General features: G+C 34.6%; 1 protein-coding gene and 1 long non-coding RNA gene across 4 annotated transcripts; both read right to left on the bottom strand.

Moving 5' to 3' along the window:
* Nucleotides 1-16825: 16825 nt before the first annotated feature.
* LOC150065711 (uncharacterized) lies at nucleotides 16826-30752 on the bottom strand. 3 transcript variants are annotated; one of them, XR_016534981.1, is made up of 5 exons: nucleotides 29742-29859; nucleotides 28938-28976; nucleotides 26238-26335; nucleotides 17484-17611; nucleotides 16826-17293 (listed from the first exon to the last, which is right to left on the bottom strand). It is a non-coding gene; the product is annotated as an uncharacterized LOC150065711 (long non-coding RNA). The 3 variants fall into 3 exon arrangements; XR_016534979.1 differs by lacking the exons at nucleotides 26238-26335; nucleotides 29742-29859 and adding an exon at nucleotides 30697-30752; XR_016534980.1 differs by lacking the exon at nucleotides 26238-26335.
* Nucleotides 30753-31427: 675 nt separating this feature from the next.
* On the bottom strand, nucleotides 31428-41595 carry Cylc2 (cylicin 2). The gene is made up of 4 exons (XM_090330355.1): nucleotides 41527-41595; nucleotides 36661-36701; nucleotides 33498-33619; nucleotides 31428-32393 (listed from the first exon to the last, which is right to left on the bottom strand). Exons 1-4 carry the CDS (start codon nucleotides 41541-41543, stop codon nucleotides 31563-31565), a joined length of 1011 nt encoding a protein of 336 aa, XP_090186481.1. The 5' UTR covers nucleotides 41544-41595; the 3' UTR covers nucleotides 31428-31562.
* Between the last annotated feature and the right edge of the window lie 29944 nt (nucleotides 41596-71539).

Genomic DNA, 71539 nt, shown 5'->3' with positions numbered 1-71539 from the left:
ATAGGTTGAGAATCTTTCAGAAGAAATCCTAGTAAATAGAGGTACTCTCTAGTCAAACTAAAAATGTCAAGTAGACCTAATGACTTGGAAGTTATCATTTTTATAAGGTGTTTCTTTACAGTGCCCAACAGATAATCTCATTTTTGCTTTCACTATTTGCCTTATAAAATAAAAAGATTAGCTGTAAAAACTTCAATACTTTCTACATTTTATGGGTTACTTTGCCTTTTACAAAGAGGTATTATGTCACAATTCTGACTCATACTTCTCACTGTTGGCATAGAGGAAGGCAGTTGATATTTTTTTTATTTAAAAAAAATTATTCTGCAGATTTAGAAATTTGTGATTTTTAATAACCGCAAATGAAAATTCAGTCACACCTAGTGATTAACAGAATGTAGTGGTGTATTATCTAAACAGAATTCATGCTGATGTGCCATAATAAATTGTCTATTAGTAAAAAAATATTTTAGGGCACAGCATTGTATCACAAATTACAGTAGCGATATTTTGCAAGAATTTAATCAAACTACAGAATTCTGAGTAACTGTCTCTTTTAAATGCAGCACTTAAAAATGTAACAACTCTGTGCATTCTTTTTCTTAAAAAATGACGTGTGTCATAGAAATGCTGCTTTATTGCTGCAGAGGTCAAAGTTCAAGGCTCAAGAGGTACAAGAGAAAATACAATGGTAGCCTTTAGAAAGTTGGTTTTGTTTATGTATAAAAAAGGTAAAGTTTATAAAAGTTAATTTACAAACCAAGAACAAAAGGGGAAGGCAGTTGATTTTTGAGGGTTAATTTTATACCCTGCTACCCTTCCAAAGTTTTGAATCAGTTCAATGAGCTTGGGAGTAGAGTCTGTAGGATTCTTTAAATACAGGATCATGTCATCTGCAAAGAGGGAAAGTTTTACTTGCCCTTTATACTTGCTTCTTGCCTTATTGCACTGGATAGGAATTCTAATACTATGTTAAAGAAGAGTGGAGAGAGTGGGCATCCTTGTCTCATTCCTGATTTTAGAGGGAATGGCTTTAGCTTTTCACCATTAAGTATAATACTAGCTGTGGGTTTGTCATACACAGCCTTTATTATATTGAGGAATGTTCCATGGATTCCTAGTTTCTCCAGAGCTTTTAACATAAAGGGGTGTTGGATCTTGTCAAATGCCTTTTCCGCATCTATTGAGACAATCATGTGATTTTTGTCCTTGCTCCTGTTGATGTGTTGAATTATGTTAATTGATTTGTGTATGTTGAACCAGCTTTGCCTCCCTGTGATGAATCCTGTTTGATCATAGTGTATAATTTTTTTGATGAGTTGTTGTAGACGGTTGGCCAGTATTTTGTTGAGAAGTTTTGCATCGATGTTCATCAAAGAAATAAGTTTATAGTTCCCTTTCTTTGATGAATCTCTGTCTGGTTTGGGGATGAGGGTTATACTGGCTTCATAGAATGAGTTTGGTAAAGAACCTTCATTTTCAATTTCGTTGAAGATCTTGAGGAGTATTGGTGTGAGCTCTGCTTTGAAGGCCTTATAGAATTCAGCTGTGAATCCATCTGGCTCTGGGCTTTTCTTAGGAGGAAAGTCTCTTACTGCTATTTCTATTTCAGTGCTTGAAATAGGCCTGTTTAGTTGAGTTAGTTCTTCTTGGTTCACTGTGGGTATGTTAATATTGGCTAGGAATTCGTCCATTTCTTCTAGATTCTCAAATTTGTTGGCGTAAAGGTTTGAGAAGTATTCCCTCATGATACTCTGGATCTTGGTAATTTCTGTCGTGATATTACCATTTTCGTCTGTGATTTTGTTTATTTCGGTATGCTTCTTCTTTTATTGGTAAGATTTGCTAAGAAGAATCAATATCGTGAAAATGACAATCTTGCCAAGGTCTATCTACAAATTCAACGCAATACCCATCAATATCCCAATGTCATTCTTTAAAGAAATAGAAGAGGCAATCCAAAATTTCATATGGAATAATAAAAGACCCCGTATAGCAAAAACACTTCTTAGCAGAAAGAACAGTGCAGGAGGAATTTCAATACCAAACTTTAGCCTCTATTACAGAGCTATAATTATCAAAACAGCTTAGTACTGGCACAAGAACAGTCCTGAAGACCAGTGGATTAGAACTGAAGACCCAGATATTAAATCACAGACCTATGGCCACCTAGTCTTTGACAAGGGAGCCAAAAAAATTATTTTATTTGGGAATGGTGATGTACATAAAATTACAAAAATAGTGAGTGTTCTCACACACCTTGCCTTGTTGCAGATTTTCTCTGACATTATTTCTAATTAGAACAGTAAAAGAATATTGGTATATTATTACCAGTTAAATTCCAGACTGTTCAAATTTGCTTCTATTTTCATTGATATTCTATTTATATTTAATAATACAATGTTGTCATATGTAGTCTTGTCATTCTTTTTTTCTTTGTGACCTTAAAAATTTTGTGGATTTTTCATTAATGTGAGTTGTTTTAATGTATTCTTCTAATGATTGGACTTGTGTAATGAGTTTTTTGAAACAATATTGCAGTGGGAAATTTCCTTTCTCAGTATGTCATTCCAGGCTTTGTATCCTTCCCACATAGCATCTTTAATATATATTGTCAAACTTATATGTTTGGATTAAGGTAATGTCTGACATTCTTCTCTAAAACAAAGCTACTTTCTGTCCATTTTGATGATTCATGATTTCATAGGAGGCACTATATTCTACAAGTTTCCAAGGAGTAAAGATTTAAACTATTACCCTTAAAATACAGTATTTATATATGGTATTTAAAATTATTTTCTTTGTGGAAGCTCGATCATATCTTCTAGTTAAGTAATTACTCATATCTATATGAACTCATGAATATACACTTCACATTTTGACTTGTAATCCAATGTTACATTATTTTTTGTTGTTGAGATTGTTCTAATAGGTAGTCTTTTCCCTGTAAAAATTTTTCTGTCGGTTCTTGGGCAGTTTTCCTTTTTTGCCTTTGTCTTTTACTTTTACTTTTTTTGTAGCATTTTCTATTGTATAAACCATTTCCGTGTCATTTTTTCCCCAAGCCCCAGGCTGAACTAGATCATTTTGCTAATCACTTTAGATTTTTATGTTGATAATTTTTAAATTATTATCTGAATGTTGAGCATTCATTGCTGCCAGGCCATCAAGGCCTGTAACACTCTCTTGGAGCACAGAGGTGAAAAAATTATGAACAGATATCAATGCATGTATATTTATACATCTATCCTCCATCTGCTCTCTGTCTCTGTGTCTACCTAATCTACACACATCTGTGTATCTACACTTTGCTAACCAAGGGCTTTTTACTGATATCACCAGGAAAATCAGTACCACAGAATTCAGAATTAATGGTGCTGCTATAACTTTTTCCTATAAGACTCAAACACCTGACTCATCATCACTCATTCAATGATTTTCTATACTCTTGTCTACACATGAGGAAGAAGTGTTCGTTATATAATAATGATACGTAAGTTTACAGATAAAAGACCATGGTGATTATACTAAGTTCCTTGTCTTCTTTTCTTTATGCATGATATATTCATGTGTACATCTTTAGGAGATGGGGGTGGAGAGCATAGACCTGGAAGGAAAAAGGATGAACAAGTACAGCAGCAGTGCTCACTGGACACTGATAAAAGTGAACTATATGAGAGGGGGGGAATGGGAGAGAATGAGGAAATGGAAGACATTGTGTAAAAGGAAATACACTCATTACCTGACTCATGTAATTGTAATCCCTCAATACATCACCTTTATAATAACAAAAAGTAAATAATAGAACAATAAAGAAAAACACAGCAGTAATGAGAAGAGGACAGAAGGATAGGGGACTGATTATGGTAGTCAAGATAAATTTTCAACTCCAGGTTTGAATAGGTCCCATTTGTAATCATTTCCCTGCCACCTCATGGATGTCTGGTATTCAACAACCATGTGCTACTGCTAGACCAGACAACTTTCTTGAGCAACAGTGATTTCCTTAGCAAGGAAATGATAATATTTTACTTAGCCAACAAGAATAATCAGAACAGCCAAAGAAGAGTGGAACAATTATCCCAAGAATGAGACTTAATAAACAGAAAGCAAAAAGAAAAAAGAATTCCTTGTCTTTAACCTAAAGGATTTCTGTCAAACATTATCACTCACACTTTTCAAAAACAGTTCTGTTATAGCTATGGGCTACAGTTAGAATCACTTTTTCCAGCTATATCCAAAGTAAGATTCCTTATTACTCTGCATGCCTGGTATGTGCAACATGAGAATGGTCCACAGGAATATTCAGAACTGACTCATCACCCCAGAAATCTTTTCTATCAATTTCCTTTGTAGTTGAGGTCTCTGCCATCCTTCATCTTGAAAACATCGACCTAATTTTTTCCATCTATGTAGTCTGAATTTTTCTTTAAAAGAAATCCAGCAGCTGAATAGCAGCACAAGCAACTTCTATTTCCAGAAAAAAATAGGTTACAATCATTTATATTTCAGCCTTACAATCATTTGTATTTCAGTCTTCCCCTCTCTGACCTCACAGGAAGAAATTTATAGATTTTGATATTGACCAGGAAATAACTCCCTTCTCTCCACCATTCTCTCTGCCATTTTAGGTCTCATTTGACAGACTAGGAGTTTTCTCAAGTTATTTTTTTTCTTGGCTTTTCTTCTACATTTATTCATATTTTAAGATCTGAGACTTAGATGCGAGGTTAGAAACAAAGTAAACATTTTATTCTTCCAGCTTTACTGACCTATATGCAACAATGAAAAGTACACATATATAAAGTATACAACATGTTCATTTCATATAAATATGCTTTGCAAACTTAATAACACAGCTAATACCTCACCTTGTTTTAACTTCTCTCCTCTATGGTATGAGCCCTTAAGATCTTTTCTTAGCATTTGGGAGTGAGTTGGGCTAGGGGTGCAGGTGAGATAGTTTCACTGATATTTGAAATCAGGGCCTCATCCTTGCTTGGATCACTATGCCTGCTTGCTGGTTTAGTGTTCATCTCTAGCCAAAATTTTGGTGAATATTTTAGAAATAGAGTCTCATGTATTCTGCCCGTAGTGGCGTCCTTAGTAAGTCAATTACAAGAGTGAGCCACAAGCTTCCCTTTTGCTCTAAACAAGTAATATACAGACTAACTAGAGTCCTGATTCTCTCCTTTAGATTTTTTGATGTATTCATCTTATGATTGGAATTTGGAATGCTGTACCTAACATTTCTCCATTCAGTTCTTCTTGTGGATCACCATTCTACCCCTCTGCCTCTAGGAAATTTAAGTTTTTTGTTTGTATGTATGCCCACACTAGGGATTGAAATCCAGTCCTCACACGCCCATTTGTCTTTATGCTCATAGATGGCACTGTCCCAGTAAAGACACATCTTAGTTCTGACTTTTCCATAATTAGAGAGAAGTTTCTTGAGGTTTTGTCTATTTAGACTGGCCTTGAAACTTGGTCCTCAGATCTGTCTCTTGAGTAATTAGGGTAGTGCCTAATACTCTAACTTCAAGTATTTTAGATACCACATAGAGCTGAGATCAAGCAGCTCTATTTGTCCTATTTCTTATTTGATTTTTATAATGTCACTTTTATTGACACATGCTGTTGAAGATGGCAGATTTACTTTCTATTTATTTATTTATTTTAAACTTCTAGAGTGTGTATTTGTGTAGGCCTAGTGGATATTTTCTATACCCATTCCTTTACTGATAGACTCAAATTGACTATATCAAGCTAGCAATCTAAAATGCCTTGTGTTATTTGTCTTTGTTGTAATTTATAAGTCCAAAATGAATGTGGTAATATAAATATATTAATGTCATTTCCTTTGAATCTGAACCCAGAAATCAAATCTTTAGCTCATAATCTCTGTTTTCAAATGCTGGAGGAAGTTCTGTTTTATAGGCTTTCAATAATAATTTTTATTCCTAACAACAAAGCTCAAATATTTATTTGTTGTTACATACCTAACAGTTTTTCTCTCTGGACTTTTCAAATCAGTCGTTGCATTAGATAAAAATATGACCTCTCCTTGTAGTTCAGATTCGCATTTCATTCAAAAATTTATGACATTTAGTCCCTTTTCACTCTTCTGTTAGCAATGTTTATACTTCCTGTAAAGTGCATATTTTAATGTAGTTATTTTCAGTGTTGCTATTACATTGAGTGAGTTTCTTATAAGTTGTAAGCAGTATTGTTATGTACAGCATATATGCTTCATTGTTTCCAATTCCATAAATTGCCTTTTTACTCTTGATTCAGCTGCTACATAGAAACATCAGCTTAGACAAACTTGCTTACTTTTGCATAAGCTTTGATGTCCTATATAGAGAGAAACATTCCCAAAAACAAATTAAAAGAATTTTCTCTGAAGCTTCAGAGAGTTAAGTGTTGCATTTAAGTCTTAAACCATTGTAATAGTTTTTATAAAAAAAAAAACTATCTGTTTCATTTTGGTGAAAGTACACTTTTAGAGATTCGACAGTATCTATTATAGAGGTTTATTTCCTGTATTATGTTCTTGGTAACTGTTGATATGTATGAATTGGTTAAACATTCTTAGATTTATTTCTGGGCTGTATATTCTGTTACAATGGTTGATGTTTCTTCTTTTATAATCCCACACTGTTTACTAAAGGTTTTCTTTGGAAGTGGAGTCGTGGGTCAAGGTGGCGGAGCACTATCCTTGAGCAAAAAAGCTCAGGGACAGTACCCGGGACCTATGTTCAAGTCCAATGTCCAAAAATAAAGATTTTTCACATAGTCTGAAACCTGAAGTGTGAGGCCTCCAAGTTTATTTATTTTAATTATTAATTTCAGTTTAAAGTATCACTAGACTTTTGGTATAGATCATATTGCATTCGTTTGGATTTCATACATTTTAGCAGCAGATTATTTTAATCTATGAACCTGGAAAGTTTCTCCACCAATTTTTGTTTTTGTCAATTTCTTTCCTCAAAATTTTACAGTGTATAGGGCCAGCATCTTAGACTTAAATGTATCTTTACATTCATTTGTATTTTGAATTTGTTTATTTATATTTTGTAACTTTGTAACTCAATTACAAGTTGAATTGTTTCTTAATTTTGAAAGAGTCTTTTGTAATGGCATCGAAAGCCAGCTGGTTTTTGTTAGTTGATTATATCTTATAATTTAATTGAATATATTTGTTCTATTAAGTATATTTTTTAATGAAGCTTTTAGAAGCTTTCAATTTGTTCTTCGTAATTTGGATCTTTAAAATTTTTTTCTTGCTTTATTACTCTGGTAAGAACTACTACTAATATATGGAATGCAAAAGGTAACAAAGGACACTGTGTCATTTATGATCTTAAGAGAAAAAGAAATTCAGCTTTGTCTCATTAAGAATAATGCTATCTGTGAGATTTTTATATGGCTTTTATTAGGTTGATGTAAAGCCTATATTTTGAGAGTATTTTTTAAAACATGAAATTATGTGAAGTCTTTTTTTTTCTGTGTGGGTAATGGGGCTTGAACTCTCCCGCTCAAGGCCCCTGCCCTATCCTTGAGCCACAATCCTATTTCTCATTTTCTAGAGGTTAACTAGAGATGAATCTGAGGTCCTTTTGGGCTCAGGCTGGCTTTGAACCTTGATCCTCAGATCTCAGCCTCCTGAGTACCTAGGATTATAGGAGTGAGCCACTGTGCTGCCAGTGAGAAATCTTGTCTAATGCTTTTTCTAAACTTGTAAAGATGATTACATGATTTTATCTGTTAATGAACATTATATTTATCTGTTATGAATGTTGTATTCAGTTATGGTTATTATCGCTATTGTTATCTTTAATTTTTATTGTGTATTTTGAACCATCCTCATCTTGGGGACAAATCTCATTTGAAAATGACATGATCATTACAATTTATTTTGGAATTATATTCGATAGTATTTGTAGAAAAATTTTGGACTTGGGGTTTAGGCCTATAATTTCTGCTCATGTATTATTTTATATCTATATTTAATACATGAATAATGCTTGCCTTTTGCAGTTGGAGATATTCCTCATTTTCAAATTTTTGAAAGCATTTGAGAAGGCATTTTGCTAATTTTTTTGGGTGGGAGGGGCTTGAACTTGGCCTGGGTTCTATCCCTGAACTCTTCAGCTCAAGGCTACTGCCCTACCCTTGAGCCATGCCCTACTTCCCCATTTTCTACAGATTAATTGTAGATAAGAATCTCAAGTTCTTTTGTTCCTTGGCTGGCTTTGAACCTTGATCCTCAGATCTCAGCCTCCAGAGTAGCTAGTATTACAGGCATGAGCCAGTTCATTTTGCTAATTTTTAAAAGCATTTCTTAGTCTTCATCTTTCCTTGGCTTTTTCTTTTGTTCAAACATTTTCTTTACTATTTTAGCTCTTTGTTCCTTCCTGATATGACTGTTTTTCTATTTCTTCATGACTCATTCATTCTATTACTTTTTTCTAATTATTGGCACACCATTATAATTACTTCTGACCAGATGTTTCCATATTTGTTGTATTTCATATGTTCATTATAACATAATCTGAGTCTTTTTTAGACTAAAGTATTTTTTTGTCAGTACTGGGGCTTGAGTTCAGGGGTTGGGCACTGTCCTTGGAATTTCCAAACAGTACTCTACCACTTGAGCTACAGCACCACTTCTGACTTTTTCTCTGCATGTAGCACCCAGGAATTGAACCCAGGGCTTCCTGTATGGTAGGCAAGTAATTTACCACAAGCCTGTGATCCCAGCCCCTGAAAGTATTTTTTATTACCTTTCAAAAATCAACTCTTAGGTTGTTCATACTATCTTTCCAATACCCATTTATTTTCTGATCACATTATTTCCTTGTGTTCCTATTGACTTTTTTTTTTTAAATAAACCTGGGCTGAAACCAGACTTACAAGTTACGTCACTGGATCATCATTCAGAGCAAGGTTAACAGACATCCCTCTCTGGGTAGTAAAGAGTGCATCTTCTACCAGTTCCTAGAAGTAGCTTGCTAAAAGGGAAAAGAATCAGGTGACTGATGCCTCAAGATTCTACAACCATGAACGTGGTCAACCTACTACAGGAGGAATGCCAACCAAGACTTTTCTCTCTGGTCCCTCAGAAAACTGCTTCCCTCTCTGGCACCAGGTGGTAGGGTCAAGGTCAGATTGACTATCTGAGGGCTATTACTTGGATTATGATTGATGAGTGTGGCACTTTGGCATGGACTGGTCATTTGTAAATTGCCCTTCCCATTGTTGAGATCTGTTTTATTTTTTAAACATCTTCTTGAATCACCAAAGGACCCATAAAGACACCTGTGTCCATGGAAGACTGCTTATTCTGACAACTGGCTAGTTTCAACTGAGAATATCTAAAGGAACTCAAACCATAGCCCGAGCTTGTTCACCAAAGCACATATTTGGACAGCAAGGCAAAGCTTTTTATGTTATTTGCTTGCTATGTAAATCACTTGTCCGTGGATGGCTAAGTAATACATGGTACCAGTTCTTCACGGGCTTCAAAAACAGTAAACATTTTTCATCTCTTGCAATTACTATGCAAGAATGAGGCATCAGCTAAGTTCGGCAGTTCTGGCCCTATCATCAACTGCCCTAGTGTTATCATACTGGAAACTAAATAAGTGGTTGCTATACTGAAAGGTTAGATTTAATATAATTCCGATTTAGATTTATAAAATATTCTTAATGGAGTTATTTATATAAAAAGTATTTTATTGTGATATTCATTTATATATGCATATATTTCTTGTTCAAATTCACCTCATCTATATTATTCTCTATTAACCATTCTCTAACCTGTTCCTTCCTTTGTAGCAGCATTAAGTAGGTTCCAATTTCCTGTTTTCATATATATGTATGTGTGTGTATGAATATGTATATTATATATTAAAGTTATCAACTTTGTCCCTACAAACTTTGTATTTCCCATTCATAATTCTACTGATTAAAACCAAGAAAATCTCCCTTTTACAGGCATGTAATTTTACTATTGAGATGTTGATTATATTTTCTATTTTTTTTTGTCAGTCATGGGGATTGAACTCTGGGCCTGGGTGCTGTCCTTGAGTTCTTCAGCTCAATGCTACCACCCTGCCTCTTGAGCCACAGTGCTACTTCTGGTTTTGTAGTGGTTAACAAGATGAGTCTCACAGAGTTTAGTGCCCTGTCTGGCTTTGAACCGCGATTCTCTTATCTCAACCTCCTGACTAGCTAAGATTACAGATGTGTGCCACTGCAGCTGTCAATTATATTTGCTTTTTAAATATATTTTTATTGTAATTAATAGAAGGGTTACATTATATTCACCAGATAGAAGGTACATTACTTCACAAATACCTTTTCTCATGTCATGGTCCCCATTTCCCTCCCGCCCTCCCCTGCTCATCTTGATTTCCCCCCTTCCCTATCCTATTTCAAATACCCAATTAAGCATATATTTTCTTATATGGGTCAATTTCCAGAAGAAACAAGGTAGCTCTGTATTCAATCAACAAGTCCAATCTTAAGTAGAACTCTATGGAATTTACACATTATGACAGCAACTATTCTTTCGGTCTAATACTGTCTCTCCTGGATAAAAATTTTTAAAGCTTTTAAGTTCTATATAATACAGTTGCAATGGCAATAATCATGTATCACAAAATATTAAAACCACACCAAACCCTGGTCCCTAGAGCTTCTCTTGGGAAAATTTACATTCCAGAATATGAGCTCAGTAGCACTGAGGATCATATCATAGATTAGGTGGTATGTGAGTGATAGATGATAAATAATTTAAGAACTTAATATTTGTCAACATTAGAATGGTAGCATAGGCTGGCATCTGTGACCTACAGACTAATAATAAATTGACTTAAATATTTTAGTTTTTCTAACTATTTGAAATAACCCAGTTGGGGATTAAAAAGTTGCAGGTACAAATTCTTTCTTGAAAAATAGATAACCAATGTTGTGTACTCAAATCTCATAATTTCCATTCCTCTTTTACTTTTGGCCAGGGCTGGGGCTTGAATTCAAGGCTTGGGCCTATTGTTGGGCTTCCTCAAGGCTAGCACTCTACCACATGAGCCACGGCACTGGCTTTTTCCGTGTTTGTGGTCCCAAGGAATCAAACCCACAGCTTCATGAGTGCTAGGCAAGCACTCTACCACCAGACCACACTTCCGGTCCTCCATTTCCCCTTTTAACCCATGGTTGTATGAGATGAGAGCCAATCCCAGGACTCTGCTGCATACTTAATTCTGAACACATGAATAAATAAAACTACCTGGCCTTGAAGGCCAGTAGATGAAGGTATGCCTAAGATGTTGTTTATCATCCTGACATCAATGTCTAATTTTCTTTTCTCTGTATATCCAATATACTCTTTCTGATTTGTCAAAGTTCATTGAACTTCCAGCTTCATTATCTCTGCTATCTTGTTTTGAGTTAAAAAGGCAGAATTCACTCTTCTTGTGTTTTGATATACTGGAAACTTGCCCTCCAGGGGCTGTTTTCCATGCTCCTGCTTCTAAAATTATTATTTTTTTCTCTTTGGATGTGCAATGATTTAAGGATATTTACACTAACTTGATTTAAGAAATGGTATCACATCTTTTCCACAAAAGAGTGACCATTTCTTTTTGCTTGTAACTGAAATCTACTCTGTTATGATCCAACTCATTTTTGAGTTGCAGATATAAATTGCACCTACAATTGACTTGCTATGTCATATGACCTGATTTTTGCATCTGAGGTCAGAGTCATACCCTGCATCTTTCTTGATTCCTATTCCCAAATTTAATTTGGAGTAATCTTTCTAGTGTGGCAAGTTGAGGACCATTAATAGGTTAAATCTAAAGGCTCATGCATATTTTCTATGTGCAACAGCTTTGCAATGAAAAAGGAAATACTTTATCCAACATATATGAAGATTTCATTCTTTTCAGCATCTCTACCAAGACTAGGTAAAGTTATATGGCTGATATATATATATATATATATATATATATATATATATATGCCAGTATCTGACATTGAAAAACTCCTAGAGTTTTTCTACAACTGCCAGAGTCATCTCTAGGCCATTTGCCTAGGATCTAACAACGCACACCTCAATTGGAACTCTTTATAAACACCTCCAAAAAAAGAAAAGAAATTGTACTTCTTTAACTTATAGCCTAAAGGAGAGAGCTTCATGAAATATTCTGTGAAGCATTTTGCCACTCAAGATGTACCAGCAAAGGGTTACTAATAATGGCAAATGCAAATTAAAAATATAAAGTCAAAGTAGTAAAATGATATTTGTTATATTCTAGGCCAAAACTTCCAAGGCTTTCACAATCAGGTCTGATTCCTTTCTCATATATTCCAAGTAAAGAGACCTGACAGAGTACAGGGCATGATTTTTTTTCATATATTTTTATTTTTATTGAATGGTTACATGATATTTGCCAGATAGAAGGTGCATTAATTCACATACATTGATACCCTTTCACATGTCTTGGTCCCCATTTCCCTCCCCTCACCCCCACCCCTCATCTTGTTTTCCCCCTTCCCTATCCAATTTCAAACAACCAAATACAAATATATCTGATATATCAGATAACAAAGTGAGATACTGTAACAATATGAGATAACCAAGGGACAGCAAAAGAGATGAGAGATAACATATTACATTAAGGACAACAATCACTCTTATATGCTTTTGTTTCTATATCCTAGAGGTCCTTTCATTTAGTATCATCCTATATGGCCTTATGTATCTAGGTTTTGTCTATTGTAAATCTCTGCTAGGAGAGTCCAAGGTTTCTATTGATTATGACAAATGAGGGAACCATTGAGCCTATGTTCCTTTGAGTCTGGCTTACTTTACTTAACATGATTTTTTATAAGTCTTTCCATTTCCTTACAAATGGGATGATATCGTTCTTTCTGACAGCAGCATAGAATTCCATTGTGTATAAATACCATATCTTGTTGATCCACTCCTCACCTGAGGGTTTGTTCCATATCTTTGCTATGGTAAATAGTGCTGCAATAAACGTCGTTGTGCTAGTGGATTTAGTATGTCCTTGTTTCTGGACGATTGGGTAAATGCCAAGTAGTGGAATTGCTGGGTCATAGGGGAACTCTATGTTTAGTCTTTTGAGGAACTGCCATACTGCTTTCCATAGTGGTTGAATGAGTTTGCACTTCAACCAACAGTGTAGTAGTGATCCCTCCTGGCCACATCCCCTCCAGCATCAGTTGTTATTAGATTTCTTGATAGTGGCCATTCTAACTGGAGTGAGGTGGAATCTCAGAGTTGTTTTGATTTGCATTTCTTTTATGGCCAGGAGTGTTGAGCATTTCTACATGCATTCATAGGCCATTTTTATTTCTTATTCAGAGAAGGCCCTCTTTAAGTTTTGGCCCATCTTTTAATGGGATGGTTTGTTTCTTTGGAGATTAGTTTCAGAGTGATTCAATTTTTTGAGCTATTGATATATCTTTGATATGAGTCCTTTGTCTGTTGTATGGCTAGTGAAGATCTTCTCCCATTCTGTAGGCTTTCTAGTTAGTTTGCTAGCTATGTCTTTTGCCATACAGAAGCTCTGTAGTTTAATGCAGTCATACTTTTCCAGACTTTCTCTGATTGTTGTGTTTCTGGGTCCTTATTAAGAAAGTTTTGGCCTATAGGGCAAGATGTTTTTATTTGACAGTCACGGGAAGTCAGTATTTTAGTTGGGACATAGGTATGAGTGATAAGCTTACATGAAAGTGGAATGGAGCAGGAGAGAAATGTGTAATTTTTAAACATCACTGGTCAGGGTGTGGCCTGGTTGATCAGTCCTCCATTTGTTACCTGGGGGAAGATTCTGGAGAAATGTTATCACTGTCGCACCAGTGGTCTGGATAAGTAAGTCATTTTTATCTGTGGATGGTGTGTCCTAAGGAAGCACTATTGTTTCTAAGTGATAGTTCTCATCCTTATAAGCATGTTACTGATCAGTGATCAGTCCTGTCTTTCTCAGATTCTAAAGTGATGGCAAACAGACTGTAAAAGGGATGGCACAGAGCAGAGATATTCCTAATGGAACCATAAATGCTAAGCTTTTCTACTGTTTTCATTTAAAAGCTGCAAAACAGCTTTCCAACATATCTTGTAGTAGGTAATTGTTTTAATGAGGTCAGGTCAGGTAAAATAGATTGCAACGTAATAGACTGTACTTTAAAGTTAGTTCAGGAAAATATGTGAATAAAAGTTAAGCAACGTCATGGAGTCCTGAGAAGGCTCAAAATTCTTGACAGGTAGTAGGCATTGATAAACTTTAGGTTTCTTTTTAGCATATGCTAATACAAAAATCTAAGTTTCTACTTAATTCAAAGATGCATAAAAGTTCATGTACTTTTCTGACCTTGTGGTTACTTGATGTAGGGAAGAAATAAGGGACTCATTAGTACCAATGTGAATACAATGAATTTCTGAACAAATTATTCAACAGTGATAATAGCTTTCTGTTATTTCAATTACCATTAAAACAAACTTGAACCCAACTGAAACATCAGCCAGATATTCTTTGCCATCTTTCTCAGCCGGTTTTCTCCCTTGTCTAATGCATGCATTATACTATGCAAAGCGATTGAAAGAAAAGGCAAAATGAGACAGAAGATGTGCCTCCTAATGTGTTATTTAAAAATGGATAGAAAGAACTTTGTTGTTTTCTTTTTCTACTTTTCTTTGTCTACTTCCTTTTCTGAGTGGTTTATTGGAGATATGAGTCTCACAGATTTTTCTGACCAGGCTGATTTCAAACCACCATCCTCAGATCTCACCTTCCTGAGTAGCTAAGTTAACAGGCATAAGCCATCAGCACCCAGCTAACCAGTTTTGATAAATGGTGATAACCCTGTTCTCGGATTACCTTAAGATTCCAGATTGGAGTACTGCAGATTTCCCTTGTTTCTCCCATTCTGTACGAAACTGCTCAATGTCTGTGACTGAGAAATGGGAGAATAACTGGAATATACTGTAAATCAAAGAGTTAACAAAGAGTTAACCTATGTTCTGAAGTCTTTATATCCCAACAACCCATGAAATCTCATCACATTGCTGTTATTTAGGATCTTTCCCTCTTATTCTTTCTAATGCTTCATCTCTTCAAATCTTCCCAAAAGTCCCACATCAACAAATTTTTAACATTAATTTTGTTATTTTTGTGTCACTGTTCTGATTTCCAGGCTAGGTCTTCTGGGATATTTTTCAGGAATCAGTTAGCAGCTAATGTATTTTTTTGAGTTAATAACGAAAGGTCACTGTTTTAGAGAGAGAAGGTAATTAAGATCTATTGAGCATTACAAAACATACTTATTTATTATCAAACAAGTTTTTAGACTGAAAAAGATAGAATCAATATTTTAACATGAAAGAAAAAAATGTTACAAAGACATCCATAAAATATCCGAGTCAGAATCTGGACACAAGTTTCCTGAACCACACTAGGTGAGAAGGTTCCTTGTTGTTGTACCTGGTATATTTTATATATGTTAATTTGTTTATATGAAATAGGGAAAGGAAGGGGAAAAACAAGATGATTGGTAGAGGCTGCGGGAGGGAAAGTTGGAGAAAAACATGAGAATCAATGTTTAGGAAGTAATGTACCCACTACCTGATGAATGTACCTGCAACCCCTCTAAACATCACCCTGACAATAATATACAGTAAAAAAATGGAAAGGACTTGAATATATATTTTGGAAGCATAAAGACAGGGACCTTAAATTGAGCCATTATCTTTCAATATATTCAAAAATCAACTTAAAATATTTTGTAGACCTTGAAAGAAGACCTGTGCCTATAAGATACTTTGGAGAAAGTACAAAGGAGAGGATTTCTTTTTTACAGCAGTCTAAAAATAAATTGGTGGATGTTCAACCAGAATCAAAAAGAGTTTGAATTGTATAAAATCACAGCTATATACAATTTTATTTCAGATATTTTCTGTATAATCAAATATATTACATTATATACTTAATTTTTTAAGATGTTAGAATTTTTTTTGGTAACGCTCATCAACAGGTTACACAAAATGAAAAAAAAAAGTGACAAACAAATCTTTTGGCAATGATAAACTTTGCTGAATCTGTTACTTTTATTATGTTTATTCCTGATATATTCACATGTCAAAGTCATGAAGCAGTATACATTTAATAATGAAGCTTTTAAAATAATATCTCAATATAGTTGCTTTTAAATAATGTTAAATTACTTGGGGATTCAAGAAAATAGATACCGTGCTAATTTGAAAGCTGAAGAATGTTACAAATACATGGCAGAGAGTTGAAATTCCTTGGAAGAATATTTGAAACTCAAAAGTAATCCATTAAAGCAGAATGGTTAATGGTTCATGTGTATTTATTTACATTGTCTGAGAATTTTATTTCATGATGATGTTCTGAATTTTTGTAAACTCAGAAAGGTTAAGCTGTCAAGTTTCGAACCACCAGAGACCACTGGGATTCAATGGGAGAAAATAGGAATGAAGGATATAATACAAACCATTTTTGTCATCGTCATAGCCTTCCTACATATAGAAATAAACCTGTAAATGGAGAAGCCTAGAATAAGGGAAAATATTTTTGTCCATATGAAAACCAATTGATAAAAATAGAGGGGGTTAAGAAAACACAACCAGTATGACTGTTGCTCTCCAGCAACACCGGTATGAGCTGGACACCCAGGGCCAGCCTGAAGTCCCACAGAGCCGAGCGAGATGGCAAGTATCGATAACCCAGCCCTCCCCCAATTACCAGGGAGAAAACAACACTGAGCCAGGAGCTGTGTCAGCCATGAGAGTGCAGCAGATCTCTCTTTATTGCATTGGGCACATAGTTATATACTGTGGCGGAAAGAGGAGGTAGGAAAGGAAAGAGGAACCAAAAGGAAAAAGGCCAAGGTGCTATCACTAAGGGTCAGGGCAAACTTTCAGGTACTGGGCGGAACCAGTGCAGGAAAGCGGGAGAGGGCTGAGGACCTGCGCTAGGGGGTTCAGTTGAGTCATGTACACAGAAATACCTCAAGAGAAGTATGCCAGGAATGCCTGGCCAAAGCCCTTTAATGGCCACTGAGCCCGAATGGTGAACAACCCCCAACAATGACCTGAGAACCGTGAAGGATGTCTATGTACAGTGTATAATGTACATCTGTCTGATCCAACTTCTTCATGACAGATCCCAGAACTTCTGATGGGAAATCTTGTGGTAAAGAAGAACTGGGCTCCTCAAACCCCAACAGTGAGGAATGACAACTGAAGACAAAGTGAGAGAGATAAGGGAAAATAAGTATTTTTTAACTAAGTTGATTTTTAATCATTTGTCAAAATAGATGCTATACTGAGTATGCATAAATAGTTATAATTCCATTTATAATACACACACACACACACACACACACACACGAATCTGTGGAGAGTAGATGTCTTTAATCAACATTATTACCAGGTGTTATAATGTGTTTGACTCCAAAGGAAAACTGTCAGACAAGTTCCATGAGATGAAGGTCACGAACATATATGACATGTTATACTTCGTCAGTATGGAATAAATGTCCAATCTACTTCATAGTCCTGGAAGATAATCATGTAAGACTCAAGATGTTAATACTTCTCATCCCAAGATGCAGTCTTTCCAGTGCATCTGATATATTTATTGTGAAACATTTCTACAATTGACAATTGATTAACATTTATTTATAAATGGTAGATCCAGATGTCTATCTATATTTTCTATATATAAACTTGGATTATTTCATCCAGTAGGCTCAGATGCATTATTCTCACTTTTCTTTTTAGAAAAGCGATAGCTCAAAATGAAACACAAATTGTTATATGGAATAATTTAAAGAACCATGACCATAAGTAGTGGCTAGTTGTTAGGAAGCCAGTTTTCTAAAATTAAAAAAAAACAACAAATAAAACAAAGCTGATCTAAAATAGAAATTAGCTAATTTATGAGGCACAGTGATCTATTTTACTTACATGGTTAAAAAGAGATTCTAAGGACTAGTCAAAGATATATTTTAGAAATGACCCAAGTTAAATCAGGATCAAGCATTCTATTATTTTAAATATCACCTTAGATTTTGAAATACATTAAGTCTTAACTTTCCTTGAAGAAAGATATATTCTTACCTTTTTTCCTAACAAAAATGTGTTTCCTATATTCTTGCAAATTTGCTCTCTTTTGTCTCATAGCTGAATTGTACCATTCCTTCTTGATACATAGCCTTTTATCTCTATACTGAAACTTGCTGCCACTATAAAACTGCAATGTGATTTCTGTAACAATTATTTATTATAACAAAGAAATGAGAAAATCTAAAAACATTGGAATGTATAACTTTCTGAGCTCTTAAAACAGATCCAGTGCATGAAAGTTTGCTATTTTATTCCTTCAAAATGCTAAAAACTTCATTATGATAAAAAACCCTGAATCAATGACCAGATATTCCTACATGACAATTTTTACAATATTTTTATTTATGACTTATTTTATTTCATTTACACATGCAACTTTATCTGAATTAGAGTCCAGAGTAGGCAAAAAGGATTTATAGTTGAAGGATTTGTAGATAGAAGCTGTGCCTCCTTAGAAATTACATGTAAGAATTCATGTATAATATATTAATGAGCTCCTGTCCAATGCTTAAAACAATTAAACCAGAAAATTGTGATATAACACACTAAAAGGACTGAGAGAGCAGGGCAACACATAAATATTTCACTCATCAGCAATTTTTGTGCATTACTGGTTTCCTCCTGTATTTAGACCAATTGATCCAGATTAGCAAGTACTGTAAAAGATGTTATCTATAGATTTAAACTTTAATATGTTAATAAAACTGGAGGTAATTTTTTTCCTTCGTTCTATCCAGGAAACTAAACTGGAGGTAATTTTTTTCCTTCGTTCTATCCAGGAAACTATAGCATTGCAGGGGTTAGCAGTTGGGTCAAAATTAGAGAAATACTTATAAATTTTAGACTTCTGGATAACTATCTCTACCACTTTTTTCCTCCAAATCAGTTAGCTATACTTGGACTCTAAATTTTGTAACTCGTAGTTTCATTGGGTTTTTAGTATCATTAGAGTACCTGTTATGTCCTTGAGAAAGTAGCTTAAATTCCTCTCATCTGAGGGTCAAAGTTTCAATAATAAACCACTTAACCATGAAACTTGGATGATGTCAGACACAAAATATTTCATCAAATAGAACCATTTTGTATACTACAGTACTTCCTAAACTTAAAATACCAAAGTTTTACACAAAGGTAAAATGAAAAAAAATACAAAACCAACCTTTCTTTCCCACATTTTCCCAATGCACAAAAGAATACAGACAATACTATTCTTGTCTTCACAGTACACAAATACCAGTAGTAAAATTAAGAATCCAATAAAGTAGCTCAATGATTGGATAGCTTTTGTGTTAATTGCTAATCTCCAAATGCATACATATCAATGTGATCTTATTTCTGATGGGTTACAGAACATTAATGTTCAGCAAAAATATGAGTATGTGCATCATTTTGCTCTGGCTGATCGTTTAGTTAACTTTCCAGTTTCAGTATCATTTTCTGATTTGCTAAAGGCATACCTACTATTGGTTCTTTTATAAAAACCATATTTCTAAGTTCCCAGTATCTAGTTAAAACTGCCCAGTATCTAATCAAAACTGCTATAATTTCTCAGAGATATTATGTTCTGCATTGAAATGACATAGCAAAATATCTGCCTTCTTGTTCAGGATTGCTCTTCATTTCCCTATATTTTTATTTTTTACTTGTTTCCTTGCTTTTGTATTTGGGGGGGGGGATGGGGGTTGAACTAGGCCTGGATAAGGTCCCTGAGGTCTTCAGCTAATGGCTACCACTTTACCTTTGAGCCAAGCCCCATTTCCTGTTTTCTAGAGATTAATTGGAGATAAGAACCTTAGGTACTTTTGAGCCTGGGCTGGCCTTGAATATTGATCCTCAGATCTCAGCCTCCTGATGTAGCTAGGATTACAGGCATGAGCCATTGCGCCGGGCTTGCTTTTGCATTTTTAAAGAAGGTATCACTGGGATAACATCCTATTTGAGATGTTCAAGGCTGGTGGTGATTGTACGGAACCATTGATCTTCCCTTGACAGTGTGGACTACCCTCTTCGTTCCTTCATAACTACATAGCTATCTTAGATATGTAGTAGAAGGCAAGAAAAATTTTCTTTACTCTTCCCTTCCTTGTTCTTGGGCTTGGTCTATAGATACTAAGGTGGGGTTAAAGGGTAAACAGTTTACTGAGGGGTAGAATTTGTAAAAGCTAAGGAGAAACCAAAAGTGGACAGGAAATCGTTAAACAATAATGCAGGCCTGGTCCATTTGAAAGGAAAAATGGAAGGAAAGATAGAAAATATAGGTTTTATCTGTTGTGGAAATGGTTTAGCCAAAGAAGGTGCTCTTACACAAAGATTTTGCTTAAAGAAGCCCCTCACTATGTACCACTGGTCACACTCTAGCATCCACAGCCATGCACATTCATTAGAAAACTTAGGTTAAAAATGTAAAACTACTAAATTTTTAAGTTGTATGAATAAAAAGCATAAAACACAGATCAGATACTGTACTTAAATAATACGCTTTTTAAAGAAAATTGGCCAGATGAGGTAGTTTGTGCCTGTAATCCTAGCTGCTCAGGAGGCTCAGATCTGAGGATCAAGGCTCAACACAAGCCAGGCCACAAAAGGACCCAAGAGACTCTTATCTACAATTAACCTGGAGCTTGGTTCAAGTGTAGGGTGGTAGACTTGAACTGAAGAGCTCAGGGACAGAACCTAGGCCCAGGGGTAGGCCTGAAGAGCTCAGGGACAGTGCCCTGGCCAAGTTCAAGCACCATGACCACTCCCCCTGTGTTATATATATGTACCTGGTAAAAATGGAAGTTTCCATATATGTTCAATATAGTATATTCATGCAAACACACTCATATAGGCCACTATGCAGTGTTCAGTACTTCCTTAGATGACACATTGGAAGCTATAGAGAATATGAGTAGATATTTATAGCAGATATTCCTCTGAGACAGATGAAGTAAACAACTATGAACTGAACCATTGCCTATCTATAGAAATTCTGGAGTAGAAGCCTATATCATAGAATGTTAAATGAAATTGAAATAACTGTACATATATGCAGGTAAATAAACAGAGGCTATAGCAAAACTAAGAACTAAGAACAATTGAAAAATTATGGAAGGGTTTAAAGCAATAGTAATCCTCCACACATTCAGAAAACCATAAATTCAGAAAATGAGCATCCGATTCTGATTTCACATTAACTGTGCAAGCTTCTTCTTGTCACTTATCCTTCAAAGTTTTAGTTCAATGGAGATGATTAGATATGCTGTATTAGAATTGTTGTAAGTACCTACTACTAGATGTCTTTAGCAAATAGTGGTAATGGATGGCAGTTGTTTTTTTTACTGCTGTTGCTTTTTCACCTTAAAAAAAAACCAAACATGATTATAACAGTAAAATAAATCTGAAAATTTGCCTTTGAATTTCTTCTCTGCTGGTTCTGATGCTTGAATTCAGGGCCCAGGCACTGTTTCTGAGTTTTTGTGCTCAAGACTAGCATTCTATTGCTCTATCTACACCTCAAATTACAGACTTTTTTGGTGGGTAACTGGAGACAAGCATCTCATGGACTTTGCTGCCCAGGCTGGCTTTGAACCATGATTCTCAGATTTAAGGCTCCTTGAGTAGCTTGTATTACAGGCATGAGCCCCTGGTGTCTCACAGCTTGCCTTTGTCTTTCGAACTCTGTTGTTGATCCCAAAATAATTTTATTAACAAATTCTCAATTGGTACACCAGTAATTTAGTGTTAAGACTTGTAACTTCTCTGTCCCTTATGTTGTGATGATTGCTGTTTATATTCTGTAATTCATGGTACTTAATTCCATATGAGAATACGATTGAATAAGTTGATACTGGTGGCATATATTTTAGTATGTCTACCATGAACATTTATCCTAATATTTGTGCTTGCCAATATGAAATGATTTTTCTGTGGCACCCAGTCACATTCTAAATCAACGAAATTACATTGTTATTTAAATACATCACAATCTTCACAACTATCAACACACGGTTACAAAAAGTAGATCAACCACATTTTTCTTATGAATAATATAGAAAACAGAAATGAGGGGAATTACAGAAATGGTGGGACAAAGGATTAACCAATACAACAATGAGACTCACTAGACACTGTGTTGGAAATGAACTTTATAACCTGGATGGGAGGGGCCTGGGATTGGGGGACAAGAGAAAATAAAGGAAGGGGTAACACTGTTTATAAAGAAATGGATTCATTAGCTTACTTATTTAATTCTAATCCCTCTGCATATCACTTTTACAATAAAATTTTTAAAAATAAAAAGTGACCTCAAACTTTAAAAAATTAAAAAAGAGAAATTAATAAAAATTAAAAGGAAGCATTGTTGAATGGTAATTAACCAAAATCAAAGAGATTTAGTTACTGATTGGCTTGTGCTGTCATATTTCTTTTTTGTCATATTTCTTAAATTATCTGATTATGCAATCTTTCTGTTGGAGCCTGATAATTTAGTGACAGCAAATGTTCTATGGAATATATAAAAAGTCTTTATAAATATATGAAAAAAACAAAAGAGACAGGAAATAAACTCAAATATTCTATCTTCTAATGAAGCCTCATTAATCGTTAGCAACATAAAATCCAGTGCATGCTATAGACTGTAAGTACCAAAGCTATGAATAAAATCTGGTCTTGTTTTTTTATGCATAACTTCCATCTTTGATTCCTATGTTTCTGGGCTCTGCTGTCTCTGTGCTGTTATTTATCTTCATTTTTGTAACATTCTCTAAATTATAAAGTACAACTAAATATATTGTATTAAACTTGATTTTCTTTTCTTTTTTTTTTTTTTTGCCAGTCCTGGGCTTGAGCTCAGGGCCTGAGCACTGTCCTTGGACTTTCGCAAGGCTAGAGCTCTACCACTTGAGCCTCAGCACCACTTCCGGCTTTTTTCTATGTATGTGGTACCAAGGAATCAAACCCGGGTCTTCATGCATGCTAGGCAAGCACTTTAACCACTAGGCCAAACTCCCAGCCCCAAACTTGATTTTCTTAAAGTAGTAACTTTAACTCCACTCTTCCTTAGCATATAACTCTACTTTGAAATAATTGCAATGCAATTACAATACTTACACAATAAAAATTACTTAATTAAAAAAGAAATAATTAGTTGTATGATTTGAAAGTCCAAGAATAAAATCAAATACATTATTCTTGCAAGTTTTCCTCATTATAATTCCTTAAATATTTAATTCAATAATTATATGTGAAAATCACTGGATATACAATATAGACAGAGAAACATACATATTCTTTAATTAAGAGCTATGCTAATGGATATCCATGAGTTTGTATTACCCTGACATTTCTGGATAAGGACACAACTGAAGGGACTATAAACTAGGTTTATTTTGATGAAATTATTTCCAAATATCTCCAACAACATGCTTATAAACTGATTTCAACAGTACATTACAAATCAAGTGCAATCATGAATTACTTTTATTCCAAAAATTCAAAGATGATTCAACATATAAAAATTATAAATATGCTAAAGGAAATAAAACAAAATAAGATTAGGAAACATACTCATTTCAATGAATAAGTGGAAGCAAAAAGGCTCATACCACAACTCAGTGTAGCTTAGATTAAATTTACCAGGGGAAAGTATGAAAACATTTCCTATAAAATGAAGATTAGACAAGTATATCAATATTTACATTCTTCACCAATATCATGTTTCAAATATCAGACAGAAAAATAAACAAGAGTACCAGAGGAAAGGAAGGAACAGTATATTCTTGATTTGAAGACACTGAAGAATTGATGACATCATGCCTCTTTATTTCAAAATATCTTACTACAAACAAAATATAATTAAAATTATTGCATTTGCATAAAAGAAGATATGATTTTGACACAAACTGCAATAGAATTTTCAGAAACAGACAGAAATTCTATATATTGTCAAATGATGTCCAATAAGGATTTCAAGAAAAAAGTGTATTAGCAAAATTTTTGACAAATTGTATTTTAACAATCTAGATATCTATAAGCAATAGAAAAAAATGGATCATTCACAACACACAAAAGTCAACTTAAAATGTAATTCACGAAATTATACCTAGAAGTACACATGGCAAAAAATAATATATGTATATATGTATATTTATATATGTATATATTACATTCATCGATTTTTTTGGATGTGGCACCAAAAATATAAGATGTAAAAGGGAAAACAGACAATTGGATTTTTACTGAACTAAATTTTTTCTAAACAGTAAAGAAAATATTGAAATTAAAAGTCAACTCTAAGATTCCACCTCACTCCAGTTAGAATGGCCATGATCAAGAAATCTAATAACAACAGATGCTGGAGGGGCTGTGGCCAGGAGGGATCACTACTACACTGTTGGTGGGAGTGCAAAGTCATTCAACCACTATGGAAAGTAGTATGGCAGTTCCTCAAAAGACTAAACATAGAGCTCCCCTATGACCCAGCAATTCTACTACTTGGCATTTACCCAACCATCCAGAAACAAGGGCATGCTAAATACACTAGCACAATGATGTTCATTGCAGCACTACTTACATAGCAAAGATATGGAACCAACCCAGATGTCCCTCAGCTGTTTGAGTGGATCAACAAGATATGGTATTTATACACAATGGAATTCTATGCTGCTGTCAGAAAGAATGACATCACCCCATTTGTAAGGAAATGGAAAGACTTGGAAAAAATCATATTAAGTGAAGTAAGCCAGACTCAAAGGAACGTAGGCCCAATAGTCTCCCTCATTTGCCATAATCAGTAGAAATCTTGGGCTCTCCTAGCAGAGATTTACAATAGAACAAAATCTAGAGACATTAGGCCAGATAGTACGACACTAAATGTAAAGACCTCCAGGATAAGGAAACAAAAGCCATATAATGAATGACTGTTGTCCTTAATGTACTATGTTATCTGTCATCTCTTTTGCCATCCCTTGGTTATCTCATATTACAATTTTTCACCTTGTTATCTGATATATTTTATATGTGCTTAATTGGTTATATGAAATTGGATAGGGAAGGGGGAAATCAAGATTAGCGGAAGGAGGGTGGGAGGGAAATGGGGACCATGTCATGAGAAAGAGTATCAATGTTTGTGAAGTTATGCATCTTCTCTCTGGTGACTATAATGTAGCCCTTCTATTAATCACAATAAAAAAAGTCAAATTACAGGGTTAGGAGTTCGGCCTAGTGGCACAGTTATTGCCTAGCATGCATGAAGACCTAGGTTCAATTCCTCAGTACCACATACATAGAAAAAAGCCAAGACAGTGCTGTGGCACAAGTGGTAGAGTTCTAGCCTTGCTAAGGCTCTGACTTCAAGCCCTAGGACTGGCAAAAAAGTCAAATTACAGATTGGGTGAACACAAGGATAATTAATTCATTTTAATGGAAGTGGTTAATATCATCTAATGTATGTTCTATAAGATCCAATAATATGAGAATTTCTTAGAACATATCATTGGAATAGGGTTTGAAGCAATGACTTTAAACAAATAATAAATGTAAATTGAAAGGAGATGAGGAATGATGTAGAGGAATTATATCATGCTTTATATGTATGTGTACTATAGTATATATTGAAACCCAAAAATTGATGTGCATTTTTCATAGTGCTAAGTGTCTAGGACAGGTTTTGGACAATTTTTAAGTTTTAAATAGTGAAATACTTTTTTTCACCTCAGTGTAAACACAGATGGAAAGCATTATTTTAAATACCATATATAGTTACAATTTATTTCTTTTTAAAATTTATAATAGTGACTTCTTAGGATCACAAAATTCTGATGATACCTAGTAGTTCACATAATTTCAATGTACATTTCACAACAGACAAATTGTAATATTGATTTCCTCTTCCATATTAGCATCTTATTCTTTGTAATATTAACAATATTGTACAAACTTTGTCAAATAGTCACACAAAAAGCATATAAAACAGAAATGCTTTGCAAATAAAAATATTAATTTAGATGATGAGCTAAATTTCAGGGTACTTATAGAATTTTATATAACCAAAGAAAAAGGTCATGACTTAATGTACCATGTATTTTTTTCATATAAAGAATGTGGAGATTTTAGGTATTTCCTTCAGGTATTTCTTCTGTCATTTTAGTCGCACTTTAAAATCTTGATTCATCACTGCAAATAGATTGATTTAGTCATGTATTCACAAATCAACAAATCTATAAAACAGCTAACCTTTAATATCTATATTTTATTTTTAGAGTTCTATTTTTTACATACAAATTGCAGGATGAAAAATTTTTACTGGGATTTGATAGCTCCTAAAATGTATACTTTCAAGAATATGACAGAATTATGGGGAAGTAAGTTTCCTTTACACAGTTCTTGACTTTTAATTGATCTCTAACTCTGTTTTATGTCCTTTTTTGCCTTTGGCCCTGTTTATCATGCTCAGAGCAGTGAAGAAAAGTCAGGAAATAACCAACCATCTTTTTCTTGCTTTTGTATATGTTTATGAGTAAAAAGATAATAGGACTTTGGCCTGGGAGTTTAGTCTAGTGGTAGAGTGCTTGCTTAGCATGCATGAAGACCTGGGTTGGATTCCTTGATACCACATACATAGAAAAAAGCCAGAAATGGTGCTGTGGCTCAAGTGGTAATTTATTCATTATAATATATCCTAACCTAGTACTTGAGAGGAAAAATAAAGTAACTACAATAATGGGGAAGCTGGGAAATATATAAAGCGACCAGCTAAAGTATATTCATTGTAACATTACTCACAATAGCTGGGACCTGGAATCAGGCCAGATGCTCCTCAAGGGACACATGAATTTGAGACAATATGATGTAAATACACAATAGCATTCTACTCATCCATCAGAAAGAAATGATATTAGACCATTCATATGGAAGTTTAAAGACTTGGAAAAAATGATATCAAGTGAAATAAGCCAGACCTAGAGAAACACAGGTTGTATTGTTTCCCTCATTTGTGCTAGCCTATAATGTGCCTATCAATCTATAAGTAAACACACTGGATGGTAAGCAAGGTAAAGTAACTGACTTTTATTAGACTCTATGGAAAGGATAAATAAATACTACAGTTTATTTAAACTAAGTCAGTTGGGTGCTGGTGGCTCTCTGACTAGCCACTCCAAACCTGGAAATGGTGCTATGGCTCAAGTGGTAGAGTGCTAGCCTTGAGCACAACGAAGCTCAGAGACAGCTCTCTGGTCCTGAGTTTAAACCCCACAACCAAAAAAAAAAAGACAAGTCAAAGCTCCACAAAATAAGTAAGAGGTAATGAGTTCTAGAAGTTGGAAGGGTGGTGCCAAAGGGAGCTGAGTAGAAGAATGAGTTGGGAAGAAGGCATGCAAGAACTTATTGTATATATGACAGAATTGAGAAATAGAAGGTAAAGGGCAGGTCAAAGTGGAATGAAGACGTTCAAGTGGTGACACAGATCAAGATGCATTGTGCACATAACCTGCTTTGTTATATTGCAAAAAGTTCAATACACAACCAAAAATTAAGAAGAAGGAAGAGATGGGTTAGGTGAGAATGTGGAAGATGAACTGTATTTATTAACTGCTTTGATGAAGAACAATGTCTTTGTATTACTATGTAAAGATAATAAAATCCAAGAAAATCAACAGTTCCTAAAGTCACTAATACTTTAAAGCAATTCATAAAAAAAATTCTGTATGACTCCCATAGTAAGATATTCAAATTCCCTTCTTCATTTACATTTTGGCCCTTATTTACATAAATTTATGTAAGTAAATGTAATATATAAAATAAAACGAAAATAGTATATTGGAATTTGAATAATCATAATTTGTATACTCATATTCTTTCTTTTTTGAAATAAATTAGTTTTGCTTGCATACATTCTTTGGTATGAGTAAATGTGTATATATAATATATATACACCATGTTCTTGTATATATGTAAAGCTATCTAATCTATATCTCTATATTTCTTTATATATGTAGGTTTATATATCTCCATTTTTAGATTAGAAAATATAGCTTTGAAAAGAATTCTAAGAGCCAGGTGCTGGTAGCTCACACCTGTAATCCTAGCTACTCAGGAGGCTGAGATCTGAGGATCACGGTTCAAATCCAGCCCAGGCACAAAAGTTCCTAAGATTATTGTGTCCAAATAACCATCAGAAACCCAGAAGTGGTGCTAGGGCTCAAGTGGTACAGCACTAGCCTTGAGCTGAAATGCTCAGGAATGGTATCCAGGTCCAAAGTGCAAGCCCCATGACTGACAAAAAACAAAAATAAAAAAATGCTGATTTAAGCCATCCTAGAAATACTTATCGAAGAGTTGAATATTTGGTACAAAGAAGAAAAAATAACTGAATGCAAAAACTTAAAATACTTTTATCATTTTCTTCTGAATTATAGAAAAGATAAAACCCTTAATTTTTAGTGGTGCTGTGGCTCAAGGGGTAGAGCACTATCCTTGAGTTGAAGAGCTCAGGGACAACCTCCAGGCCCAGAGTTTAAGCCCCACAACCAATAAAAAAATCCTTAATTGTTCTTAGGTAATAATAATAAAAAAGCTAATTTTAATTATGAGCCTATAAATAGGAAGACTATGAAGTTAGAGAGTAGAACGATCTAAGTTTACCATTTGACATGGTACTGAACTATATTGAATATGAACTTTATGGGACCACCAGTGTTAACTGCATCTTCTAAATTCGAAGTACATTGTAAAGCTAGATGGACATCATTGTAGAGAAAGATAAATAAATACTTACCTTCACCTCAAAGAACAGTTTTGCCCTCCTTCTTCTCTCCTCAAAATAAGACAAATCAAGAAATACATTATACAATTTCTTCAGTATTGTGGTTTGTTCTTTGAGTCTAGCACTCTACTACAAAAACAGTGTTAGCCATTTTTTCCTTAGAATATTTTTCAGAGAGCATCTCATGATTTTTTGCTGGACTTGCCCTATCTAGCAATCCCCCTACCACTGTATCCAGCACAGCTAGGATTACAGGCATGCACCACCACTCAGGCCTGTAAATTTTTACGATTCATTTATAAAACTATGTAGACAGATTGGTAACTAATTGAACAAGTTATTCATAAAAATAGAAATGATTTGCTAATAAGCATGTAATATAATTTGCAAAGTATTTGATTTTATAAAAAATATTTATATGTACATGACATAAATTTTGGAAGAATTTTAAAGCATATTGTGTGAATATTGCTTACAGAATATTAGTAAGAATGAACTTTCCACAGGACCAAAAAATTAATAAATAAGCAATGGTGCTAAAATGGACCCTTCTCAGAAGAAATAAAAGTGGCCAATAAACATATAAAGAAATAGTCAATACCTTTGTCTACAAAGCAAATTCAAATCAAAACATTGAAAACTCTTATTTAGTAATAGTAGCCATCATCATGTATATTATCAATAAGAAATCCTAGTGAGAATATGTGTGTGTGGAAGCATGTTTATTACACTTGGTAGGAACGTGAATTAGTGTAACCATTATGTAAGGCAGTGTGTAAATTCCAGGAAGAATTGAAAATAGAGCTACATTATTACCTAGTTATATTACTATTGAGAATTTCTTCAAATATTTCAAATCAGAATCCAATAAAGATCTCTGCATACATATGATCATTGCTGTAGTATTCATCAGAACACCCACACAAAAAGCTACATGTCCTACAATAGACAAATGAATCAGGATAATTGGTATATAACAAATTATTATATAAATGCAATTCTACTGTATAGAATTATATGTGAATTACAAATTGAATATAAATTTTAGATTGAATATGTATTGAAATTTATTTACTCATCAGGAAGAATAGTACTGTGTTACTTTCAGGGAAATAGTGGCCCTTAAAAGATTATATTAAGGGGTTGGGAGTTTGGCCTAGTGGTTGAGTGCTTGCAAGCATGGGGTTTGATTCCTTGGTACCACATACATAGAAAAAAAAAGCCAGAAGTGGTGCTTTGGCTCAAGTGGCAGAAAGTCCAAGGGCAAGCCCAGGACTGGCAACTAAAAATATTTTAAGTATGTCAGGCTCAGAGAATCAATGATTATATATTTTCTCTCATACAATGTAGTTAAATATAAAATCTCTGCATGTGAAAACACACTCAGGCAAATATGTATATGTATATATGAAAAATTATTGTGAATTTGCACATTTGTCAAAAATTTTATTCTTAATAATATCTAGAGAAGTTAGCTACTTTTCCTAATAAAATATTTTCATAATCTCTTTTAGAAGTATTTGTCATAAGGTAGTATGTTCTGTGACACAAATAGTTCTGTTTTTCTTAATCTTTTAATGGACATCATTTAGAACTTAATTTACTTAATGATCTCTTTGGAGTCAAGCAAGCTCTAAATAATGATGTGTGAGTTTGCCTAAACTTGATAAAAATTACAGAACAATTGTCAGAACAGTAAGCATCAGTTAAATTTTGTACTTGATTAATTTTTTTATTTCATTTGGCTTAATGTAAGACCAAAGTAACTTACCAAATATATTCATCTTGATTTGGAAGCAACAAATTTTGTGGTTCCTTAAATCTCGTAGAGTCAAGGAACGAAAGCAATTCCTTTTTCTTTTCTAGTCTTTTTCTCCTTCCTTCCTTCCTTTCTTCCTTCCTCTCTCCTTCCCTTCTTCCTTTCTTCCTGATTTCCTTCCTCCCTCCCTTCCTCCCTTCCTTCCTCCCTCTGTCCTTTCCTTCCTTCCTTCCTTCCTTCCTTCCTTCCTTCCTTCCTTCCTTCCTTCCTTCCTCCCTCCCTCCCTCCCTCCCTCCCTCTCTTCCTTTCTTCCTTCCTTCCTTCCTTCCTTCCTTCCTTCCTTCCTTTCTTCCTTCCTTTCTTCTTTCCTTCCATCTTCCTTCCTTCTTTCATTTTTTTCAAAAGTTATCTTTAATTTGTTATTCACTTTAAAGTATATTTTCTGAAAGTGCTTCTATGACCATTCTTCTTTGCTTAAATTTATGGATGTAGCTTGTAGATTTTTTTAAATTTTATAGATTTAGCATCTATAGATTTAGCTCCACTTGGTTTTCAAAGTTCTTACTGAACATTATTTTCATTTAATTTTAATTTTGTACCGGTACGTTTAATTTCATTATGTTCTACATGGTTATTTCAATATTCTTTAATCTTTGGAGATCTTACATCGTATCTGAAAATTTGTTTTAGGTATCTTCCAATGAATATTCCCTTAATTTTCTCAAGATCAGTCTTACATGAATTTTTTAGAATACCTCTTGTTGTTAGAAAATATCAGATTAAAATTTTGAGCATTCTTTTAGAATGGGGTTCAATTTCACATTACAGTTACCGTTTTTGTTGACTATTCCCTTCATAATTCAATTATTCTCCAAGATCTATTTACCCTTTTTCCCACCCTTCTTTGACTCAACAGATTCGACGTCACTGCCTTTCTTTGCCCTTTTCTTGTTCTTACTGCCCTTCTTGTTTTCTTTCTTTAAGTCTTTCTTGATGTCATCCTTTGATTCACTATCTGCACTGCTTCCCTTCTTGTCCTCCTTTTTATTTTTCTTGTCCTTCTTTAAATCTTTCTTGCCCTTTTTATCACCTCCCTTTTCACCTTCAGAATCTGTGTTTCCCTCTTTGCTCTTCTTTCCAGCTTTATCATTTTTCCGGGATCCCTTCCTTAAGGCAGCCTTGTCATCTTCAGATGCTGTGGTTGAGTCTTGGCCCTTTGCATCCTTTTTATCTTTCTTGGTTCCTTTCTTTGAGGCAGTCTTGTCATCTTCAGATGTTGTGGCTGAGTCTTTGCCCTTTGCATCCTTTTTATCTTTCTTGGCTCCCTTCTTTGAGGCAGCCCTGTCATCTTCAGATGCTGTGGTTGAGTCTATGCCCTTTGCATCCTTCTCTTTCTTGGCGCCCTTTTTTGAGGTAGCCTTCTCAGCTTCAGATTCTAAAGAATCTTGGCTCTTCTTTAGTACTGTTGCCTTAACTTTGGGCTCTGATTCTGAATCTGATTTCCCTTTCTGTGGTTTCTTACTGGCGGATGGAGACGCAGGTATTTTTGCAATTGCTTCTTTAGAATCACCCATGGAGGACTGAGATGGTATCGGGGGAGGCTTCCTCCTGGCAGCTAAATAAACAGAGGGTCTTTCAGAAATTCTCATTAAAGAACGATGCATCCATAAGGGTGGTCTATGACTTCCCAATCTTCCGTCTTCAGTTATCTGAAAATATTTTTTCAAATCAATAGTAAGAAAATTATTTTAAATAACCGCAACTAACATATAATAAATTTGCTTTAGGCATTCAAACACACTAGGTTTTTAAGAAAAGGTAATTTATATCATTTATATATGCTTATTTTTTAATTGAGAGTTGTTAAACCGATGGATGTATCCTTTAGTACCTATAACCAATTTAAAGAATTGCCAAATCCCCTAACAATACTACATTAAAATTACTAGAAATTTTCACTGGGTCTTGACTTATCAAAACCTATGTTCAAGGAAGCTATTTTACTTTTTTACCCTGTTATCGATAAATCTTGAAATATCTAGCCTTTCATAACTCATTAATGATTTTCAAAGTTTTAGCAGTTTCTGTTTAAGGTATATTCTGATCTGTATTCTCACTATTAACATGTCTGGAATTTAGGATACAACCTGTAGTTAGATGAAAAAAGAATTGAAAAGAAAAAGAATAGTAATCACTACTGTTTGGGTTCATTTCCTAAAATAAACAATAATTGGTAATGCTTTTAGTTTATAATGCTTTTAGTTTAGTTTATACATCTTTCTCATGATAACTCGGGAAATATTGAGAAATATTTATATTCCAGTTCTCAGAATTTTGAGTTCTAATATTGCCAGTGGTAATCTACAAACTACAGTACAATTGAGTAACTTCAATAATTTGGTTCTCATGGTTCATAAGCACATTTTATAAAATGCAAGGCTACTGAATGTAGTTAACATGACAAATGCATACAAAGCAATGCAAATAAAATACATGTACTTTTTTCCCATTAGTAACATTAGAATTATCTTTAAATATCCTAGCCAATGAAGTGAGAGTTAACAACAATGTGTGATTGTTACTTAAATTTAAATTTGTTTCATATGTAAACATGAATTCCTCCTTTGTAGTAGCCTGGTTTCCAGTGCTGGTGGTTTCCTTGGAATGAAGATGTTGGTCCTCTACTCACCAACACTGACATTTTACTTAGCTCTAATTTATAAAATACTTAGACTTGCCCATGATTTCATAGGCTCATTGTTAGTAAGAAAGTAAAGTAGTATTATTAGGTAAGTAATGTATCCAGCACTTACAGGAGCTCGAATGTCACTTTGTTGGGAAGGTAATGATCTCTTTTTTTTTCCTGGACGAGGTGGTTTGGGAAATGCCAAGGCAAAATGTTGTTGATTCCATGATTTTTTACTTAATTCACTGACTAAAATATAAGAGATAAAATGTTGTTTGATTAAATAAAATTTTATTAATATTGAGATGACAGTAAACATACATATCATATACCTATGTTATCCAAATCACAGCTTAATTTGTATAGTAACGTTAAAGATTCTTTGTGATCAGTATAAGACAAAATTTTTAATATAATTTGACCAGATTTATAATTATATGGTCATTTTAAAACTAATGTAATTTATAGTACAAATGCAAAGAAATTTTAGACTTATATCCTTTCAAATCTTACTGTTTCTTCCCGTCTAGAGTATGTTGCATGTTCTTTCAGGCAGAATATGGTTCTATTGAGAACACAAAATATGTTAACTCCTTTTGTATCCTCAGAATTCTTTTACAAAATGTCTGGTATAAAATAGTAATAGATGACTTCATTTAAGCACAAAGACATTAAGTTTAGTTAACGTTTGTTTTCCCTGCTATAAAGGTAAATCTTGTATATAAAGAGACCATATTTTATTGGTGACATACTATGCAAATCACTGTGATTCTACCTTACTCCAGTAACAATGGTCGCTATGAAGATTATGAACAATAACAAATCCTGGGAAGGGTAAACTCATATGTATTAGTGAGAATGTGAGCTAGTACTACTAGTACTGATATTCTTCAAAAGACTAAACATCCCCATAATCCAATGATAACACTTTTGGCCATTGATGCAGGTAATTTCACATCAGTATTATACAGCACAAGCTCCTCCTGTACACCCGAGCTCATCACAACACACTTTTAACAATGATCAAGTTATTTGCAATAGATCTGTATATATACAAATATGTACACATTTATAGTATGTTTGCAAGCATACAAAGGAATTGTATGCAATCATTGGCAAGAAGGAAATTAAATTAGATCATTTGTAGGAAAATGGATAGTTCTGAAAAATACCATATATTGAGTGAAATAAGCCAGACACAGGAAGCCAAGGGTATATGTTCTCTTTTAAAAGTAGATTTCAATTCCCAAATACAACCCCCATATGAAAATGAAAAGAGGCATATGATTATATGTATACATAGAGAGAGAGTAATTTATGATTTGACTATTATGTTACTATGCAGGAGTAAACACTATGGAGAATACTTTTAAACAATTATAGAGAGTTTTAAAAAATGAATATCCAATTATATGGAGGGATAGAAAGGACAGAGAGGGAAATAGATGAATGAAAAGGGAAATATAGTAAGAGTAACCACTGTACATATATGATAAAGAAAGTGGAAAATGTGGAATGAATCTGGGGAGAAGGGACAGATGGGATAGGAGAAAATAATAATAGTAGTAATTAATTGATCAAGAAGCACTGAGTACTTTTATAAACATATTATGACCACCTCATATATAAAAAATACAAAAACAATAAGGATTTCTAAAAGAAAATAATGGTCCAGCTAAGTATTATAAGTATTTACATTAAAATATACATTGCAGCACTATTTACCATGGCAAAGATATGGAACCAACCTAGATGTCCCTCAGTTGATGAATGAATCAACAAGATGTGGTATTTGTACACAATGGAATTCTATGCTGCTGTCAGAAAAAATGACATCGCCCCATTTGTTAGGAAATGGAAAGACTTAGAAAAAATCCTATTAAGTGAAGTAAGCTAGACTCAAAGGAACTTAGGCTCAATGCTTTCCCTCATTTGTCATAATCAGTAGAAACCTTGGGCTCTCCTAGCAGAGAGTTGCAATAGAGCAAAACATTGATACATAAGGCCATATAGTATGATGTTAAATGAAAGAACCTTTAGGATATAGAAACAAAAGCCATATAATGAATGATTGTTGTCCTATGTTATCTCTCATCTCTTTTGCTGTCCCTTGGTTATCTCATATTGTTACAGTATCTCACTTTGTTACCTGAAATATCGGATATATTTGTATTGAAATTGGATAGGGAAGGGGGAAAACAAGATGAGGGGTGGGGGTGGGGGGAGGGAAATGGGGACCAAGATGTGTGAAAGGGTATCAATGTATGTGAATTAATGCACCTTCTATCTTGCAAATATCATGTAACCCTTCTATTAATTACAATAAAAAATATATGAAAAAAATGTTCCTAGGGGGCCGGGAGTTTGGCCTACTGGTAGCGTGCTTACCTAGCATGCACGAAGACCCGGGTTCAATTCCTTGGTACCACATACATAGAAAATAGCCGAAAATTGTGCTGAGGCTCAAGTGGTAGAGCTCTAGCCTTGAGAAAGTCCAAGGACAGTGCTCAGGCCCTGAGCTCAAGTCCAGGACTGGCAAAAAAAGAAAAATAAAAATGTTCCTTAAAAAAAAAATATATATATATATATATATATATACTAATTCCAAGAGTATTTGTGAGTAAATGTAAAAGAGAGGAAAGCAAAGAAAGAGAAATTCACAAAACAGCTACAGAATGGTGACTATAGGGTATAGTTCCGGACCTGACCAAAAAATAACAACAAAAAAGGGGGAAGAAAGAAAACAGTAAAGCCATTTACACTAGAAAAAAGGCAACAGAGACTGCTGTGATTTGTACAAGAAAATGTATTTTACTTATAAATCTGCTTAAATGATGTTGAAAGTGTAGAAAACTTACAGAATGAAATAAAATAACTTCCATAATAAAAATAAAGCTATAAACAGAAGTATACAGCTTATATTATTTAAGCTCAATATATGAGGGGAAAGCATTTGTTCAACAAAATATCTGGTTTATCTTGTAATGAAATATTTTGGGGGCAGTTATGATGGTTACATCTATCAGAAATTCAGTATAAATTGGGTGAGAGGTTCTGTATCAGGTTTCTACATTGAGTTTCAAATAGAAGAAGAATTTGTATGTTACTGAATATATTTGCTGAATCTTACCTAGATTTAAAGCCAAAAGTACATATAGGAAATATTCACTGAACCCAAAAGAAAAATTCTTTGGAAGTTCATTTGTATATCCATGACCATTTTCTTTATCATTTTGAAGGGGATAATCCTGAAAATCACTATGTTTTAAAATAAATATTAAACTTCTCACCTGGTATATAATTATCGTATGATCCAAAGTTTACTTTTTGGCTATTAAAATAAAAGAGAAAAGTTTAAATTATTTTATACAAGCCAGTTTGTTTAATGATTATTTTTATTTATAAGCAGATATAAAGACATAAATATTTTACATTCTCCAATTTCCATTATTATATAAAATAATCTTAACTGTGGAATAAATTTATGTCAAAACATCACAGCTGAGAACTGTGTGTGGGGGGGGCTGTATGTGTATTCCTGTAAGAAAATTAAAATCATTCTGTGGGAAATAACGAAGTAACACACACACTCACACACATACACATATACACACACACAGAGAAGACACACAGAAGTATGTGCCCATCAATATAGGAGAAGTTCACAAAAACTTGGATAAAATATTTATTCTAGCTTTATTTCTAATAATCCAGTAAATTAAAGTTCTTTAACTGTCCAACACAAAATTATATAAATTTAACTTAAGTGGGGCATATTTACATGAGGGACTAATGTTTAAAAATCTACAAGGCTGGGGCCGGGAGTTTGGCCTAGTGGTTAAAGTGCTTGCCTAGCATGCATGAAGACCCAGGTTCGATTCCTCGGTACCACATACATAGAAAAAAGTCGGAAGTGGTGCTGAGGCTCAAGTGGTAGAGCTCTAGCCTTGAGAAAGTCCAAGGACAGTGCTCAGGCCCTGAGCTCAAGCCCAGGACCGGCAAAAAAAAAAAATCTACAAGGCTGAGTTGCTGACAGCTGCAACGTGACAGCATAAATAAGATATATTCTACTGAAAAAATGCATAAAGATATGAGACTACACCCTACATCATAGTATTTCTCTTTGTATCTCAAGACTGTATTAGCAGGCTTTTGCGGTGAGGAAACTAAGTATTGTGTGAGATTTGAGATAATGAAGCTTTCTGCTATGTTCAAAAATGTCTATCTATTTCTTAGGGTAGATTTAGAATTGACAAAAATTCAACAAATTTTGACCCTCTTGCATTTTACAGGAATTTTGTATTAACTCAATGGGTCAATAAAATGAATACTTTAAGTTATCAAGTCTGCTTGTGAGAATAGCTTTTGTCTTGCATCAAGGATATATTCAAGATACTCTCTGATAATCAGACCCACTTAAATTCATTCTTTAATACTTCTTAGAGCAAATAAACTACTAAAATTTATCAATTCAATGCTTATTATGACTTTGTTTTGGGAAAAAAAGTGGGTACTGTAAATATGTATGCATTTCCATTATTTTAAATTAAGCTTCTTAGTACTTAGAGATATCTAATTTAATGACTTTTACTAAGAGAATAACATACAAACATTAAGACAAATAGATTCTTATTTTAATTTGACTAGTGCTTAGATTTGGTTCTTTGGTTTCACTCACTGCCCTCATCCTCCCCATTGTCTTTCTATCTCTCATTTCTTCGTATTAATAAAGGTAGATATGAAAAGTCCTATATTTACCTTAACTTGAAGCATATATGGTTAGTCTTTTTCAGGCCATCTTTAATATCTCAGATTCTTTTTTCATGTTAAGATGGTTTCTAATTGTTGGCAGTGAGGATTATAATGTACTTATGTTTTAGAAAGGGAAATTGGATTTAGAGATAGTTATTTGCCAGTTCTGGGTCTCAATTTCAAGACCTTATGCTCTTTGACGTTTTCACTGAATGTCTGAACTCTATTACACACACTTCTACTTCTGATTTTTGCTGATAAATTGAAGTTAAGAATTTCTCAAATTTTTCCACTCAGTCTGGCTTTGAATTGGAAATCTCAGATTTTAGCTTCATGAGTAGTGAAGATTACAAACACGAATCACCAACATATTTAACCCACTCTGTACACTTTTTTCTTTCAGACTTAAAAAAAAATTCAATCTGTACTTTTTCTTGCTTTTTTTTTTTCTGACCTGTGCCTTGTCTTACTACATGTTTCGAAAAATGCAGTAAAGACAAAGGTAAAAGATTTTAAACAATACGATATCTCCCAGTTTTATGGGAATTGTCTACAGACAATTCCATTTGTGAGACTATTCCCTGATAATCCTTCCAGCAGCCTTGAAGTTTGTAGGTTTGACATTAGTGGCAGAGGAAATAAGACCATGAATGACTTAATAGAAAGTTTTCCAATTACTAAGTGTTGCCTGAGTCAATCTTGCCCAAAGGTCTCCGTGTAACTGATAAGGGTCAAAGCCAGTGCTTGTCATCTTGCTGAAGGTTGGTTCTATGGAAGGTTAAGTTTTCTTTTCCTGACATTTTCTTGAACAGTTTATATGGATTTTATTTATATCCTCCCTGTTTTCAGATCTTTGTTGAGAGCCCTGTTTGTCCTTTTAACACTAGAAATGAAAGTACTGATTTGATCACTCTAACCCTAGTTGGGAAACAAAGGCAAGGAAAGGTAAAACTATCACTGGAGGACTGGATGAATTCTAACAGTAAATGAGGGGAAGCAAGCATCTAAAATAAGACAATTTTCTTGAAAGTTTTCTGGCTACGTGTTTTAGCCCTAGGTACAGAAATGTTAAGTCTAAAATGAGATCCTGTGACTCCTACAGGAATTAAGAAGAAAGACCAAAGTAGCATGCATTTGTTTTAGCACCTCCAGTTGGCTGTGCCAAATGGATTGGAGGTTGTCACAAAAATTTGATGAAATATACTAACTTGTTGCTAAGGATTTTGAGCTGGCTTGCTTCTTTCTTTTTCTTTCTTTCATTCCTTCCTTCCCTTCCTCCCTTCCTGCCTCCCTCCCTCCCTCCCTTCTTTCTTTCCATTTCCTTCCTTCCTTCCTTCCTTCCTTCCTTCCTTCCTTCCTTCCTTCCTTCCTTCCTTCCTTCCTTCCTTCCTAAAATGTTTGTGGGTAATGGGGCTTGAATTCGGCCTGGGCACTGTCCCTAAGCTCTTCAGCAAAAGGCTACTGCCCTGCCCTTGAGCCAAGCCCCACTCCCCATTTTCCAGAGGTTAATTGGAGATAAGAGTCTCAGGTCTTTTTGTTCCTTGGCTGGCTTTGAACCTTGATCCTCAGATCTCAGCCTCCTGAGTAGCTAGGATTACAGGCCTGAGTCACCACTCCCAACTTGAGGTCTATTTCTGTAGTTGATCACAGTATCATTGGATTATGAGTACTGCCATGTTTTCTTTCTCCAATAACAAAAGTCAAGGCATTAAACAAAATGACCATATAAACAAAGAGCTACTAAAACAAATACAGGTCATCATTGTGGAGAATTTCTCTAAAAATCACACAATGTTTATGATATGAATTCCACTGATTATTTTTTATTTTATGTATTTTCCCAGTATGGGGCTTGAACTAAGTGCCTGGGTGCTGTCCCTGAGTCTCATTGTGCTCAAGGCTAATGCTATACCACTTGAGCCACAGTACCCCTTTTGAATTTTGAGTGGTTAATTGGAGAAAAGAGTCTCTAGAGGACCTTGCTGCCCAGGCTGGCTTCAAACCATGATCCTCAGTTCTCAGCCACTTGAGTAGCTGGGATTATGAGTGAGACCCACCAGCCACCAGTTATGCATAAACATTTTTAAATTATTATGCTTCTGTGTTATGCTGGCACACCAGATAACAGATCATAGTTTAATTTGAAATTAAACTTTACCAAGATTGCTCTTTATAGTAGTGCTTATGCTCTAAGGAAGTAGGCAAGAACACTTCAGGTAAGAATATTTTAATTGCAATGTGTATGTCTCATCTGTTTAAAGAAAACCTCAGACCCTATTTTGTATTTTTGAGTTTTAGTTCTTTACCTTTGTTCTATATCTTGTGTAAAAAAGTTGACAGAATTGAAAATTAGTCTTTTCCTATCTCATTTCTCCAAAAATGCGTTAGGCATAAAAAAACAACTACCATTCAGACATTACTTTCAAAGTCTGGATAGCGTGGGTGTGTGGAACACTGTCACATATTCACAACTTCTCAAAGGGCTATAATTTATCAGTTGACCTGTCTTCTTTGTGTAGGGCTACAATGTTTATCCCAGAGTTTTAAGAAACCTGACCCTCTCTCATTTCCATTAAATAGCTGTCCTTAGTGATGGTGACATTTGTAATGTTACTAGAACTCTTCAAATGCCTCCTATATAGGAACCTGTGATGAATTCAATTTTGTATTTCTCAGAATACAATGTGATAAGAAATCAACTAAGTTTTCAAGTTTTGTTGTTTTTTTTTCTTGCTTTGATTTTTTTTTGATTGTTTTTGTCAGTTGTGGGGATTGAACTCTGGGCCTGGGTGCTCAGCCTGACCTCTTCAGCTCAAGGCTACAACTCTACCCCATGAGTCACAGCACCCTTCTGGTTTTCCAATGGTAAATTGGAGATAAGAGGCCCAGGACCTTCCTGCCTAGGCTGGCTTTGAATCATGACCCTCAGATCTCAGCCACCTGAGTAGCTAGTATTACAGGCGTGAGCCACCAGTGACTGGCTAGTGTGTGTGTGTGTGTGTGTGTGTGTGTGTGTGTGTGTGTGTTTTGTTTTCTTTTTAATATTCTTCTGAAACTGGAAGAGAATGAGGGAAAGGGTAAATTGTTCATAATGAAATGTACTCATTACCTGACTTATTTAATGCTAATCCCTTTGTACATCACTTTTACAATAACAAAAATATTTGAAAAAATATACTTTTGCAAATCCATCTGTTTTCCTCAGGTATTGTAAATAGTTAAGCCTTAGAAGAGAAATAGCCAGTAGACTACTGGGGAATGCATGGTTGGAAAAGAATCGCTTTTGCTTCTGAAAGGTATAGTAATAACACAGTAATCAGTAGTTTATAAAAAGGTGAGTAGACATTAAGCTAGCTAGAAAATTTGTAAATTTAAAACCTAATATTTTTTTAAAAAGGACTTACAATCTTGGTACAGACATTTCTCCCACCTATGACTTGCCAGGATGTAGGTAATGTGAACTTAGATTCATGATGTAACAGTGACATCATAATGATGCCAAGAACCTTGGGTTTAAAGGGGGAATAACAAAAAGTCATTTATCTTTGGGTTTTCTGCTTCCTAACATTCTAATATTAACATTTACCTTCACCTAGTATTCCTGAGTAAATTTTGAAATGATAAATTTATACCTTGGTAAATATTTCTTATAGTTCTGATTTATGAACACATATAAAGGGAAAATTATCATTATCTCTGAGGAACATGTGGTTCATGTGTATTTTGTCAAATCCATGGACTATGTGTTATTTTTACATACTTAAAATTCTATATTGCTTATCTCACATATAGATTTTAAACAAAGCTAAATTTGATTTGAAATTATAGTCTCCTAAAACTGGATCAGTAGAGACCCTAACAATTCTACTCAGCTAAAGAATATGGGTTCAATTATCAAAGATATTGTATAAAAATCTCACTGGATTGACTCAATTTCTCTTGTCTCAGGTGATAAATTCTGAAGACCCTAGTATATGGGCCTTCTAACCAAAATGACTTTTATGATCCGATTGTTTATCTTGTCACTGATTTAACAACCTGAATTCTGATATTTCCATGCAAATGACCATTTACTATACAAAGTATGCTGTCTTAATGTATAATATTTCAATTAGAACTACATGTTTACACCTTGCTTATAAAAATCATATCTATAATACACATAGCATTAGGAGACACTCAGATCCAATTATCCATGAATGAACAGCCCATAATACCTGCCATTACACCCTGACCTCTCAAGTTAATTTCTCCTGGCCATTCTTAATTATATCTGCATGATCTATTAAGATCTTAGAGAGGCAATGATCTTTTGTAATGAGCATGTTTTGAGCCCTCAGTTGCTACATAACGAATTACCACGAACTTAGTCATATAAAACAACACACATCGATTGTAGGCCAAAATCTCAGACAGGTTTGATGGGGTTATCAACTCATTGTCTTGTTTGGTTAAAATCAGACTTTCAGCAGAATTAAGCTCTTAATTGGATTGTTGAAGAATTCATCAGCAAAGGCTGCATCAGTTATTGATGCTGTATTTCTCATAGTTTCTTCTTATACGCTATGGGATGATTTACGGCCTTGCTACTTGCATATATGCTTTTATAGAACATGATCCTCTTTACTTTCACACAAATATTATTCCATCATGGAATGATGGTACATGCCTGTAATTCCAGCTATCGAAAAGCTCCAGAGCATCATGAATTACAGGATAACAAATCTGCCAGATACCAATGAAACACCAAAGGGTGGATTGTATAGATCAAGCTGTCTTTTTTTTTTTTTTTGCCAGTCCTGGGCTTGAGCTCAGGGCCTGAGCACTGTCCTTGGACTTTCTCAAGGCTAGAGCTCTACCACTTGAGCCTCAGCACCATTTCTGGCTTTTTTCTATGTATGTGGTACCGAGGAATCGAACCTGGGTCTTCATGCATGCTAGGCAAGCACTTTAACCACTAGGCCAAACTCCCGGCCAGATCAAGCTGTCTTTTTTTGTTTTACTACTTGCAGTTACAGAAAACCTTTGTGCATCTTAAAACTTCACCATCATGGTCTCGCCCAGAACCAAGAAGAGGGTCATTCATAATCAATTTTAGACATTGACAACTACTGAAACAAAAATTAATGGCTTCCTTAAATCATTGAAAATAAAATTAGTCCTACGCTTTTGTTCCCAATGGATATCCAGTTTGAATATTATCTTTTTGCATAAGCAGTTTCATTTTAAGACTAGAATATTTGTGTGTGTGTGTGTGTGTGTGTGTGTGTGACATTTTCTAAAGCCACTTGTGTAGACTAGGAAACGAATTTTCTCTAAGGTTCCAGAGATTGAGCTAAATGAACATCTTGTTCTCTCATTCAAATCCTTTGTTCTATTGCCTGAGCCACATGAATATGATTTTTAAATTTTTCTTGAGACGTGATATTATTGTAAATATTATCAGATAAAGTTAATTCTTGTTGGTATGTATCTATAAATCATGGAATTTATCACATGTAAATTCCAATTGTAGTCTCAATTGTATATCTGTATACGCCCTTTGTACTTCATTGCAAAGTTTTTCTTTCAACATCTTTATCTTACATGGTTTTCTGCTTAAATCGTGGAATTAAAATGTCAGTGAAAGAAATGTTTAGACTGCACACAAGGATATTACACATGTGCAAATTCTTCCATGCTACAAACAGGAAAGATGTGTTTCAAACACTGGAAAGATGTGTTATAACTGGCAATGATGCCCCAAACACTTTCCCCTGAGAAGAATCTATTTAGCCACTGCCTGACAATGCTTCACAACTATTCCTCTCATATCTGACATTAATACACATTGGTTTGATTTGTTGGGAGATTATTCTCTGAGTATAATATCCATCCAATTCAAGAATCTGTTCTTGGAATGTCAAACCATTGCATTTCTGAATACAGGAGTCTGAAGAAACCATCATAAGGCTAGATCATTTAATTTTGGTTTTCAGATATTCAATTCATTTTTATTCACTCACACAACATAATTTTAACAGTTATTCTGCAGTTTATTATTTTAAATGAATGGTTATGTTATATGCTTTGGAAGATATTCATATAGAGCAATAGGGAAACAATCTAACATAAGAGAATACTATAAAGGTACAAGTAATTCTGAATGGTCAATAATTTATCCTACATTGTTTTTCTAATTCAGAACATGAAGAAGTTCTCTGTGTTATCTTTATTATTGTCCTGAAGTATTTAGTTAAATTACAGTTCACGGAGTTTTACCTGAGAGCTGGAATACAGAATTGTCCATCTCAAACACTATACAATTAGCACATCATTTTTACATGTGCCAAAGTCTGAAGGATTATGTCATTACTGAGAATCATCCCAGCTCAGTTCAGGCTCAGAGAAGCCAGAAAGCAATATTTTATTTTATTTTTTATTTGTTTTATTTTTTTGTTGGTCGTGGAGCTTGAACTCTGGGCCTTGGTGATGTACCTGAGTTCTTCCACTCTATCCTTTGAGCCACAGCCCCACTTCCTGTTTTTTCATGTAATTAATTGGAGCTAAGAGTCTCATGTTTTTTAGTGCCCAGGATGGCTTTGAACCACTATCCTCCAATCTCAGCCTCTTGAATAGCTAGGATTACAAGCGCCTGGCTGAAAGCAATATTTTCTGTAAAGCTAGTGGTCAGCCCTTTCCTCAGGTATAGAAGGATCAGAGTGGCTGGAATGTCCTGGTGATTGGATATGGTTAATTTTCCAAAGGTTCTAGGTATGAGAGTGTTGAAGTGATGGAATTGTCAGGAGGTAAGTCTATTGAAAAGTAACTGAGTTGTGGGGTTTTATCCCCATAGATGGACTGAAACTGGTTTCTCAGAGTGAGCTGAGATAATTGCAGTGGATTAGTTCTGTGGACAGTACTTTTATTAGGCAAGCGGCTCTACCAGGACATGGATGGCATGTGATATCCCAACAGAAATCTGGGACAAATAACACTTCTTACAATTTGTGACTCAAGTAGTTTTACCAGCCACACAAAATAGATTAACACAGCATCTAAATTTCATGAGGACTGATAAGGGAAGATATTAGAAGACAGGGTTTTAGATAGGATTTTTAGACAATTAACAGATATAGAGGGAGAGGGCTGTCCAATCTATCCAAGATTATGCATAATTTCTAGAAAGTTTTTAAGCAGAGATGTTATGACTGGGCTTGTAAAAAATACTTTCACTAAAAATAGCATAGGTCCTATAAATTTGTTAACCTGACAACTCTAAGGAAAAAGGAAAATATGTTTGAGTTTATTGTATTTGAAAGTAGACATAAAATGGGCAGTGTAAAGCTAATACTTCTGTAACTCAAAAGCATGTTTTTCAGGAATAGGGTGGCAATTCAGGTAAAAAGAAAAGGTAAAACTGGACAAATGGCCAGGACCACATTCATAATAACACAAAAGAATAGTGGTTTTCTTCTTTACACATCTCATCTCAGGTGAAACAAAACATAACACACCCAAGAATAGTTTAACAGTTACCTGAGGAAGGGCTGAATGACAAAGGACTTGTGGCAATTTACTCACATATTGGAACATATGTCCTTACAACTAGAACACAAAGCCTAAAAGGTATGTCTTCTCTAGTCCAACATTCAAGAGATCTATTTACACTGAAATTAGAAAGACCATATATTTTACAGTATGAAAATTAAAAGACCATTACATTGCTTAATATAAATACTTTTTTGATAAATTCATTCAGAGATTAGAGCAAAATTGAAAAAGATTAAAAATAATAATTGTTTATTTTTGAAAATCCTAGTAGTTTACTTGTATTCTTCTTGAATACAAAATTTGCCACTCATTATTAGAAACTGTTCATAGAATTCAACACACTACTGAAGTGACTACATATAATGTTTTGTATTTATATTAAATATATAAAATTCTCACGTTGAACTTTAAAAATATACATGAATGAATATTTGTCAGTATTAGTGTCTTCCAAGATGGCAAGTACAAATTTTATCATTAATTTGTTAAATAATTGTCTACAAAAGGGAAAAGTTTGTTTTTAAAAAATGACTACAAATGCTTTTCTGTCTTATAACTTTTTGGCTTACACAGATAGTAGGCAATTAGTAAATTGACTGGAAGAATCAGTTCAAAAGAAATATAATAGAACTATCAAATAACACAATATCATGCTTTATGGCACATTTTAGTATTATACAAAAAGTAGTAAAGGAAAACAGTTCTGCTCAGAACTGTGCACTTACTCAACCATTTTCAATCACATTAAAGTATTAGTATCTTGCTAAGAAAATCTAGGAATGAGCATGTCATTCTATATTTATTACACGGATCACATGATTACACATTGGTAATGTAGGGATAATGCATGGTAGAAAGACAATGATAATTCACATAATAATCATGGAAAATGATTACTGAATGATCCAGAAAGGAAGATGTGGAGATTTTTTTGCTGTTGTGAATTATTTATTTGCTTAGCTTTTTATTTTTACTTATTAACTGCTTTTCAGTTATTTCAAATACCATTTTTTCCAGTTTTCGGAAGAATTGAAAATTGTGCAGTTGGTAAATGAGATTCCAGACTCTGCTTCTTGTAGGAATAATAGATACCCAAAGTACAGTTGTTTAGTTTATATTATTTCTTGCTTGAAGATATTGAGTAATCATAGGCATAATTTAGATATCAGTAGTCAGTAAGGTATGTGAACAAAATATGAAAAATGAATGAAAAAAAATCTAATCAGAGTTCCTGCATGCCACCTTTGAAACTACATTAGGAGTTTATCCTTGTCACCATTAGTCTTGACAAGTCAGCATGACATGTATATTCTATGAGTTTGTTCCAGGAAATAATAAGAAGAAACTTTAGCTGTTTTGAATATAATTTAACAAAATAGGTCTGTTGGCGGAATATGTTTTTATCCTCCATGGGAGAATGGAAAATCTCTGTGTGGATAGCTGAGAAAAGGCACTGAAAAGTTGAATTTTAAAAGGAGATGCAGCATAATTTTGTATCAAGTAGACAAAATTTACCACATAGGTCAGGTAGATTAATGTACTAGAAAACTATAGGCAAAAAAGTAAAAAAGTTCATTTGTGTAGCTGTGTTTCTTCCCATCAGTGGTTTAAACAGGGAAGATTTGACTTTGTGCTATTGGATGTTATTATCTGATTCTGAATTCTCAAACCATGCTTCAGCATTATTGAGTGATGACAAACTGATGACTTTATATGTGGGCACATTTTTTGGGAAAAGTAAAATTCTGTTTTTTCTCCAAGGGTCAGTAACCATGTTTATACAACAGTTTAACAGTAAAATAATGATCAATCCTTATAATAAATTGCCTGTTCCATTTTGCTTTGTTCTAGACCTAAACATCTTATTGTTCAATAAATTCATTGACTGGATCTTGCTCAACTTTTGGACCTAGGGAAACAGTAGTTGACTTTGTTTCAATTAATCTTAAATGAAGACATACTTGGGGGATCAGCAAAGTATATAGCAAGGTTTGTCTGTGAGGGCATTTCTAGAGACTATTTGTTCATGAAGATTTTAATCTTTAATTTTAATGAGTAGTTCTTATCTATTTATGAATTCAAAATATGACAACCTTCAGAAATCATATAACTTAGGAAGTAGAGCTTCCTTGATGGAAGGAGGTCAAATGGAGTATATCTTTGAAGGTTAAATCTTGCCTTGGCTTCTTTCGTAATTTCTTTATCTTCCTGTAGTTTCTTAACTCGGTGGATTCAATAAACTACTCTGCTCTTCCATGCCTTCCTGTCATGATGGACTAATACTTCTGAAACCACCAACGAACATTCATCCTTCCTCCTTTAAATTGTTTACATCAGGAATTTTTACCAACTATGAGAAATGATACCCCAGGACTCATTTCACCGTTCTCAGCCACCAAGGCAGGGAGACAGCAGCAGCCATTTTCCACAGTTATTGCTTGAGGTGACAACAGATTTAGTTGTCATGCAGGATAAAGGCAAGAATTGTCCTTGAGGCTGCTACCCTGGTTATTAAGGAAAATCTGGGGAGCTAGATATTTGTTACAAGGCCCGAGGTCTTTGAAGACACTCTTTATAGGATGGAAAGCTTTCAGGATGAAGCCCAAGCTTCAATGAAGACCCCAGGATATTGGTGATCCCAGAACATGGACTGCTAATGAACACTTCAGGAAATGAATGAGGTCAGGCTGGAGTGAGGCCATGTAGGCTTCAGTCTGCAAGGACATGGGTATTGGACTTCCTAAACCTGTTGTGGCACATATTGTGAATCCATACATCCTGCATGCTAGACATAGAGCTACAGGATATAGGCCTTTTCCTGCTGGACTTTGTTTATGCTCCCATCTTATTCCTCTTGTTTATGAACTAGAAATGCTCACTCTGTGCCAATGAACCTTGGAAGTATGTAATTTTTATTTTACAGTCACATATACTTTATTTTATTTATTTATTTATTTATTTATTTATTTATTTTGCCAGTCCTGGGGCTTGAGCTCAGGGCCTGAGCAATGTCCTTGGACTTTCTCAAGGCTAGAGCTCTACCACTTGAGCCTCAGCACCACTTCTGGCTTTTTTCTATGTATGTGGTACTGAGGAATCGAACCCGGGTCTTCGTGCATGCTAGGCAAGCACTCAACCACTAGGCCAAACTCCCGGCCCCTCACATATACTTTTAAATTAGGGTTTCGAATGACACTAAATATAAGCTTGTATGATTTTTCATGATAAGATGGATATGATATATTTTTATGATATGATTCTATGGTTTACAGAGATGTGTTGGTGCCAAGTTGCCATGCAGGATCTATGAAGGTTAATTTTAACTATCAACTTTTTTGTGTTGAGAAGTGCTTACCAGAATAGTAATTTATACCTCTGGGTGTAGTTGTACGAGAACATTTCCAAAAAGTACACCATAATTATTTTTTTCTTTTTTTTTTGGCCATTCCTTGGTCTTTCTTGACTAGCACTCTACCACTTGAACCATAGCACCACTTCTGGTTTTTCTGTGTATGTGGTACTGAGGAATCAAACCCAGGGCTTTATGCATAGTAGGCAAGCACTCTACCACTAGGCCACACTCCCGATCCTACCATGATGTCTTTGACTAGCCAGTTAGGTTAATCCTCAAAAATTATGATGGCTTATATGGTAAATTTTTTCTGAAAAGTCAGTGGTATAGGAGGGGAATATGGAAGGGAGGGAAGTTAATATAGAGTTCCACAAAGGCATATCTTCAGTGAACAACTTTCTCAAGCTAAGTACCACTACTGACTTTTTTTATCCCAGCACTGATAAAAGTAACTATTTTAATATCATAATCAGAGTGAAATGCTCCTTCTGACCATATGCTATAATACATCTGACTTTCCTCTCTCTCCCCCCTTTGTGCACCTCTTTACTTTCTGCTCTCATTAATCAAGCATAGAATGTGTTTATCAAATTCTTTAAAATCAGTAAGAAAAAGAAAAATATGGACCCAGTTTGTAGATTTTCAATTCCAGAAACATATCCATGGTGAAATAAATATAGATGGCAAGGGAAGAGTGCTCTCACTTAATTTATCAAATTGAGACTATTAGATTCTCAAAGTTCCCCTAAAAATGGTAGAAGAAACTGTAAAAATATACAGAGAAGAATACAACTTCTCCTGCTGTTGGAGAAATGGATTGCTAGAACATCCTGGAAGAAAAAAAATTAATAATATCCAGTGGTCTTCCCACTGCCAGTTCCTACTAGGTTCAACTTGGCAATCATACAAATGGGACACATCAACTTTGCTCTAACCTAGCACATAATGTGCTTTGTAGGTGATGCTAGAGCTCGAAATTCCAGCCACAGAATTTTCCTGTAGAGAGGGAAGACAATTATATGGCTGTGTTGCCACCTCAAAATGAACAGGATATCCAGATGCCCCAAATGAGAACCAAGACCTGTATGACTTACCCTGATGCAGGCTGTTGTGCTGCAGTTTGAGCATCCACCATGACTTACACAAGCTACTTTCAAATGTGAACATTTCACAGAGCAATACTGAAAAGACAAAAGTCCAGGTTCACATTGACTCTAGATTCCAGAGAAAGAAGACCACAGCTATGTTATCCCAAGTAGCATTGGCACATTTCGGGTGACGTGTTAGACCATTCTTAATTTTCTATAAACTGGAAACTGTATTGCTCGGTGTATTGGTCTCCTTGTATCTTATTTTACTATATAATGGAAGCCAATTTATCATTTATATACAAATATATGTAAAACACAGATGTAGATGAGAACTATTTGTAAAAGTAGAGTTTTCAAATGATTTTATTTTCTACCAGAATGAATCAGATAAAAATATACAATGTATTTATAATCAAAATTTTAGAAATCTATGTTTTTAATTATGGAAAACACTGAAATCTATAGGTTTAATTAGAAATAAAGATTGGAAAAAATGTGAAATCCAATGCTTTCAAAACTGGAGAAAGATATACTTACAGTTTTCTTATCTTTAACATGGAACAAAAAGGTATTTTTGTATAGAGTAGAAACAGATTTGTGTTTTTTTTGTGTGTGCATGCATGTGTGTGTATATGTTTGTGCATATGTGTGTGTGAGAGAGACAGAGACTGAGAGAAAAACAGAAGGGGGAAAGTGTCCTGAGGCCTGAAATCAGGGCCTTGGTGCTGCCTCTGATATTCTTTGATCAAGGCTAGCATTTTGCCACTTGAGCCACAGCTCCAGTTTTTATTTTTTTTTTAGTAATTAATTGGAGATAAGAGTATCACAGACTTTCTTGTCTGGGCTGTCCCTGAACTACAATCCTCAATCTCAGTCTCCTAAGTAGCTAGCATCATAGGTTTAAGCCACTGGTACCTGGATTAGACCAGGTAACAGGCATTTTAATGAATTTATGTATTTCAAGCATTTTGACTCATGGTTAGCAATCAGTAAATGCTAGTTGATAGTGTATGAATGGGCCAGGAATTTGGCCTTGTGATAGAGTGCCTAACATGCACAAAGATGCGAGTTTAATTCCTTGGTACCACATACACAGAAAAGCAAGAAGTTGTGCATCACCTCAAATGATAGAGCATTAGCCTTTTGAAAAGCACAAGGATAGTGCTCAGGCCCTGAGTTCAAGCCCTAAGACTGGCAAAAAATTATTATATGAATATATTTTCATATTCAATAACTATATTAAAATCTGGGGAAATAATATTTTTTCTCCATGCAAATAGTGGTCCCTATGGGATCAGATACAAATTTGTAAAGAGAGAAAGGCATTAAATGCCATCTAGCTTTTTTCATATATTTTTATTGTAATTAATAGAAAGGTTACATTATATTCATCAGATAGAAGATACATTATTCACAAATATTGAAACCCTTTCTCATGTCCTGTTTCCCATTTCCCTCCCTCCTCCCCCCTCACAACTTGATTTCCCCCTTTCCCTCTCCTATTTCAAACAACCAATTAAGCATATAAAATATATCAGATAACATGGTGAAATATTGTAACAATATGAGATAACCAAGGGACAGTAAAAGAGATGAGAGATAACATCAAGGACAACAATCACTCATTATATGGCTTTTGTTTCCTTATCCTGGAGGTCCTTACATTTAGCGTCATACTATATGGTCTTATGTATCTAGATTTTGTTCTATTGTGAATCTCTGCTAGAAGAGCCTAAGGATCCTAGTGATTATGACAAATGAGGGAGACTATTGGGTCTATGTTCCTATAAGTCTGGCTTACTTTATTTAATATGATTTTTTCTAAGTGTTCCCATTTCCTTACAAATGGTTGGATGAGTTTGCACTCCCACCAATAGTGTAGTTATGATCTCTCCTGTCAACATTCACTCCAGCATCCATTGTTATTAGATTTCTTGATCCTGGCCATTGGAGTGAGGTGGAATCTTAGAGTTGTTTTGATTTGCATTTCTTTTATGACCAGAAATGTCGAGTATTTCTTCATGTGTCTATAGGCCATTCTAATTTCTTCTTCAGAGAAGACTCTCTTTAAGTCTTTGTCCCATCTTTTAATGGGATAGTTGTTTTTTTGAGATTAGTTTTGGAGTGATTCAATTTTTTGAGCTATTATGGTTAGTGAAGATCTTCTCCCACTCTGTAGGCTTTCTAGTTAATTTGCTAGCTATGTCCTTTGCCATTCAGAAGCTCTGCAGTTTAATGCAGTCCCATTTATCCAGCCTTTGTCTGATTTGTCGTGTTTCTTGGTCGTTATTAAGAAGTTTTGACTTGTGCCAAGGAGGCCTAGAGTATCTCCAATTCCTTCTTGTAAAGTTTTCAGTGTATCGGCTTTTACTTCGAGGTCTTTGATCCATTTGGAGTTAATCCTAGTGCAAGGTGACAAAGAAGGATCCAATTTTAGTTTTCTGCAGGTGCTTACCCAGTTCTTCCAGCACCACTTGTTGAAGGGGCTGCCTGTCTTCCATTCTATTTTTTTTGAGAGGGCTCCCTTATCCAAGATTAGGTGACCATAGGTCTGTGGGTTAATATCTGAGTCTTCAGTTCTATCCCATTGGTCTTCAGGCCTGTTCTTGTGCCAGTACCAAGCTGTTTTGGTCACTATAGCTCTATAATAGAATCTAAAGTTTGGTATTGAAATTCCTCCTGTACTGTTCTTTCTGCTAAGAAGTGATTTTGCTATACTTGGTCTTTTATTATTCCATATGAAATTTTGGATTGCTTCTTCAATTTCTTTAAAGAATGACATTGGGATATTGATGGGTATTGCATTGAATTTGTAGATAGCCTGTGCCATTTTCACGATGATGATTCTTCCAATCCAGGAGAATGGGAGGTTTTTCCATTTCCTCAGTTATACTTTAATTTCCTTTTTCAGGGTTTTAAAGTTTTCATCAAAAAGGTCCTTTACATTCTTAGTTATGTTAATTCCTAGGTACTTTATTTTCTTTGAGGCTATTACAAAAGGAGTTGCTTTCCTGATTGTTTCCTCGTTCCTCTCACTATTGGCATATAGGAAGGCAGTTGATATTTGAGGGTTAATTTTATACCCTGCTACCTTTCCAAAGTTTTGAATCAGCTCAAGGAGCTTGGGAGTGGAGTCTAGGGTTCTTTAAGTACAGAATCATGTCATCTGCAAAGAGAGAAAGTTTCACTTCCTTTTTCCCTATTTGGATCCCTTTTATGCTTGCTTCTTGCCTTATTGCTCTGGTTAGTAATTCTAATATTATGTTAAAGAGGAGTGGAGAGACTGGGCATCCTTGTCTCCTTCCTGATTTTAGAGGGAATAGCTTTAGCTTTTCACCATTAAGTACAATGCTAGCTGTGGGTTTTTCATATACACAGCTGTTATTATACTGAGAAATGTTCCATGGATTCCTAGTTTCTACAGAGCTTTTAACATGAAGGGATGTTGGATCTTGTCAAATGCCTTTTCTGCAACTATTGAGACAATCATGTTATTTTTGTCCTTGCTCCTTTTGATGTGCTGAATTATATTAATTGATTTGTGTATGTTGAACCAGTTTGCCTCCCTGTGATGAATCCTGTTTGATCATAGTGTATGATTTTTTTGATGAGCTGTTGTAGATGGTTGGCCAGGATTTTGTTGAGAAGTTTTGCATCAATATTAATAAGGAAATGGGTCTATAGTTCTCTTTCTTTGATGAATCTCTGTCTGGTTTGGGGATGAGGGTTATACTGGCTTCGTAGAATGAGTTTGGCAAAAAGCGCTTTCGTTTTCAATTTCTTTGAAGAGCTTGAGAAGTATTGGCGTGAGCTCTGCTGTGAAGACCTTATAGAATTCTGCTGTGAATCCATCTGGCCCTGGGCTTTTCTTAGGTGGAAGGTCTCTTATTGCCATTTCTATTTCATGCTTGAAATAGGTCTGTTTAGTTGGATTAAGTCTTCTCTGTCCAATGTGGATATGTTTATATTGGGTGGAAATTCATCCATTTCTTCTAGATTCTCAAATTTGTTGGCATAAAGTTTTGAAAAGTATTCCCTCATGATGCTCTGGATCTTGGTAATATCTGTCGTGATATTACCATTCTTGTCTGTGATTTTGTTTATTTGGGTGTGCTCCCTTCTTTTTTTGATTTTTGCTAAGGGTCTGTCAATTTTGTTAATTTTTTCAAAGAACCAACTCCTTGTTTTGTTGATTCTTTCTATAGTTTTTTTTTTAACTCCAATTCATTTAATTCTGCTTTGATTTTAATAATTTGCTTCCTTCTAGTGGGATTAGGGTTGGTTTGTTGCTCTTTTCCGGTTGCTTAAGGTGACACATTAAATCGTTGGTTTGCGATTTTTTCCAATTTGTTGTTGTAGGCACTCAGAGCTATAAATTTTCCTCTGAGTACTGCCTTTGCTGTGTCCCAAAGGAGCTGGTATTTTGTGTGCTCCTTTTTGTTAAATTTCATAAACTGTTGAATTTCTGTTCTGCTCTCCTCGATGACCCATTGGTGATTCAACAATGTGTTGTTCGATCTCCATGAGTTACAGAGTTTTCATTGGTGGAGATTGGTGTTCAGTTCCAATTTGATGCCCTTGTGGTCTGAGAGAATGCAGGGAATGATTTCTGTGTTTCTCAATCTGCAAAGGTTTGTTTTATGCCCTAAAATGTGATCTATTTTAGAAAATGTTCCATGTGCTGCTGAAAAAAATGTATATTGTGTTGTTGCTGGGTGAAATAATCTGCAAATGTCTGTTTAATCTAGTTGGTCTATACAGTTGTTCAATTCAGAAGTTTCTCTGTTGAGTTTTTCCCTGTTTGATTTGTCCATAGGTGAGAGTGGTGTGTTAAAGTCACCAACAATCATTATGTTTCGATCTATGTATGGTTTCAGTGAAAGTAAAGTTTGCTTGATGAAGTTCAGTGCTCCAGGATTAGGTGTGTAGGTGTTTAGGGTGATTATGTCCTCTTGGAGGAGAGATCCCTTTATTAGTATGTAATAACCTTCTTTGTCTATATGTAAATATAGAATATAGTCTTATTTTAACAGATTTAAGAATTTTTAAATTTCTAGTTAAACACTCAAAAAGTGGAAGTGGCACTGTGGTTCAAAATGTTAGATTGCTAGACCTACAGAAAAGAGCTCAGGTGACAGTGTCTTGGCCCAGAGTTCAAGCTTGATGACTGATCAAATGAGATTATAGCAGACCTTAGTTCTATTTTGTAACACTAAGTAAGAAAAAAATTAATGTCCACCTTTCATTTTATTTCTCTTGCTACTTATTTAAAAGAAAAATAGAAAATGCTTTTTTGAGAGGGAATAGTAGCCAACTTACAGGTGCCTTTTAACATTTGTGCAATCACATTATTTTCTTTCTGTGGAAATAACCACCAACATTAACAACCAGTCTTTGAGACCATGCAAGAGATGGGTTGAGTGAAGAGTGTGGTAATTTTGCATTATTTTTAAGTTCATTATAGCATCAAACAACCAAGTTGTCATCACAAGATATATTTAGTATCTGTGTGTCCTGTCAATTCCAATATGCACTTAAAAAGTAACAAATTAACAATGTTCAACTATTCTAAATGTAGAATAGAATGTTAAAAATCTGAATGGTAAAAAATCTTGGTAAAGGAAATCAAAGTTAGATGTTTCACACTTTATGAATCTAAATGTAATGAAAAATACAATACAGTACTGTGGTATTAACCTTTGGGCAGATATCTACTGGTGGAACAAAATGGAGAATGCAGAGCTAAACGCAGATGGGCATGACCAAATGGACTGTGGCTTAAAATCACCCAGAAATCAAAGTCCTAATTGATTTCATCTCCAAAACTATCAGAAAAAAAAAAACAGGTTAGGCAATCATTCTATCACTAAGCCACATTCCCAGCCCAATGTTCAAGAAGTAATGTACCTACTACCTGGTAAATGTAGCTGCAACCCATCTGTACATCATCATAACTAAAATAAAATAGGCCAAACAAAACAGGCCAGAGTTGAATTAGGTAAAATATTTCTAAGGTCTGTTCCACAACAATGAACATATAGTTAACAAGACTATTAGCCTTAAAAGTGTATGAGATCTTAAGTACTGTAATATATATTTCCTTTACTAAGGCTTTGGAATAATGTGTATTGAAAATGTTTAATCACATGGGCTGGGAGTTTGGCCTAGTGGTAGAGTGCTTGCCTAGCATGCATGAAGACCAGGGTTCGATTCCTCAGTACCCCACATACATGGCAAAAAGCCAGAAGTGATGCTGAGGCTCAAGTGGTAGAGCTCTAGCCTTGAGAAAGTCCAAGGACAGTGCTCAGGCCTTGAGCTCAAGCCCAGGACTGGCCAAAAAAGAAAATGTTTAATCACAAATGAAAACACAGCCAGGTGTAAGAAGTTCAATTCTGTATCTTGAGTGCTGAAGATTCTACTGATTCTAGTTCAGCTCAAGCAAAAAATAAACAAAGATCTTATTCTATAAACAAGTTCCTGGGAGTGAGAGTAAATGATGCCTTTGAGCCCAGCAAGATGAAAGCTTTCAGTAGGAAGGTTATAGCTTGAGGCTGGCATGAGGTACAACAATCTATGAGATGCTACCTGAAAAAATACTGAATGCAAAAAAATGTAGTATCATGACTCAAATGGCAGAAAGCTTTCTTGGCAAATGAAAGGCCATTGGTTCAAATCCTGGTACTACTAAACTAACAGAAAATGAATTTAAGTGTCATAGATTGTATAACACAATGCAATGCATTCCAATGTCTTATAAAATAATGAACATATTATTGATGTTATATAAAATATAACGTTGTAATATAATGAGTGGCGTGTTGATATATAACCTGACTGGCATTTGCTGTGGGATTTTTTCACATCTATTTTTTGTTATAAAACTTTTCTCTAAGGATGCCACAGTTACATATGACCATTTTAACATATAAATCCAGTTTTTAAGCAATCAAGTTACCTTGTTTAAATTAAATAACTGTTTATACCTTTTCCAGGAAAATCTATCTAGAAAGTACATATTACCTTACCCATATCATAGTACAGTAGGATAAAACTTTGAATTCCAATCATATTTTTAATTGCCGAACAAAAGTTTCTCTAATATAGTATAGAATTTTACAGTGTTGGTTAATATCTCCCTTTCTAAGATTAATATATCACTTGGAAGAATTTAACTGAAATATAATTATACTAGTCATTTGTCTCTGATCAATTTCTGTATGCAATATATGTAACTTAATTTTAAGCTCCAAACACCTAATAGAGAACCTTAGCAAATGTAGTAAAATTGAATTTTAAAAAACTGATTATTTTTCTTACACTAAGCTATCACTCTTCTACACACTGGAGTTAAAGAGCTGGATAATAGATAATCACTTATAAAAGGAAAAAATTGTATAAATAAATACTTTCCATCCATCTGTTTATCTATCTATTCATCCATATATTAACCATCCAGAAAAGAGAAATTCAGAAAAAAAGAATCATTTCAAACATAACATAAAATGTTACAAAAATATTTCCCAGAAAATTAAATGATATATTGAATAAAGATTGCACCAACTTCCCATTAGATATTTTGCTTACCTAAATTAAAAATAATTGAAAAAACTACAATTAAACATCTTGACTGATATATTTTATTAGCAACATGTAATATAGTATATCACTTCAAACTGGTTCCATCTTGAAATTGAATATACTGCAACTGAAAGGATCCTTTAAAGTTTACTATAATTCAAAATATCTTCAAGAATCATTGGAGTTAAATTGCATTTTTAAAAGATTGATCTTCTACAAGATTAGTGTTAGAACTTCAAAAATTGTTTCAATTCACAAGATACCATGTGGTCATTCATTTCAGAAACCAGCATGAAAAATAGATGAGCTCAGTCCAAAAGAGAGGCAGGAATTGCATTAGAAAAGAAAGTTTTTAAAAAGAACACACCAATTTATTACAGTCTCTGTGTATCATTAAAGATCTCAAGGTTATGTTTGACTGAACTCTCTGCACAGTGGCCCACTGAATTGCTAGTTCAATTTATATCCAACTGTTCAATTTATATCTCCAGTTTCCTTTAGAGGGTACCACATACATATTCATTTTAGAAATATTCTTTGTACCCTGAGAGGGTTTATCCACAATGCAGCAATTAGCAGTAATATCTTAGTGTTTGCAACCATTGGAATCTGTGTGGTTTGAGCTTCATATTTTGTGCAACAGTAACAGGTTTTAATCTATTTAGGCTACAGGTGAGTGATTTAGTTAAATCCATATTGTATCTTCTTTTATTTGGTACTGGGGATCCAGCCCAGGACCTTGCCCTTGCTAGGCAATCACTTTGCCACTGAGGTACATCCCAACCCTCAATATTGTATTTTAAAATGCAATTTTGAATGTCTGAGATTTGGAAAAGAAAGCCACACTCAATAATTAAATTGCCCAATATACTAAGAGTTTAAAAGAGTGTATGAATTATTTTTTCACACTCATATGTACCCTAGCCAATCACACAATTCAAGAAGAAAAATCTTTCATGAGACTTTTGCAAGGACTTATTTTGATGTTTAAAAACATTTGTACTTTGCTCGAATATGTATTTTCAGCATATGAATATACTCATGATCCTAGATTAAGCTTTCATTGGATGTATTAATAAATTACTAAAGTCAGTAGAATGTATGCATACCTGCTTAAAATGTGATTTGTTCATATTTTCTTCCAGTTTTACTCTTTCTTATCTATATTTCTTCCATTAATCCCCTCTTTAAACCTCTAGCAAATATTTACATTGTTATAATGGGTTTCATTATGATGTTTTCATGTTTATACACAATGTACAATGACTTTATTCCCAGTACCCACACTGTATTTTTACATTATTCTTGCAAACATATGTGTTGATTTCTTTTAGTCTTTGTTTTTTTTTGTTTTTGGTCGGTCCTGGGGCTTGGACTCAGGTCCTGAGCAATGTCCTTCATCTTTCTCAAGGTTAACACTCTACCATTTAAGCCACAGCATCACTTCTAGCTTTTCTTGTGTGTGGTACCAAGGAATCAAACCCAGGGCTTCATGCATGCTAGACACGCGCTCTACCACGAGGCCCCGCTACCGGCCCCAATGTGTTGTTTCCTTAAGATGTGGTGAGATGAAATTTCAATATTGTCTTTTTAAAAATTTTATGAGAGCCAGGCATTTGGCCAAGTGGTAGAATGCGTGCCAAGCATGCGCGAAGACCCAGGTTCCATTCCTTGATACCACATACATAGAAAAAAGCCGGAAATGGTGCTGAGACTCAAGTGGTAGAGCTCTAGCCTTGAGAAAGTCCAAAGACAGTTCTTAGGCCTTGAGTTCAAGCCCAGGACTGGAAAAAAAAACAGTTTATGGCATCTTTAGGCCTATAATAAATTATACTCTGATCTATAATAATTGTTCAAATTACTAAAATGTAACATTTATTTTTAGCTACATTTTAAAACAATCCCTCTAAATGTAGAATTAAAATGCCCTAGAGCATGGGCATTTTCTATGTCCTATAATTTGTTCTCATATTCCATACTGTGATACTTCTGTAATCCATGACTGTATTGTCATCACAAAACCACACTTCTTCATTCCTGAATACACACTGACAATGTCATGGATGCTTATACTAGGAGCAGAATTGTCTGCCCAACATTTTCCTAATGCATTCAGAAAGAAAACAAGAAAAACGTTAAAATATATGTCGTCTGAACGATGCTATGTGGTTTCGTGTTCCATTGCCATAACAAATACCTGTCATTCAACTTATAAAGTGAGCATGTGTAATTTGGCTTCAGTCCTGGACTTTGACCCATTATTTCTGTTGCTTTGGGATAGTCAAACTCCTGATAGGAGCACATGGTCACTGAAAAGGAGAGAGAGAAAGATCTAGACAGACAGACAGACAGACAGAAAGAGACAGATGGGAGAAGCAGGCATCAATCTAAAATATATTTTCATCTTTCCTTAACTTGAAGGCTGTAAAATAAAACAGCTTAAACAAGTACAGCTTTACCCTGGAACATATCTTCTTTACAGAAAGAGGCATGACCACCTGTCACACCGATCCACCTCCTATCTATACCACTCCTTCACCATCCATTCCAGTAAATTATTTAAAGCAAACAAACATAGCAGGAGAAGAAAGGGAAGATGGATAGTGCCCTATAATAGATGGGGCCCTCCTGAAGGTTCCTGCATCTCCCTGTAGCACCAAGGTAATCAAAAATCCTTTAACATTTTAGCCTTTGAAATATATTCAAGATTTAAACCACAACACATGTTAATGTACCCACTTTGATCATAGTTTATTCCTTGGAGCTCCTATCATTTTAAGAGAATTTACCTATTCTTTTCCTCTCCTCTTTGCCTATCCCTTAAAAGAAAGTGCTATTAGGAAAATTTAAGTTGCATTCAAACCTCAGTAGACATCCCAGTGTGTATATTGAATCAAGCCATTTGTCAAATAAATCAAGGTGATATTTGTAATATAAAAAAGGGCCACAGGTGAAAGAGAGATATGGATACAAACACATTCAGCAGGGTACTGCTTCTGAAAATATTTATGTGGCGACCATGCACAGGTCTGAAGGACTAATACATTTGTATAAAATGCCAGTGGCTGAAAATAGACACAACATATCTTAGTGATAATATGAATTGTAAATGCCGGAGCTTCGGGTATGCTGAGAAGAAAGTACAAGCAGCCCCACTCTGCTCTAAATGTCTATAAGGCCTTTGTTAAGGGAGTGTCTACTCTCATAGCCTTAACGTTTGATGGTGAAAAAATTTATGCAAATGGAAGGGAAAGAAAAATAAATGAGTTTGAGAATTCAGGAGATTAAATCAGCATAACATATTCAGAACAAAAGAAAATGCCTTAAAACTGATATATTAAAACGCTTAGGATAGTCAAGCCCAGTGGTTCCTGACAACCTATTTAACTTCTTCCCTCTCCACTGCTCACCTCCCTCTGCCTTTCCCCCCAAGCTCTGTTTCTGTACCTTTGATATCTTATAAACTTCTTCCTACATGAGGGACATGAAGAAGTCATCGCCAGTCTGTTTCTGGCTTACTTTCATTAGCAGTGTTTAAAACAGAATCATATCATTTCACTATTGAGCTCTACTGAGATTGATATAATTGAAGGGACTGTTCTATATACTCAACAGCAGGTAATTCATCTCCTGGGTAAATTTTTTTCATATATTTTTATTGTAATTAATAGAAGGGTTACATTATATTCTCCAGATAGAGGGTGCATTAATTCACATACATTGATACCCTTTCTCATGTCTTGGTCCCCATTTCCCTCCCCCCTACCCCCTCCCCTCATCTTGTTTTCCCCCTCTTCCCTATCCAATTTCAAATAACTCCTGGGTAAACTTTTAAATAACAGACATAATAACAAATGTGCAATGCTGCCTCATTGTTTTATATTTATAATTTACATTTTATTTATTTATGTTTTTGGAGGGTCAAGGGGCTTGAAATCTTGGCCTAGGCGCTATCCTGAGCTCTTCAGCTCAAGGCTACCACCCTACCCCTGGGCCTAGGCATTGTCCTGAGCTCTTCCACTCAAGGCTACTGCCGTACCCCTGGAGCCACAGCTCCACTTCCCGTTTTTGTAGTGATTAATTAGAGATAAGAGTCTCAAGGTCTTTTATGCCCAAACTGGCTTTGAACCTTGATCCTCAGATTTCAGGCTCCTGAATAGCTAGGATTATAGGCTTGAACCACCACACCCAGCATATATTTACATTTTAAACGTTATTTTAAAAATTTCTTTAAGTCAAAAAAGTTGTTCAAGAGGGTTAAATTTGACCTCCTGTTTAAGTGTACACTGTTTCCTGACCAGTCATCCTTTCCTTCATTTTCCCTGTTTGATGAGTATTGATACTGTATGTATTTCATATACCTCCTTAGCAAATGATAAAATATTTTGAAAAATATTTACTTAAGTCCTTAGTCTGCTTTTTTTTTCCTTCCTACTAGTTTTGGGGATTGAATTCAGGCCTGGCAGTTGCTAAGAGAGACACAATCCCACTTTAGCCATGGCGCCAGCCTCTTTTCTTATTGGTCATTTCCCGCCTGAATCTCAATTTATGTCCAGGAAGCTTGTACTTCAGCATTCTCAATGCCATTAGGGATGACAGGCCAATCATGTATGTGTTTCCCTACATCTGGGATAACAGGTGTGCATTTCTGCACCCCTCTGTTGGTTGAGGTGGAGTCTTACGAACTTTTCTAACTTTTCATTTTAAATTACCTTCATTATTCAATACCTCAACTGACCTCGAACTCTGGTCTAGTGATGTTCATCTTACTAATACTAGGATTACAGGCTTGAACTAACATACATGGTTAACTTTGGATATTTCTTTTTGCTATTTGAATTGATTTTCTTGTATATTTTGGAAATTGCGTCTTTCTCCCATACATGGCTTCAAAGTATTGAATCCCTTTATATGCTATGTCTTCACTCTGTTGATACTTTCCTTAGCCATACAGAAGTGTTTTAGTTCCCTACAATCCTCACAAGCAATCATCTATCAATAGAGGCCAATTTGAGAAAGCCAGAGCTCTCTACAGAGACCCAGAGAAGTAAATTGTTACCATCCTGTTAAATCAGTTTCTCCTTTGGTGACTGAGAGACCCAGTTTTCCTCCCAGTGCATGTTAAAGTCATAAGGTCAGGCATTAGTAATAGAATAAGGATAAAACCTGGGTTTTGTTTTGCCAGTTTAGAGCTCTGTGAAAATAATCATGCCTTTGTAGCTGAGTAAGTTTGGACAAAGAGATATTCAGCCACAATCAATTTCTCATCTTCACCAAGAGAGTATACATCTGTTTTCATGCAGATACATTAATATATAACTATATATGTACAAATATATTTAAAATCATTAGGAGGCTGAGATTTGAGGTTCATGGCTCCAAGCCAACATGGGCACAAAAGGTCTGTGAGACACTTATCTCTAATTAACCATCAGAAAACCGGAAATGTCACAATGACTTAAGGGGTAGCTTGACTCAAGGGGGTAGGTAGTCACTGTGACATGCCACTTCCGGATTTCTGGTAATTAATTGGAGAAAAGAATCTTGAGCTGAAGAACTCTGGGCAACATACAGGCCCAAGTTCAAGCCCCAGGATTGACACCCCTCCATATCTCTCTCTGTATATATGTATTACTTTTTTTCTTTTTTTTTTTCTGTGCCTGTACTTACCAGGGCTTGAACTCAGGGCCTGGGTACAGTTCCTGAGCTACTTTATACTCGGTGACTCAGTGATAGTACTAAACCAATTGAAACATATATCCACTACTGGCTTTAAACAATGCATTTATTATCATCTTTATATAGTTGTACAAAAGAGTTGACATTAGAAAAGCACTTTATGAATATATCTTGATCAATGTCACACCTTTTTTTTCCTTTTTGTGTGGGTCATGGGGTTTGAACTTGGGCTGGGCGCTGTCCCTGAGCTCTTCAGACACCACCTTGAGCCAAGCCCCACTTCTCAAAAGTTTTCTAGGGCATAAGAGTGTCAGGTTCTTTTGTCCCCACGGCTGGCTTTGAACCCTGATCCTCAGATATCAGCCTCCTGAGTAGCTAGGATTACAGGCATGAGCCTCTGCACTCAGCTTAATGTCACACCTTTTAACATTCCCACCTATCCTTCCACTACACACCTCTTCTCTCATTCTTATGTAGATTATACATTAGATTCTTGTCTGAATTCTCCCTCTCTTTTTTTCTTTTTCTTTTTCTTTTTCTTTTTTTTTTTTCCAGTCCTGGGCTTGAGCTCAGGGCCTGAGCACTGTTCTTAGAGTTTCTCAAGGTGAGAGCTCTAGCCCTTGAGCCTCAGCACCACTTCCAGCTTTTTTCTATGTATGTAGTATGGAGGAATTGAACCCAGATCTTCATGCATGCTAGGCAAGCACTCAACCACTAGGCCAAACTCCCAGCCCATGAATTCTCCCTCTCTTTACCTTATTAGTTTACACCTCTCACCTTGATCCCAACCCACTCATTCGAGTACTGGCATCCTGGTTTTAGTTTGCTAAATATGATTTTGGCTTTCTAAAGAATTACATTATTTCAGATCTCCCTTGAATCTACCTTGTCTCAGTTAATACATTTATATATATTTGTGTACCACCCAACATATTTATTTATGACTTTATAAGCTAAATCTACTTTTCACATATAAGGGAGAACATGCATCCTTTGTCCCTCTGGACTTGACTTACTTTACTTAATAATTTTTCTAGGTCTTTCCATTTCTTTATAAAGGATACAGTATCATTTTTTCTAATGGATGAGTAAATTTCCATTGTGCATACATATCATATTTCCTTGGTCTACTTGTCCACTGAAGGGTGTTTGGGCCGATTCCATGCCTGGGTTATGGTGACTAGTTCAATAATAAGTATGATTGAGCTGGTGACTTATTGTTTCCTGTTTGTAATCTTTTGGATAAATTCCCTGGAGTAGAATTGCTGGATCATATGATAGTTCCATGTTTGACAATCTTTACATTGCTTTATTTACTTAGCTCAAGTAGACCAAAAACTAGGAAGATAAAGAAAATGAAGGGAATTAAAATACTCTTCCATTATTACTGCTAAATAAAATGACTTAAAGCTACCCTCTTAAGCAAAAAGTAGCCTGTCAGGAGTTAAGCTCTAAAGTATACAAAGGTTATAATTGGTACAAAAAGAAACATGTTTATTTTTTAGTGCAAATTCATATTCAATGAAAATCACAGTAAATATCTTACAGTTGTATGCTTGTTATTAAGATTTTAATGAAAAAGGTAATCATTATTGACTGCTCACAGCAAGTCGAATCCTTTAATATACTCTTTATGTATATTGTTCTATTTAATGTTGTGCACAGTCTTACAAAAATTGCTAATTATGGTCTACAGTTTAAAAGTGAGGAACAGAGAGTTTTATTTTTCATATTTTTTTCTGGTCTGGTAAGAATTTGAGCTGGAATTTAACCTAGACTGTTTGAATACTATGTGTCTATACCCTTATCTATATAGGTTATAAAAGATATTATGCTAGCTACATGAAATGGATACTATAAAAATTTACAATGAAGTCCTTACCTGTACCTTCCTTTCTTCTTCCCTCCTCCACTTTATTCCATCTCCTTTTCTTTCTCATCCTTTCTTCTCTTCTTCCTCTTCTCCCTCTCCACTCCCTCATGTGTGCATATATGAATTAGAAGAAGAAATCTTGAAGATAATATCTCTATACAATTGATAAGAAACCTCTAGTTGTCAGAAAGGAGGCAAAGCATGTTTTATCTAAGGAAATTGTGTGAATCATTGGAAGCCTGACAGAAACTCTCATGGTGACTTTCCAAGATGGCTCTCAGTATTTCTCACTTTGTAGTATTCATGTCTTTCCCTGATTTACAACTCTAAGAGAAGCTTGATGTACACAATCCTATTTCCTTAGCTAAGCTTGGCCTAATATTATGTATGCTTTTCCTTTCAATTCCACTCATTCATACATTCAGTCAGCATTTATGTATATTGAACATGTGTCAAATGCTTAACAGTTAATTCGTAATGGCCAAATTGTGTATAAAACAAATATGCTTTTATCAGGCTCTTGGACTTTGTGTTCAAGGAGGCAGATAAAAATAATTTGGTAATCACAAAAATGCCTCCTTGAGCACAAGAGAACTCAAGGTCACAGGTTAGGAGAGGCAAGGAGACTTCTCAGGAGTGACTTTTGACCTGCAATGTTATAGATGTAAATAATTTAGATACAAGAGAAGACTAAAGCAAATGAAATTCTCAGAAGTAATACATGTTTAATAATGATAGATCAAAAATAAATAGATAACCAAGCCTTGAGTTTGGAGACATGTCTCAGGTGTTTGTGACACCTGTCAGTTATGAGCATCAGATACCAAATTTGAGTCCTGGTTTCAGACCAAAGGGGGGGGAAAGAAATAACTTTAGATGTAAGAGTGGATAGCATATGTCAAGTACACAAGAACATACAGTGTTCTGTGGAGCTGCAGAGAGGAAGACCTGAGCCTTTGAGCCTTCGTAGCTTCAGCTAAGCAGCGTATTTACTTATTTATTCATTTCTTATTATTTCTAAGACCATCGGGAAGCCCTTGAGTGCTTGAAACAGGAAAAATTGCTTTCGGAAAGGCCTGTGAGGGAACAATGGAAGGGAAAGGAAAGAGGAGGTAGAGATGCTATGACTTTACTTTAGTGATCAATTTCTTGTGACTGAGAAAAAAAGGAGTAAAAAGATCATGAAATATTTAGAAAGCAAAGTTCCCCAGGATTTGACAGTGTGCTTTCAGGTCTGTTGAACAAATATCACCCCAGAGGGCAGCACTGTCTCCTCATATCTCCACACTGAAGGTAGGATAATTTTCCTCTACATGTCTTCCTGGAAAGAAATGCTTTTTCTGGGTGAATATTGAAATCAAAAGAAAAGAAAAGACAAAGGATATGGATTCTTCAAATAGTATTTCCTGCATGCTATAATCTCTGTGTTTTATCTAGAGTTCTGTTCCATGAGGTAAAACTTGGGAATGCCATAAAACAACTTAGAGTCTCATTTTCTTAACTCAGTTCCGCATGCCTATTTTTAAGACATCTTCAAAACTCTGAAATTAGGTTCCCTGTCACTTTAGCTAACTACATCATGGCCTCCAAGATATTTTTTGTTCGGCTTTGTTATTCCCCAGTGTCCTTACAGACAAAGGAAGAAATTAGAGTACAAAACATAGGCTGCCAATAAATCAATTTTGCTTAAAATTAGATGTACTTGTAGCATTTAATTTAATTGGAATTGGGGTAAGCTTTTATCCAAAGAATTCTAACAGACCTTCATGAATCATTTAGTATATTTTCGTTGCTTTCAGCCAAATGTCTAAACTCATAGATAAATATTAAACTCTGCTCTTTCAGTCCCCAATATTAAGATAAGCAAGGATCAATGAGCCTGTTTATTCAATTACAACTATTAATTGTAAGTTTGATTGTGCTATCTCTAGTGACTACCGACTGCATGTATATTTTCTTAACTATAACATTAGACCACACACACACACACACACACACATACACACACATACACACACACATACACATACACACATGCACACACCACTACCACCACTATCACCACCATTGTAGTACTATAGACTATATAGCAACTCTATTGGATTAAATAAGAACTCTGATTCACTGTGACAAAATGACAAATTAAAAAAAATCAAGATATTTTTTAAAAAGCCATATTTTTTAAAATAACAGAATATTCAATTGAGAGAATATTACACAAAAATATTTCCCGAATATTTTATGTTTAAGAAAAATCTATGCTATGTTTCCTTTTTCCAGTTTCTGCCCATCCACATTATACTAACTTAAATCATTCTCCAAGCTATGAATTATCTCTTATAAAATATAATAATTTCATGGGAGTAATATGAAATTATTTTGTTTGTTTGTTTTTGTCAATCATGGGACTTGAACTCTGGTCCTGGGGACTGTTCCTGAGCTCTTCAGCTCAAGACTAGTTCCCTGCCACTTGCACCACAATGGCACTTCTGGTTTTCTGGTGGTTAATTAGAGAAAAGTCTCACTGACTTTGTGCCTGGAATGGTTTTGAAGCATGATCCGGAGATCTCAGCCTTATGGTAGCTAGGATTACAAGTGTGAGACACCAGTGTCCAACATGAAATTCTTTTATAAAAAGAACTTATTAGATAATTTATATGTTCAATTTGAGCTTCAAAAGCACTTGGTTTACTAAGTTTGTTGACATTATAATGAATTAATTAGTAGTGGCATAAACCTCAGTCTAATGTAGATGTTTTGCAATGTAAAATTCTCTTTCAGTTTGGTGTCGTATCTGCATCTTCTGTGAAGACAATTCTGATATTTTTATAAAATCAATTAATTATCTGAGTAGTGACACTGGAATAACCACGCTTTTCTGTTAATTCATTATAAGAGTGCAAGAGGCAGAAAGACTTCTAGATATGATGCTTGTATCTTTTCCTCCTATTTTTGTTCAAATTTCAGCAATGGGATAATGTCAAAAGAGAATTTAATCTGCAAGTTATGCTGGATTTTTTTATATTGCTTATATCCTTTCACTGTTATACAAAGAATGAATACAACATGGACTGAAGATCATAGTAGTAAATATTATCAGTTTTATTTTTATATTCTTTTAGTGTTTAAACCTTTGAGTTCCTCTGATTGTTTTGACTGATTTTAAAAACTTGGGGGACAAATCGTCCTGAAACAAGGACATACTAAATCTACTAGCACAACAATGTTCATTGCAGCACTTTTTACCACAGCAAAGATATGGAACTAACCCAGATGTCACTCAGTTGATGAGTAGATCCACAAGATGTGGTGTTTATACACAATGGAATTCAAAGCTACTGTCAGAAAGAATGACATTGGCCCATTTGTAAGGAAATGGAAAGACTTAGAAAAAATCATATTAAGTGAAGTAAGCCAGACTCAAAGGAACACAGTCTCAATGGTTTCCCTCATTTGTCATAATCAGTAGAAACCTTGGGCTCTCCTACCAGAGATTTACAATAGAACGAAACCTAGATACATAAGGCCATATACTGTGATGCTAAATGAAAGGACCTCCAGGATATAGAAACAAAAGCCATATAATGAGTGATTGTTGTCCTTAATGTACTATGTAATCTCTCATCTCTTTTGCTGTCCTTTGATTATCTCATATTGTTAGAGTATTTCACCTTGTTATCTGATATATTATACATATGCGTATTTGGTTATTTGAAATCATTTAGGGAAAGGGGAAAAACAAGATGGGGGAGGGAAATGGGGACCAAGACATGAGAAAGGGTATCAATGTTTGTGAAGTAATGCACCTTCTATCTGGTGACTATAATGTAACCCTCTTTTAATTACAATAAAAATATATGAAAAAAACTTGGTAGAGTATAAAATAAGCATATTATTCTCTATTTCCTATCCATAAATCTAGACTTTCTGTTTCAATAGCTGACATACAACAAAATCAGTTTCTCAGACATCATCTTTCATGTATTTCCTTCATAACTACTCACAAATCTACTATTGATCTGAAAAATTAGGCCACAGGGTATGAAATAATTCAAATATGGGAATAAAATTACTTACTAGATTTCATGTATTTCCTTCAGACTACTCACAAATCTGGTCTGAAAATTAGGCTATGGAATGTAAAATAATTCAAGTATGGGTATAAAATTACATTTTGTATTTCATATACCTTTATAAATATTTTATAGAAGATTTCTAATACTTTATTATTTCCTAAATTGCTTTAATCTAATAACTTACTAACAGGGAAGACTGTATGATTTTTTATTGTATATATACATCATAATATGATCAACTCATTTGTAGACTCTAGCTTCTCACTTCTAGATCACTATGAAACACATCAAATTCATATCATCCCCCCTACCCTTCCCCTGGGCATAGAAGATCAGAACTTTATTCCTCTTGTCTAACATCTTTACATCCTTTGTCCTACTTTCTCTCATACCCCTCCCCTCTACTCCTGTAAATATCTAGTAATTACTAGTCTATATTCAAATGGGAATTTTAATAATATTTTCTACATATAAGAAAAATGTGTGGTGTTTGTTTTTTTGTCTTCAACTTTTTTTACATGTATAAATTAATACTCTTTGGTTATGGAAAGCAGTTTTCTGGGGAATCTTACATAAATTTTCTCATTTGGAGATCTGAAATATATGTTGACTTAGGTTCATTGGGAAGATAATAAAAAGGAGACTAATATACAAAAATGGCATCAGTAAAATTTATCTCGGAACTGAATAGTTGATAAATTTTTCTTTATATTGACAAACAACATAAGAAGTCTTATACAAGGTTGTGGCAAATTCACATATTATAAATAATTTAAAGAAATCTATCTACCTAAGGCTCCAGTGAGTATTAGTGTGTATGCATGTGTTTGTGCTTGTGTGTTTGTGTGTCTATATGTATGTAGGGGTGTGTAGAAGTATGTGTATGCAATTATTCATTATTTCTTTCTTCTCTAGTTCTAGTTCTCTAGTTATTTAGTCACTTTGTGATAGCTTAATGCTATTTAACTTGCTGGTATGCTTTTATTTACTGTTAAACACATTTGATATTTATTTTATATCCATATTTGAAAACTATTTGAGTAATTCCTTTAGATAATATTTCTAAAGTATATTGACAATAATAGTACACTTAAAATTTTATTAAAGAATTTATTACATTTTTGTTATAAAATATTTTATGAGTTTATATTATACATGAAAAAGGCAATTTTGATTTATCTAATGATAAAAATAAAGGGAATAGAAGATATTACCTACCACTGTCACTGTGTAAATATAAATAATATAATTCAAAATAAAGCTCACATCTAGTACATGTGAAATTTTATAGAAATTGGGTGATATTTTTTCTGAAAGACAACATGAAAAGTTAATGTTTAGTGTCAGACATGTAATTTTAGGAAAATATCACATGCTGAAAGGCATACTTTACTTTAAAGGACACGAAATCACAATGGTATTTGTCACAAAACAGCTAAAGCAGACTGTCAAACCATTTATGAATATCGCTTTTTACTGATGAATATATGTTCAGAGACATACCCCTAGGTCTATGCTGTGCAATGCAACCTTTTGGAATTGTAAAAAATATTCACTCTTTGGCACGCAAAGAAAGTCACTAGACTCGAGTGGCTATTGTGCCCTAGAAATATGGCTAATAAGACATAGGGAATGGATTTTTAAATTTAATTATTCTCATGTACCTAGTAGCTATCATAATAGAAAGAAGTATGGGGAGTATTACAGAGAAGGTACTGAATATTACTCTCAAGACCCTTAAAGTACGTTAATTAAATAACCCAGATAATATGTGCAAAACATACGGCAATGCCTATTGTGATGAACCCATAAACATAAGTTCATAAATTTTCCTTCGTATCTACTTCCTTACTGTGAAACAGAAGCTCATGCTGCTGAATTTTCATTTTTAATTCTTTTACTAAATAACATGAAAAGGATATTCATTTTTGTTTTTTTAAAAAAATATCTTGAATATACCATAAACATCTAAATAAACTCCACAATTTGCTGGATAATATCACTTATAGTTAGTTCCCAAATTTCCTCAAGTGTATAATAAATTGCAATATTTAGATCATATATAATGCAATCATTATATGTATATTTAATTTCTTCTGCAGTTTTAGAAGTATTTGGCATAATTTATTTTATCTCTATAAAAACTGTGCATGTGGAATTGCTGGGTCAAGTTGTCTTTAATGTATTATGTTATCTCTCATCTCTTTTGCTGTCCCTTGGTTATCTCATATTGTT

This window comes from Megascapheus bottae, chromosome 3 (assembly GCF_031878675.1).
Source record: "Megascapheus bottae isolate mThoBot1 chromosome 3, mThoBot2.hap1, whole genome shotgun sequence".
Lineage (NCBI taxonomy): Eukaryota > Metazoa > Chordata > Mammalia > Rodentia > Geomyidae > Megascapheus > Megascapheus bottae.
This window is presented reverse-complemented; position numbering and strand designations above follow the sequence as displayed.

Bases quoted from the DNA above. Each gene is read 5' to 3' on its own strand.
- Cylc2 (XM_090330355.1), bottom strand. The intron at 33,620-36,660 runs GTGAGAAGTTTA...CTTATATTTTAG, and splicing joins ATACGATAATTATATACCAG to TCAGTGAATTAAGTAAAAAA. The intron at 32,394-33,497 runs GTAAGTGCTGGA...AAATATTTTCAG, and splicing joins AAAGTGACATTCGAGCTCCT to ATAACTGAAGACGGAAGATT.